The sequence below is a fragment of the Corvus hawaiiensis genome, chromosome 22 (genome assembly GCF_020740725.1).
Source record: "Corvus hawaiiensis isolate bCorHaw1 chromosome 22, bCorHaw1.pri.cur, whole genome shotgun sequence".
NCBI classification, from domain to species: Eukaryota; Metazoa; Chordata; class Aves; order Passeriformes; family Corvidae; genus Corvus; species Corvus hawaiiensis.
In genome coordinates, this window is record NC_063234.1 from 6,377,782 (window position 1) to 6,448,461 (window position 70,680).

Sequence of the window (70,680 nt, forward strand, 5' to 3'; positions counted from 1 at the left end):
CCTCTTTGCAAACTCCAACAGTGCCCTCAAGTGCTCAAAGGAGAAGCCGCAAGCCAGGGATGGAGCTTGCTACCACCCAGGCTGTGAGGCATAGAAGACTTATGAACGAGAAGGCGGAGAGATGTGGTTGCATGGCCTTAGGCGTGGCTCACTGCTGTCCCTGCCTGAGCTAAGGTGTGTCTTTTCCTACTTCTTTTCCCCTGAATGGGTAGATCTGTGCTGTGCGATAGCCCATCTGTCACCAAGAGAGCATCAAAAACAGATTTAAGATCTGTGTTGCCTGGAAAAGATGCACATGTCACAAGCTTGTGGAAACAGCAATGTTTGGATTTGGCCACTGGAGTGATCCCACCCAGCTAGACCTCCTGGATCCATTCTTCAGAAGACGTAACTTCTGGAGGGGACTGCGTCTCAGTGTCCCAGCTCTGGAGGGGAGGTTGGGTTTCACCCCGTCTGACTCCCTGCCCTGAGCTTTTTAAGCGGTGTGGAGGCTGTTTTGGCAGAGCTAGGCAGGGCTGTCCTCACTTCTTCAGTGGGCTGGGTCTCAGCAAGAGGGGCTCTTTCAAGGGACAGGAGACAAGGCCTGTTTGGATCTGTGGGACTTCTGCCTGCTCCCAGTGAGAATGGTAGCTGGAGACATGGTACATGCTCACCTGGGCTCCTTTGTGTGACACTCAAGTGATCCCTGGCAGGATGCTGAACTCAAAACCAGCTCAACTCGCTTAGGTCTTTCCTTGCGGGTTCCTTGGAGAGTCACCTGGTAAAGCTTTATCCTGCAGTCCTAAACATACACTTTGGGGAAAGGAAGCACGCAGTGGTACAGCCCCACTCACCGGGACTTGCTGTACAAGAATTAAGATGTTTTCAAGGGACAACTGAGTGTTACTGTGCTTGCAATTGACAAAGCTACACTGGGAACCTGTTCGTGTCCCCTGTTTCCTCACCCTTTTTCTTATTTGGGGAGACTACTCCTGGATCATGGAATTGGTTTGATTTACATGGCATGGACACGAATCCCATTGATTTAAGCAGCAGAGGGGACAGAAACAGGGAGATGGGGACAGGAACTACCAAGTCTGTTTTTGTCCCTGTAGCCAGTGTGTCATGCCTCTGACCACCCTACCCTAGCCTTTGGAGAAAAGTCTGTGTAGCTTCTCTGAAGGCATATGTGTTGTTCTCTTCCATCGCTGCTCATCATGCCACTGCCCTGTCACCTCCACACACCACCATCCATCTCCTCCAAGGTAGGAGACCACAGATGCTCTTCCAAGCAGGCTGCTGTCAATCCCATTAGGCCCCCCTGAATCCCAGACACCGCTCAGCAAACATCAATTTCAGTTCAGAGCTGGTTTCAGCAAAGAGCCACTCCTTTATGACCTTTTGCTGCACTGCCTTGGTCTGGGCAGGGACATTCAGCTTCTTCTTCTAATTCTGACAAAAAGCTGTTCCCACAGGTGCCTGCTCCAGGTGCTCGCAGGAGTATCACAACGCCAAACAGACAGGCAGGCTCAAAAACCTGTAGCCAAAACCTCATACCTTTTTGTGCCAAAGCTGCAAGTTTCTCACACGGAACAATTCTCAAGGTATCAGAGACATCAGGACTCTTCTCTGCCATCAAGGATGGCCTTGCAGGAAAGGTTTTGCTCCTGCAGAGAAGCCACCTGCTGCAACACACAACTCCTGCTCTGCTGCAGTGTGCTGTGGATGCTCAGCATGCCTCAGACAACATGAGATGGCTCTGCAGCAAGTGTACATCTGACAGGGATGGGGATGTTGCTCCTAGTGTAGCAATCACTGCCCTTCATCTCACCAATACTCCTTGGCCAATGCCAGCCTCTCCCCCAGCAGCCTGGAGCAGGTCATTCTCACAGCTGGGGTGTCACCTCCAGGTCAGCTGCTGTCAGCAGCCACAGAGCAAGAGCCACCGGTGACTTCTCAGTATCACCTTGCTTTGATCGTCACCAGTCTGGGGATAAAAATAACCAGATCTGGGTCCAGAGTTCTCTCACAGAGATCCCTTCAACACTTAAAATAGGAGCACTCAGGAGAAAACTGGTGGAGCAGTGATTGACAGCTGCAGCAAAGACAGCTCAGTGCAGGAGAGTGGCAAAGAACCATAGTCTGAGCAGGGCCCCACGAGCCACTCTCCACACCTCCACAAGAAAACAGCCTGTCCTGCTTTTGTTGCATTCACCAAAAGTGACCTTCAAACCTGCTTCTGCAGTGCCATTTCTATTGTAATGGCAGAATAGCTTCCGTGCCACTGTCGGCCGAGAATCCCAGCCAAGAGGCATTTCCCTTGCAGAACACAGAGGTCCCAGAGCAGAACAGGTCTCATCATGAAACTGTGGGTTTCTAACTAATACCCATTTGTCTGCAAGCTGATCTGCTTGACCACATGCCAGCCCCAGAACTTCATCTGCTTCCCTGGAGATAGGGCTTGGCAGTCACCAGGACCCACAGTCCCAGGCCCTACAACCTGCCTGCTGCTGGTTACCAGGTCACACACAGCCCAAGATATCAATCTCCACACCTCTGCACACTTCTAATCCCACAATTAGCACTTGTTTATGCAAATGAGTCAGTTCATTAGCTCTCCTCTGCAATCTATCAATAGATGGAGCAGATAACCCCCTTCCAAGCCTGAGAATGTAAATGGAAACAAACCTGCTACTCCATGTACTGGCAAGATTGCCTTTTTTGTTGTTGTTTTGTTTTGTTTTTGGTTTTTGTTTGTTTGTTTGTTTTTTTAATCCAAATTTCAGCCAAAATCTTTCTGTTTCTCCAATGATACGAGTCAGACAAAACTTCCCTAGAGCTCTGTTAAAGCCAAGCACGGAGGGACCAGCAACTTTCAGGTGTGCAACCATACAGAGAGCAGAGAATGCCTGCTCGGCTTTAGCACTCGGGAGAGGGGTCTCTCTGAGCCAGCCAGGGCACGGTCCCCGCACAGCTGTGGCTTAGCAAGGCCAGCGGGGACACTCGGTGGCTGGCCTTCACTGCACTGCTGGTGGCAGGGGCGGTCCCACTCACTGGGGCCATCTGGAAGCTCTCAGAGCTGCTGAACAAAATGCCCCCAGAGGCCCTTTGTGAGCCACAGGCTGGGTCAGGTTACCGACAGAGAGACAGGGAACAGAAACACAGTGAGGTCTCTGGGAGGAACAAGGAGCTCTCTTGCAATGGCAGAAATACAGATAGGGGTCTCGGGGAGGAACAAGGAATACCTCTGCTTTGGCATAAATACAGATCGGGGTCTTGGGGAGGAACAAGGAGCACCCCTGCTATGACAGAAATACAGCTATGACAGAAATACAGATCAGGGTCTTATCACCCCTGTCCCCGAGAGCAGGATGCCGGCACATGGGCTGTGAGAACAGCCTGGTCCCATCCTACATCCTGTTGCACACAGACTGACACATGGCTGACATGCACAAAACATGGGCAAGCATGGTGGCATTCAGCATCGGGGGGCTTCTTAGCTATTTGCATATCTTAGGGGCAGCCATACACCCCACGGTCCCTGCCTGTGACACACACGCCCCTCAGCACCCCAGTTCTAGACCTGGTGCCCCAGGTGACCCTGGTGCCCCAGGTGTCCTCCCCAGCACACCACAGTGAGATGCTACCAGGACAGCACAGGGAGCTGTGCCTGCAGCATGCTGGGAAGCTAATGCCTGGAAACCAGGTAAGCAGGTAATGGAGCAGCAGATCAGGGCCCACAGCCAGGGCTGTGTCCACCTGCCCCATGTCCCACAGCCGGCACTCCAAAGTATGCCCAGAGCATGGGCTGGAAGGTCCAGCACTGCCCAAGCATTCCCTTGGCCCAGGCCAAGGGCAGGTGACTCTGAGGTGGACATGGCTCCTGCCGCTTCAGCCGCACATGCCCCTCACAGCTGGCTGCGCCCAGCCACCACCACCACCACCACCTCCCTCAGGGAATGAGCCCCGGCTCTAACACAGAAAGGTGATGTTTTATTACAGAATCACAGAAACAGGTTCAAAAAGGCCTCTGAGTCCAACCTGTGACCCAACACCACCTTGTCAATTAGGCCACGGCACTAAGCACAATGTCCAGTGTTTCCTTAAACACTTCCAGAAACAGTGACGCCACCGCCTCTCTGGTCAGCCCCTTCCAATGTCCGACCGCGGGGGCTGCGACGGCGGCTGAGTCGGGCGGGGACGAGGTAGGGGAGGGGTGCGACAGCAGCTGCCATGGCCGGCGGGTCCCTCAGGGCTGCCCGGGACGGTGAGCCGGTGTTGCCGGTTTTAGGACGTCCCAAAACACAGACACAACGTCTAGTTCAGAAAGGAGACATCATTTAATCTGCGCATGGTGTAAGGTGGAGGTTTCCACAAATCAAGCACACCAAGGGGTAAAAACCTCTATCTTTTAGGCAGTAAAATTCACATGAATCTGCCATCTAACACATATTCTCCACCTACCTAATGCATATTTATTTAGGTAATGTGACCTTGCGCAACGCTTGAAACACAGAGTTCTTTTCTTCATTAAGCAACTTCTATTGTAGAAGTTATCTGACTACATCAGTTACGTTTACAAAGGTGAGAAAATTCAGCCAGGGGACATAAAATCCGACCGGAAGACAACAGGGGGGAGGGGGCCGGAGGCCCTGCCGCGCCCCCAAGATGGCGGCGCCGAGAGAGGGAGCGGGTGGGGATAGGGGCGGCTGTTGTTATAAAGCTTTGTTGCTGCCGCCGTCGCCCGCCGTGTCCGCCGCGCCGCGCCGCGCCGCGCCCAATAAAGGTAAAACCATGGCGGCGGGGCCGGCCGGGCCCACTCGGCACCGGGGCGTCGGGGCGGCTCGGCTTCCCCGCGACCCCGCCGGCGTGTCCCGGCTCCAGCCACCCCTCGCTACCCCGCCTCGGTGCCAGACCGGCGGCGGGGATGGGGCGCTTCGCCTTGTCCCGGGGAGCCGGGGGACGAGACGGGGCGGGACGGGGCGGGACGGGACGGGTGCGTGCCTCCCCCGCCCTTAGGGAGGGACCGGCCCCTACTAAGCCTTTCAGGCGGATGAGGAGGTTGAGGGAGGCCGAAGGGTGTCTCTGCCTTCAACCTGGCCGGGAGCGGGGACCCGCACACCCCACCCATATTAAATCGAAGTTAGCCTTGTAGGTGCTCCACGGGTGCCCAAAAACCGCAGGCCCTCTCATTTAAAACACTTCCCATGTTCCCTCTGCCAAAGGGAGCTGGGCGATCCCATTGCTGGCTTGTGGCAGGGGCCTTTCCTTTTGTAACCTACACATAAAAGATGTTTCCTCCGGAATTTTGTCTTTACCAGTGAGTCAGAGTCTGTCCGCTGGGTACCACTGACCCTCCAAATGTGTTATATTAGCTGTGCATTAGGGCTGTGCCCCTGCTTGGGCCGGTGTGACCCTCCAGGAAGTTTTTTAAAGGTTGCCATGGAAGGGGTTTATCTTGTGCTTTGGTCACAGCAGATTCCTCTCCTTGCTTTGGCCCACTAATCCCATCTGTTCTTTGAGATGATCCATCAAGACTGACCCTTCAAGAGACAGTTTTTGCACTACACCAAAAAATGAGCAGTCTCACTTGGTTTTCCTTTGTGATCTTCAGCTCGAATGAGCTGCTGCACGGGAGCAGGGAGAAGAGAGCCTCAAGGCTGTCCCTGTCCCCAGGTCAGGTGAGATGTGTTACAGAGGGGTGCTGGGGTGGGTCCTGGTCAGGGAACCCCACCTGCTCCGTCTAGAGGGACAGGCTGCTGTAAGGTGAGGCTCGCTGGCAGTTTGCTCTTCTGTGCTGGACAGGAAGGCTGACACACCTGATTCATGGGCCAGACGTGATATAAGGCAGCAGGATTCTGCAGGGTTTTGGTTAAGAGATGCCAAGTGTCTTGTGTTTGAGGAGGAATTTGGGTTGACACCCTGGTTCAAAGACAAGGTGGTGCAGGAACAGCCTGTTGGAGTATGGACCAGAACAAAGGTACTTTCCCAGCCTCCATGCCCTACTCATTCACTCGTTTTCTCTCTTTCCAGTATGTTTTAACTGCCCTGACATACCACTTAAAGAAGGTGCCAAAAAAGTTCCTGTTGTCCCTCAAAAAGCAGCTCAGCAGTTATAAAATTCTTCCAGGAGATGGAGGAAGCGCATTGGCTTTCTGGGGCGAACCGTACTTGGCTTTCACAATGCTGCATCTTCCTCTGCACTCATGTTTGAAGAGTTGTTGAAAATCCTTTTGTCTTAATGGCGTTTTGGGGCTGAGGAGGTGCCTCTCTGAAAGCCTGATGCAGGAGGTGACAGCGGTGGAGGTTCAGGTGTCTTGACAGACTCAGCTCACAGTAATTCTGTGTACTTACTAAGAAGTCTGAGGGAATCAGACCCGTTTTGGGGTGACCACGCCTGAGAAGTGTAATTTTAAAGGCCTTTGCATCAAGGCACCTTAGGGGTGTGTTGTGCCATGTCTGTCCTTGGCTGTGGGAACAAATGGCTCCTGTACTTCTGCTGATGCAAAATGGGTCACAAAAACTGGTCAAAGTAGTGTAGTTTTGTTTTTTTAACAAGTCACGAAGAAATTGCAACATACCGTCCTCTCTGATGTAAACCTACCTGACAAAAAGTAGTTCAGATGCCCACCTTTTGTTTTTTGACGATGTTAAGGGAACCTGCAAAATATAATTAGCACTTTCGGTGTTCTTGGGCACAGTGATCCGTGGCTGAGCAGTGATTGGAGCAACTTTGGCAGTTTCTTTGGGTTTGTGCAGGTTTTCCATTGCATGATTTTGCTTGCTTTTTGGGGCAGCCCTTGGTTTGAAGAAAACTTGCCATTAAGAGTTGGAGCAGAGCTGTTTGGTTTTCGATCTATTGTATTTCTATTCAGAGCATTAGTGCAGACAGACAGCCAAAATGTGTGGGGTTTGAGTGGTATATTCTGGTGCCTTTAGAGACTGTGGAGCACTGAATTTAGTCAAAGTGTTGCGTATTTTCCTCTTTTATCAGTCTGCACTGATGCTCTGAACTGCAACAAAATAGATTGAAAAACAAATTGGTGTTCCCTGGTTCCTCGTGCTGGATTTCACATTATCCTCTGGGCGAGCTGCCTGCTCTGCCCCTTTGGAGCACCCCAGAGACAAGTAATGACCCCTCAGCCTCTTTCAGCACTTCAAAGGCTGAATTACTTTTTGTGGGAGAGGTAAGAAAATTGAATTGCAGTCCTTGATTTTCTGGCTTTCCAATAACTCTCAGTGTAAGATCATCATCTTGGTAACAAGAAAACAGGAAACTGGTAAACAGGCGCAGAAAGTATTCAGATTGTGATTTAACGCTGTCACTGCTCTTTACTCTCCAGAGCTAAAACCAGAACATTGCCCCTCACTCAGAGGTCACTGTCATGCCCAAGGGACTGCAGGCTGAGCAACAGGAGAGATGTATCCCAGCTTTCTGTCCTACTTCGTTCACTGATTTCCATGAGGATTGTGAAATGAGCCTTTGATTGAGTGCAAATGGGCTGGGATGGGATGAGCCCCTCTCACAGGGCAGAGCGCCTTCCTTTGCCCCCTGTAATGATCACTTTGGATTTTAGGTCCTTGAGCAGAGAGCTGAGTGTGGGGAGCAGGAGGGTTGTGGGGTGCTCCTGTGAGCCCCTCTGATCAGCTCCAACAGAAGTGGCATTAACTGAGGACAGAAAAGTTGGATTCTTCCATTTTGCTTATCTCTTTCTTTACAAAGCTGCATTATCCATGTGAGCACTGCAAGTTCCCTGCAGCAGAGCAGCAGGCTGTGGGTCTGTGCCACACAGAACCACTGTGCTCAGAGGGCTTCATCTTTTGGCAGTGCAGCAATAGCTGTTGGGTTTTTCCAGATTTTTTTTTTTTTTTTTTTGAAAGCTACAAAAAGCCTGCTCCATGTGCATCTCCAGGAAGAATTTCAGGCATGGAATACATCCTCAGGCTAGCCACTGAGATGCATACAGGAAGAGCTTTTGTTGTTATGTTATTAATGGCAGCAGCTGTGTTGACGAGCACCTTGTAAAAGTCCTTAATTATATAGCAAGGGATATACAGAATCCTTTTGCTTAAACCTTGGAGGCATTGCAGTTCTTTCTGGGCCTTGTGATGGATGTTCCAAAGGTGTGGATACTGTGGCAGCAGGAACTGCGAGGGACGGATGGTCTCATCTGTGCACCTTTGGAGCACCTGTCTCTGTAGAGTCTGATTGCTAAAGTGCGCAGTCCTAAATTTCAATTATCTTTTGATGAACCTGGTGATGTGCATGGCTTTTGAGTCTGTTGGATCTAGATGGAAGTAATATGAATAATGAAGAGAAGTGATTTAATTTGGGCACACTTGTTGGGGTCCCTCCCCCGCCGTGTAGCCCTGGGAGAGGGGCCCTGAGGGCACAGGCACGGGGTTTCCTGCCCCTGCTCAGCCTCGTTCCCATTGGTTGGTTTGTGTTCCCTGCGCGGGCAGAAGGACCCTTGGTCCCGTGACTGGAACAGTTCCTCAGCAGAGCTCCGGCCATGCGGCTGGAGAAATAAACATCTCTGAAACAGCTATCAAGAATCTGTCTGTCCGTATATATTTCCTTTCCACGGGACTCCTGGTTTGATATATGCGTGTTGCAGGATCCCCACTGCAACAAATGGTGGAGATTTGTGAGCAGAACGATCCCCGATCCCTAAGCGACTGATTTGTGTGAGTAAACCCTGGAAACTTTGGATTCCTCTTCTTGGTTTTGCTTTGCTATTCCGTATCTAAACTATGGAGGAACCGTGGGAAGACTCTTGGCTCTCAGAGCCGCATATGGACATTTATCTTAAACTTAAAATGATTCTTGAACAACGATTTGTAAATTTTAGCTTGATTCAAGCTCAAAAAGAACTGAAACACTTCCTGGCATGGTTGTTTAAGAACTTTTTCTATGTTTCTTGGGATTTAATTCTTACCAAGGGCTTTTGGAAAACCGTTTGGACACAGTTAATACTGGAGTCAAAATATATGCCGATGGAAGAATATTTTCGTGAATATTATTTAGTTACCGAGACTGTTGAGCAATGTCAGCTGTGTCCTGGTGAAGGGAAGCGTGGCGCAGGGACCGTGCGGCCCAGGCCACGTGCACCGAGCGCCCTGCGAGCAGCAGCGAGGCAGTTCCCGCGCGCGGGCGGAGCCACGCGAGCCGCAGTGTCCGCAGCAGAGCGAGGAGCAGCGGGACCCGGCGGTGCCCGAATGGTCCCGTGCAGCGCGTGGTGGAGCGAGCCCCGTGAACGCCCGGCCGAGAGGGGCGGCACGCGGGCGGCGGCTGGCGGCGGTGGCGGTGGAACGGAGCCGCGCCCAGCTGAGACGCGCGCTGGAGCGGGGCGCGGGGGAGTCATCGCTCGGGGGCCCGGCCGAGATGTGGGTGCAGCGCCCGGCATCGGCAGCGAAGCTGCGACCAGAGGAGGCGACGCACGGAGAACTGAGCGGCGTGGCCCGGCCCGGCCCGCACGGCCCCGAACGCGACCCCGGGAAGAGCGCGCAGGCACCAGCAGCTCCGACAATTCCAACACGGGAGCGACCGAAGGAGAGAGCAAAGACGCAGCGAGACAGAAAACAGCAGACACTCGGAAAAAGGAAAAGATCATAGCAACTAAGACCTTAGGGATAGTAAAATGGTATAATGTTAAGCAAAATTATGGTTTTATAACAAGGTGTGACAACCAGCAAGACATATTCGTGCATAGAACTGCTATTAAAAAGAATAACCCTGAAAAATGGATCCCAAGCTTGGGAGATGGAGAGGTGGTGGAATTTAATATTGTACTAGGGAGAAAAGGGTTACAAGCATCGCAGGTCACTGGGCCTGATGGTGTTTCTGTAAAAGGCAGTATATATGCAAAAAATCGTAGTCATGTTAGACAGTATCTCCATTGTAAGCCCCCCCTACAGTTTCCCTTTCCTAATCCCACCTTTCCCTTTTACCCTATGTCCTATTACCCCCAGTGTATTCCCAATCCGTTTTTTCATCCATGGTTTCCCTCACAAAACCATGCTTTTGCCAATTGTTTCCCCAAAAATCCCTTTCCAATGCCGAGTGGGGGATGAAAAGGGGGAGGGAAGAAGTTAAACCCTCTCCTGCCTCAGTTTCCCCACAAAGCATGCTCAGAGAATTCTGTCTCCCTTCTGTCAGCCCTAAGATGTTCCAGAGAATCTGTTTGGACATTTAAAGACTCAGGAGGGTGGCTTGTTTTGTTTTGAAACTGTTCTTGTTATGTTTATCCAGTTGTTTTCATTCTCCTTTTATTAAAATAAAACGGGTGAGGTGTTGGGGTCCCTCCCCTGCCGTGTAGCCCTGGGAGAGGGGCCCTGAGGGCACAGACACGGGGTTTCCTGCCCCTGCTCAGCCTCGTTCCCATTGGTTGGTTTGTGTTCCCTGCGCGGGAGAAGGACCCTTGGTCCCGTGACTGGAACAGTTCCTGAGCAGAGCCCCGGCCATGCGGCTGGAGAAATAAACATCTCTGAAACAGCTATCAAGAATCTGTCTGTTCATATATATTTCCTTTCCACGGGACTCCTGGTTTGATATATGCGTGTTGCAGTATCCCCACTGCAACACACACTTTTCAGTTATGTGGATAGAATTGGGTATCTCCTTTCCTCCTTCCTTCTTCCTTCGACTTCCCCCAAGAAGGGTTGTTGCTATCAAGAGACCTTTTTCCTGTTCTAATGTAGCTTAAAGAAAACAACATGATAGCCTCAAACTGTGGAGGTGTGGGAGGACAGAAATAAGTGGAAAAAAGGCAGAAAGAACTGAAACTGGACAGTGGAGGGTGATGTTTTCTGCAGACATGTTCTGGACCTCCTATACTTGGGAGGTTCAGAAGAAAAAGGGTCATCTTTCCTGAAGTGGGTGTTCTGGGAGCAGTCACAGATGACAACTGCTGCTTAAGGATGACAGGGGAACAATTATCAACATGCTATCAAGTAGAGCCTTAGGAATTTTAGGCGCTGTTGAAAATTTGACTTAAATGGATTGATCTCACAGTTTCATTGGAAGTCAGTGGAAGGAAAACTAAGCCACCCTGGTGCTTCCCCTGGAAAGCTGACAGGTTGCAGCTTAAGATGTCCCCCTCAAAGGATTAATTTTGCAAGACCTGTTTGTTGTGCAGCTCAGCTGGGCAAATGCCCTGTCTCCTTTGTCCCCTTTCTGACCCCAGTGAGTGGTATTTTGGAAGAGGGTAGTTCTCATGTGGCTCAGGTGTCAGAGGTCCCAGGAACAGTCTGCTTAAGCCGTGTTTTACCTTAAGTTTTAAGTCCCCAGTGGACCTGACTCCCAGGAGGAGTCAGAGAAGTAGTTTTAAGCTGAAGAAGTGACAATTGGCTTTTTCCTACCAGTGGTGTTGGCAGAGGCAGACAGCTCAGGCTCTGTCAGCACTCATTGCTGCTGAAGTATCAGTTACCTGCTCTGAGAGAGAGATTCCCAGTTCTGCCCAGTCCCTCAGCCAAATCTCCCAAAAGTCATCTAGAGGATGGCTGGGAGACATAGTCACACAAACTCAGGTGAGAAACGAGATGTAATTTAACAGTCTAGCGGTGGAGGGTCCTCTCCCTAAAAATTAGTTCTTATCATGACTGGGCTCCTTAATGGAAGAGAGGCTTTAGCCAAACCGAAGTTACTGAGCCTGGAAGTCTGGGAGGCGGTGATGGATGAGCAATTGGATTGCTGGTGGTGGTCCCTTCTGGCCTTAGGCTTTGAATAAAAGCCTGAAGTGTGCTCTGAGTAGGGTGCAATTGCCTTGAGGCTGGTCTTGGCCAACACCCCTTGTTATAAATGCCTGTTCTCTTTGGCAGTACTGGATGGTTTGGGTCCCTATAATTAAAGAAATAAAATGTATTTAAACAAATATGTCTGTGCTAATTGCTCAAGACACATTTCCCAGTGCTCTGAGTTGCTGTAATGAAGAAGGGGACGTGCTGGTAGGCTGCTTAGAGCTTCACTGTTTTGAGCTCTCATGAGCAAATATGTCTTCTATATTCCTGCCAAGAATAGAGGGAGCAGACGGTGCTGCTGCTTCCTCCAGCTTGCCGCAGTGCAAGCAATAGGTTTCATGCAGAAGGCTATTCATGGCAAAGTGAGCAGACGTTTCTTCCAGGACATCGATGTTTCCTGCTTATCCTTTTGTAGGAAGAGCCATAGTTGTTATTATTTAACTAGCAGACCCAATTTCAACTCAGATACTGGAAGTCCTTCAGCTTCAGGGAAGGAGTGGGTGGACTAAAACTGCTATTACATCGTGTCTGGCAAAAGAATCGGGTCTGTCTCTTCTCCCACGACCAGCAGCAACTCTGCTGATGGCAGTTTGGTTCCTTGTGATTTAAAATGGCGTGGGAGGAGAGCAGAGCCTGTGTGTTGGATCGAGTGGAAGTGCAGGTGGCTGGCCCTGTGCATGGGTGAGGGGGTGGATCTTGTACTCGGAAAGACAAGCTGCAGATCAGCCAGCCTTTGGTAGCGATGTGCCTGGAGAAGCTCTGGCTCTGTGGGGGGCAGGAGGGTGGGCTATCAGCCCACTCAGGTTTTTCTGTCTTCCAGAGAAGGACCAACCCTGAACCTGTGCTCTTGTTTCAGAAGTACTGAGGAGCGTAACATCTCTGCTTTGAGGTGATGTGAAGACCATCTGTGATCTTCTCCTGGTGATTGAAAAACAAGTTTCATAGCACTTCATCTTTAAAGCCCAAGGGAGCTCTTGGCTGAGCAGGAGAGCTCTCCTGCATGGCTGGGATCCACCAACCATGTTGTTCAGCCTTCTGTAGCTCTGGGATGAGGTGATGTTTCTTCAATTCTTCTGTCTTCCCACAGTCACCACAGGCAGTGTCACGCAGAAGGACAGCTGGGGTCCTGCCTACCTGTGGACATGAAGTCCTGCGTCCCACAAAAGCTGAGCTCCAGAGGGGTTGGTGCCTTGAAGAAGTGAGATGTCAGCTCAGCCTGTGCCCAGCATCTGCTCGTGTCGTGATTTGGTACAAGTTGGGAGTTGCTCTGAGCCTGATTTCATGTGAGGCAGAGCTTCGAGATTGGTGTGTGTGCATTGGTTTGTTAAAGCTCGTACCCTGGTGATAGGCTGTATTACTCCTGTTCTCTACAAGAGAGCAGGAAGCTGAGTGCAAAGATTTTAATCATTGAAGGTCATGTAACTCATGTCAGTCCAGTTGCTCTTTCTCTAATGCTTATACTGCTTTGTGGCCCACGCCAGTGTTAGGCATCCTAGTGTGTAGGCAGTAACATCTTTATCTTGTCTAGCTTAGATAAAAACTCCTGGTGTCCCACTGATAAAAATTCTGTTAGCAAATGTCCTATCTGTTCTCCCTCCTGCAATGGGGCGGGGGGGGGGGGGGGGGCGGGAGTTAAAAGGAGGCTCTGGTAGATGGGATAAGGGTTATGGACTTCTGCCAAGAATTACATTTTAGGGGAAATAAATTCATATAAGTTCATAAATTGATGAACTGAGACCATGGTGTGCTGAGAAGGGGGTGCTGAAGGCCCTGGGTTGCAAGCAGACCTCTGTCTGTAATGTTCACATGGCCCTGCTCATCTTACCAGTGATGTAGGGGAGAAAATGAACTGGTCCCAAAGTACTTAGTGCTTTGCAGGCCCAAACGAACACCTCAGATTCTCCTCTCTGTTTGGTAGATGATCTGAACAGGTCTTCCTGCCCTGCATCCCCACCTGCCTTTCAGAAACCAGCTGCTGAATTCAGCATCAGCTCCAGCCCCTGGCTGCAGGCACAGCCTGGCACTGCAGTGCCTGATCTGATGGGCACTCATACCTCTGTGAGATGTATGGCACATCAAGGAGGCTCTACTCCTTTTTTATAGCTCCTGGGACTCGGGACTCAGTACTCAGTCCAAATCTGCTCATTTAGGTTTGAACACTATCTAGACTCTTCACCTCTCACAGTAAGTTGCTGAATTTGGGGAGTTCAGAATGAGGATCTTGCTGTAACCAAAGAACTGAAGCATAGTAAACTACTAAAATGTGTAAACTGAAAAGTCATTTTTCTTACTGTTTCTTTCTGTCTTGTAGAGAAAAATGCTCCAGGATCCATTTCCTTTTCATTATCTGGGGTTTGTGAAAGCAGTGTGGAGACCAAGGCAAGAAGAGGCCAGTAGATGCCATGGAGCTTCCCAGTTACAGCTGGAAGCTGCTGCCCCAGTTGTACGCTCTCTGCAACTGCACCATCCTCATTGGGAACATGCATTTTAGAGCACATGAGGTGGTTTTGGCTGCTGCCACCCTGCTGTTTAAATCCCTGTTGAACAGCACAGACACCATCTCCATCGATGCTTCTGTGGTGACTCCTGAGGAGTTTGCACTCTTACTTCAGATGATGTACAATGGCAAACTCCCACTGGGGAAACACAGTTTCACCAAAGTTATCTCCATGGCAGATAGTCTGCAGATGTTTGATGTGGCTGTAAGTCGCAAAAACCTCCTCAGAGATCTCATGAGCTGTTCTGCTCAGGACCAGGTAGTGAGAGGAGTCTCCAGCCAGGAAGCAGATTCATCTGGAAACCAGGCTGAAGCTAATTACTTGCCCCAGTCTGGAAGACCCGATCAAGAAAAAACATTTGTCATCCTCACTCAGAGAGTTTCTCCTTTACCTGGCCCTGTAGAAGCAGAAATGGAAGCAGGTGTTTCTCCTTCTGGCCAGGAACTTACTGTGAATCATACCTAGGCTCACCAGGACACAATGTTGAGTGACTCCAGGTCCCTCCAGGAGGATTCAGGCTCTGGCCCTGATCAGCCTGCCCACGCTGAGTGGAGTAGCTGTGTGGAAGAGGAGCTTGCTGAGTCTCCAGAGGGGAAAGGGCGATCGAGGGATTTAGGTGAGACTTCACAGGTCTGGGCACGGCATTGCCTCTTATTTGCAAGATGTTGACTCACATTTGCCTGTTCTGAGGTATTTTTACTCTGTGTTCGATCTTCTTAGTTTGCGCTGGGTTGGGAGCAACTGCAACGTATCCCCGTTCTGCAGGGATTTTCTTCCTTTGGCTTTTGTAGTTGCTTCATGCTCATTGCTCTGCCAGAGCTGTAGCGAGCAAAACTTTTCTTGCTCAGGCATGTGATTGCATCTGCCATGCAGTGGGATCTGTGTTAGTGCAGGACATGGGGCTGATCAGACAATCTGTCTAACAGCAAGTGAACAGAGTTGCTTGCTAATGCAACCTTATCCTTTAAACTCCTGTTCAGCATGGGGGGAAAACAGAGGCTGTACTGGGTTTAAAATAAATGTTCCATTTATAACTGGTGTTAAATAAACCGTTGGTTTTCCCTCCAGGCTGTGTGATGTCTTCAGAAGGGATTTATAAGTCACAGTTTTCCTATTATAGCCAATGTGCTGGTTACAAACTGATGCCTTTCAATCGCATCACGCTTTCTGCGAATCTCTTCAATTAGCAAATAACTCATCTTGTTTCTCTTGCACAGCAGCAGAGAGCAAAAGCTGTAAACTGGATTCCTTTGTTTGATATGAAAGTGTTTTTTCTGAGGCTCTTTCTGATGCCCAGGCTGTGCTGAAAAGACTAGAAGAATGCAGAGAAATTGATGCCTCTCAAAAGGAGGTAGGTGTGCTTACTTCCATAAATGATGCAAGTTTTTTCTTCACCCTGCTAAGGGCTGTAATAGTTTGTGCCTTGTTTAGGAAATTGTTTCATGGGAAACTGGTGCCTGGTTGTTTGAAGGGCAACGTGCTCACCTGCATAACACCCTGGAGAGAAGCATCTGTAAGTGCAAGTTGCTTGGGGTAAAGAAGTATGTCCTGCCCTGAAGACATCCTTGTGTTGTAGGAAGAGCTCCAGCACAGATTTCTCTCCTCCTGTTTATGCCATTTGCTTTAGGAACTATATCGACTTGTAAATGACTGACATATGAGATCCCAAAATAGATTTCCTGAGCCCTCGGCACTGTCTTGCTGTGAAGCATCTGCTGCTCTCTGTGTATGGCAGAGCTGCTGAGGGAGGAGTGGGACAGGGGGTGGCAGGGGGAGCTGGGTGCTGCCCCATGGTGCTTCTCCTGGCAGTGTGCTGCTTTAAGAACAGTCGGAGCTGGTGAACGATGCTCTATTCCTGTTGGAGGGGGTAACTGAGTCTGCTGCTGAGCATATGCTGAAGGGTTCTCTGGGCTCTGAGCAGTGGTAGCCAGATGCCACCCATTGTCCCAGATCAAAGTCAAGACAGAAAACAGAATGTGACGTCTGTACTAGTGTGACAGTGGAGCAGGAGGACACAGAACTTGGGAATGATTGTGGCGAGTCCAGGTGGGCACTCGTGCTGGCTGCACACTGCTGTGCAGTGGCAGGGTCTGCAGAAAAGCTGTGGCCAGCTGTGGAGCAAGGATGGGACTGTGCTTGCTGTCCTCTGCCTGGCCATTTCTGGTAGAGCATTTTTCATATGCATGAACTGCCCTGCGTGCCTTTCTGAAGGGGAAAAAGTATTACTGTTTCACTGCTGGCTCTTACATGGCTCCCTGGTTATTCAGCCTTTGGAAGCTGTTCCACAGGCTGGGGGCTGCCATGCTCTCTAGGTTCCCATGTAGTTACTGGCTGGAAGCTGTCTAGATCAGAGTCCCTCCAGTAGCAGTGTGATCACAGGACATGGTACATTTTGGCCATGGTGGCATTCTGCTTATAAAAGCCCAAGACCACATCTCTATTAGATAAAAACCCAAACCTGTGACAGCAGGGGAGGAGAATTCCCTTGAGTTGGGGAGTGCAGGATTGTTTTCTGCTGAGCCCTTAAATGTTCATGGAGGGAAGCGTGTGTTCCCTTAGCTGCTGGTTCTGCTGATGTTGTGGAATATAATATCTGGGGAGCTTTAGGAGAGAGGTGTGGGTCCTAATTCATGTTTGCAGTAGCAAGCACAAGCCCATCTGGGCAGACAAGCACCTCTGAGTGCCCTGCTCAGAGAAGGATTAGATTTTTGTATGTTTGTTTTTTACCATGACCAGATAAATATGTCAGGTTTAGGGTTTTACCTGTTGTCCACGTTTACAAATGTGGATGGGTGCTGCCAGAAGGGATTTGGCAGCTCCACGCTCCCATGCCAGCAGGCCCTGTCCCTGCTCCTGCCTCCCCTTAGTGCTGGTGGCAGGGCAGAGCTGTGCTGGCAGAGTGCCCAGGCAGGTGAGGCGCAGCTTCTGCACTGCACAACAGCCCCGTTTGCTATTGCTTTGCAGTCACTGCTGTTTCGTGTTCCTTCAGGGAAGGTTTACAGATCCATTCCTGGCCCTTTGTGCTCCCAAATGAGCTGTTAGAGGAGGAGCCAAGCAAGAGGTTGTGGAGCTCAGAGCCAGTTTGGGTGTCTGACCGCAAAGCAGTAGCAGGACAATTTTTCTGCAGCTATAAATAAATGCTGAATAAATGTGAAATGGATTTTCTTTAAGCCTTCCTGAAAAATCACTTTTCAACTGTGACAAGCATGAAAAGTGTCAACCCCAGGGCAGTGGGGAGAACAGGCTGCAGCCTGTTATAAGCAAGAGCTCAGTGAGATCTATCCCTCTCTGAGCTCTCCTCTGGGACCAGCAGGACCTGTGGACCATAGCACTGAGTCTGTTTCCAGCACACAGAGCAGCTTTTCCCCACAAGAGCCTGGTGTTTCCTTTGGGGGAAAAACACAGCGGTGTATTTTAAAGTCATGCTTGAAGTGCAAGTTCAGCTCCAAAGAGCCGAACTCGGATGTGTAGTTCAGGCTGAGGTTGTGCCAGCGGTAGATGTCAATGGGTTTTTTTCTCTCATTTTTTTTTTCCCTCCCCTTCTTTGTATTCTTTTGCTAGTCATTTGCTTGAAGTTTCGGGTGCCTCAGGGCAAGTAAAAGTGTGTCTGGAAGCCGGTGAGACACTTCCTTTGCAGAAAGCATTCTTGCTGGTTGTGCTTGCCCTGCTGCACAGGAGATCTCCCATTTGTTGGGAGTATTGTCTCGAGAGCCTTTTGAAAGTAGCTGATCTCTCTAGGCAAACACCGGTTGTTTTGAGCAGTAAAGCCTGGGCAGCGTAGGAGTTCAGGGGGGTTTTGCCAGCCTGCCTGTTGGCACCAAGGCTGTCCTGGTGTTCAGGCTCCGCTGGATTCAGTGGAATTTGGCCTTGGATAGGTCTCTATTTCTTTTCCTTTGCTGGTGAACTCATCTCTGCATGGTGTCTTGTTCTCTGCAGCACTCCAGTCTGCTCCCCTCTGCTGTTCCTGCCTATTTTCTCCTACCTCCAGTGGAGACTTGTCTGGTTGTGGGGTTTTTCCCCAACAAGGTTTGTGGTGCAGGGCTGGCTTTTGTGAGAACTATTGCTTCTCTCCGAGTTTGATGTTCTGTTCTGCTCCCCAGACTGAAAAATGCAGATGAATTGCTTTTCAGTTTAGGGAGATGTGACTTCTGGGGTTGTTTCTGTTTTATAGTTTCTCTGTTTATTTCATATAAACTATTCCTATCTAATTTCGTTCTGGCTTGGATGAAAACTGCTTGGAAAAGAGAACAAGACTGAAATTGCAGTTATTTAGGGAAGTGTAGAAGAGCTTTGCTGGTGTCAAGTCTTATCTTCCTGTGCTCTCTTAGAGAAACTCAATTCAAATTATTGCACAGCTCATTTGTTCCCTCTACTACTGGGTTCAGATGAAGTGGGGGAACGTTGATTCCCCACGTAGAATAAATGTCCCTGTGTTTGTGGATCATTTCCATTGCCTGTGGGCCTGTCCAGTCATTGTTGCCCTTCATTTGCAGCTGCAGGGATTTCTGGATGAGGCAGAAGAAAGAAGTTTCCTGTTATCTTCTGCATCCTGATTAGGAGAAAGAGCTTGTGAGGGCCTGGGGGTTTTTTTCATGGTGACAGAGCTAGAGAACTTTTTTTTCCTCTGTTCTGGTGTATTTTTGTAGAAGTTTGGGCTGAGCTTTTGTTCTTGTTGTGTGGAGCAAGCAAGGGGTCAGTGTTTTCCACACAGCCTTCCTGGGGTCTCCCTCATGAGTCACGTACAGATGCAGGCTTGAAAAAAAAAATCACTTTAGCTTTCTGAAGGCAAAATGCGAACGTAGTTTTTCTCTGATTATTGTATGCACAATACAATAGTTGATGGATAGTTGATTGACTTCGTGGTGGGATCACAGCAGGGGAGCTTCTCTGAGGGTTAGGTGTGTGGAGCCAGTCCTGGGGCTGTCCATGCCACTCACCCTGTGAGCAGCAGCAGCCTATGGAAGAACGCTGCTCAGCTTCCAATGGTCGCATAACCGCAGAACCATGGAACAGCCAGCAGTGAAACAGTCCCTAACCATGCAGGTTTCCAATCACTTTTTAATGTTTTCTTCACCTTCTCTACATCAAAACCCAAAGCAGTGTGCATTTACAGAGGACTGATGATTGTGGCTGTGGAAATTTCCCCGCAGTGCCCGGCCTTCTGCAGTGTACCTGAGTGTCCGTTGGGTCTGAAGGGAGTCAGCTTCTTCTGCCACCCTGAGCAGGTGCTTCCCAATCTGTCTCTTCCAGATCCTTACCCACCACCCTCTGGATGCTTGCATTCACTCTAAAGCTGATGCTTGAAGGAGATCACTCAGAAATAGTCAGTAAATTGGCTTTTGCTGGGATGTGCTCTCACGGTGGGAGCAGGACCATGGATAAGGCATGAAAAGCCGTAACCACACTCATCCACCTGCAGGGAAGAGTTAATGCCAGCTGGGCTAATGACTGCCCTGTGTGCTCTCCCTCTCTCCTCACATCCCTCTTTAGTCTCAGTTATGGGCCACTGCACATTGCTTGGGGGGGATGTACATTACTTGTGCATGTGGTTGAGTTCCTCTCTGGAAAAATATGGAAGATGTGGAGATAGATATGGAGACAGGAGACCTACCTCCTGGATCCTTACCTGCAGAGGTTCTTGATCAGAGCTTGCCTTGGAGCTGCTGTGGACAATGGGAAGGTTTGAGATGAACTGCGAAGGCTGTTCCATGGTGTGTGACGTGTTCCATGGTGCTGAGGTGGGAGCGTTGTGGCCACCAGAACTGATATCCTCAACTGGGACCAAACTTCTCGGGTGCCATGGAATCTGTTTGGTGGCAGAGCTCTGACCAAGCTTAAGCCAGGTCTTGGTGACTCAGTTTCCCTGCATAGAGAGGCAGTCTCTTCCTCCCACGTGGAAGCTGGATGTGTGCTAATTTGTGCCAACTTGGCCATGAAGGGTTTTGCAGTGTCCCAGGCAATGAAAGCCTGGTGGATCTGGCTGTAGTGTGAGGGCACATTATGACAGAGTGGAAGCTGGGATTCCAGCTGGTATCAGTATTTCTCCATTTTTTCCAGGGTCTTTGGGAATTGTTAGTGCTTCGAAGTAAGTCTGAAATGTACTGTGTGCTCTTTCACAACAATGCTGAAAGGCTGTTGTTCCCATTGAGCAGTGCATCTAAGGAAATGTCTTTTGGGAAGAGCCAATAAATAGCAGAGCATTTCAGTTACTGAAAGCTCATTTTCCATTAACCAAATCCATGCACTGAGGAAGGGACGTTACCTGGGGCTCTGGGTAGCAATGCTGTGCTGATTTTAATGAAAACCCCTCAAAATTAAAAAATATATTGCAACAATGCAAGTTCCTTGTCATCCATATTAGTGCAAACATGGATTTGGCAGGATCTGAGCAGCTTTAGGGTGGTGAGAGTGGAGATATTTTGTGTTTTACATGCGCATTTTGATCTGGAAGGGGCCAGGCATGCAAACCTTGAGAACAAACATGATCTGGTTATCAAGTATCATTACAAATTAATGTTTGCATTAAAAAAATACCTTTAAGTTTGTTCTTCAGCACATCTGCATTTTTCTTTACACCAGAGCCCTTCATGTCCACACTCTCTGTTTGGCAGGCACGCTGCTGTGAGTGGGAAGAGCTGGGACTGCTGCAGTTTCCCCTCTGTGGAGTCGTTGCAATAGGTCATTGCAGTGCCCTGCTGCCCTAATGTGTGAGCATTTACACCTGCTAGGAAACGCCAGTCCACCGGTGCAGCCCCAAGCAGTTGCATTCAGTCTTTTTATCATCGGAATAAAAATGACAATGACAGCACAAAATGGCCATTCTCCCTGGAGCAGAGCTGAACTTCCCACTTCAAAGGTACCTTTATCGCATCCCTGGAGTCTCCAATAAAGGCTGCCTGCTCCGAAAGGCTGGCATCTCTCCTGGAGAGCTGGGGAGCATGTGTCTTCAGGGGCAATATTTACAGCATTAAAGGACGCTGGGGAAATGGGAGCAGGAGTTCCAGCTTATTTCTTTGCCTTTTATTTCCATAACTGTACAGGCATATTTGCCTCTGGTTGCTGTTTCAGGTCATTGAAGTAGATTTTGGGTTTGATTGCCAGGTGTGCTGAGAGCCCTTGGCACTCAGAGTTTGCATGCCTCCTCTCCAGAGTTTTCTCTAGGAGACAGAACTCCATTGTGATTGAGAATGGAGATTCCTGAAAGTTCCACTTGAAATGCTCTCTGCTTTCTGTGCAAGTGATCCCTCCTTGTTCTGCAGCGAGAGCCAGTATCGCTTGCTCTAGCTTTGCCTTCCAAAGTAGCAGTGTTTAATTCATGCTTTATCAGGTCTTTTACACTTAGCGGTCTTTGGCTATTTGGACATGAAGAAATGTTTGGTGCTGGAACCAGCTCCAGTTTGTGGGATTTGCTGTATGGATTAGGGCTGGCAGCAGGACTTGCTGCCCTTCTTCCCAGGGTGGGCAGCCACAGGCCAGAGCTTGGGTTCAGTGGTGTGTGTCTGTGTGGTTACTTTTTTGTTCTGTTTAATATTTTGTCCCCTGACCGAAATCCCAGGATTCTGCTTGTTGTGTCTGTCTGTATAGGGCAGTCGACTCTGTTCTCTAAACCTACTTCCTGCATTTCTGTTCTGCTGTACGCTCTGGCTGCCTGTCTGGCCAAAGCAGAGAAACAGTCAGTGTTCAAGGAGCTGCTGGGCAAAGTGAAGGATGCTAGGTCCCAGGATGCTCACGCCCAGGATAGTGACACTCGGCCCCTGGACACTCAGACCCTTGTGTCTTTTCTGAAGCTGTTTCAAGACACGAATCCTGAGCTGAGAGTGGCTTTGCTGGAGAGGGAACACAGCAGCAGAGAAGCCCCACACTAAGCAGGTAGGAAATTGGGTGCAACCTCTGGCAAAGTGAGTGGGCAACCTTACAGAGAAACGCTGTATCCAGATGTGGGAGGTTTATCACTTGCTGGCCAAATCCTGGGGCATTTCTGCCTGTACCAGGAGGTGTAGCTGTACAGGGCTCTCCCCACTGCTGCCTGGAGGCCTGGATCCATGGCTGGCAGCCAGCGTGGGTCAAAGCAGAGCTGAGCCTTGGGATTGAAAACTTTTTTACTTGAGTCTGACACAAAACAGTGGCCTTGCAAACCTGGTGTTAACCTCCAGCTTGCTTTATGGCTTTATGCTCTGTTAGATAAATGAGACATTTTCCTTTCATAGAGTTTAAAGAGAATAGTAAAGTGATTTTCCTCTGCTGCTTGTGCTTGGGATGAGCTTTGCTATTCACTTAGATCTTTCAGAGAGTCTCCCTCGCTTCAGGAACCTGTCAGTTTCTTCAGACTGGCTTATTTCTTCTCTTGTGTTTCTGAATCTTTTTTCCCCCCAGAGAGCACAGCCAGGGAAGAGATGTTGACCGCTCTCTTGCTGTGTTACAGGGGGGAGCTGATCCAGAGTGTGACACAACTGAGCCCCATCATAGAGTTTCTGGAGGCAGTAGAAGAGGCATTCCTGACCGCCTCGGAGAAGCGGGTAAAATGATCTGAAACAGGCAAACGGTGTGGGTGAGGTGGGGTGTGTGTGTCTGCAAGGCAGCATTGTACACATGGTTTACCACGTGATCGGCAAGCCTCACCTGGCACTTCCACCTGCCTTCTGCACAGCATTGACTGCATATGTGTGTGTGGTCTCAGGTCCTTCTGTTCTGGACTGTGGGAATAATGAAAACTGAGCAGTGAAGGCAACCTTGAAACCAGGATCAGTGTCAAGACTACCCCTGCGAGGGGAGCCTGGGCCAGAGGAGGTGCCTGGTACTCCTCATACCCCCAAAAAACCCTTTTTGGGAAAAAGGACAAGGCTCTATATGGGAATTTAAACAGAACCACTAATACCTCTCTGCTACCTGCTCGTCAGTTCCTGGTCATCAGCTAACGCAACCAGGGGCACACTGGCTCCTCCTCAGAGGAAGCACGTCGGGCAGCCGATGGATTAGGCCTGCGTTAGTCCGGAAGCAAAGAAGGCGGGAGGGGCCTCTGGTGTAAGTTCCAATAGGTTTATTTGGAGGAGGGACCAGGAACCAGAGAAAAGTCCCGACAAGAAGCGGGCTCACCCCTTTATGGGGGGGTGGAGCAAGGCAGGGAAAGGGAAAACAACCAATGGGGTACAAGCAGAGGGGAGGATACAATTTTTCAGAACAAATGGGGAAAACAGGGAGGCGGGAGTCATAACAGGGAACCAATTAATAACTAAAAAAGGAAGAACTTTCTGGAACAGGGGGAGGTAATTTAGGATTGGGAGCCACCCACGGGGAGGTAACCTAGATCTCTTCTGGTCCGCCTTCTGATCCACTGTCCTGGGTGGGGAAATCCACCCAGTGGGCGGCCCTGGTTTGACTGACATTTGATGGTTTCAGCCCGAGAGCAGGCTGAGCCACCCCGACAATCAGCTTCCCTTTCATCTGTCTCCCAGCTTTGTCTTTTTTGCAACTCTTACCACACAGTTGCTTGCAAGATTAGCACATCCACTAAATGATTTGGTTTTGTTTTTTTATGTGTTGAAGGCAGCAGTTGTTGGGAGGACTGTTGCTTTCCTTTCCTGTAAGCAACTGCACTCTGTATGCTGATTTGCAGAAGCCATAAAGGACAAAATACTGTTTATAACTTGCTTTCCTTTGTCTTTTAGGGGAGCTGGCTGTACCCTCTGCAACTGGAACTTACAGGGTGCCCTCACATGCTGTGATCAGAACACAGCTTGAGACCTCCTGTCCTAGTTTGTCACATCACTGAGCTCCCCTGACACGGGATTATAATGAGTGGAAAGTTGTGCTCAGTGGCATGAATGATCTTTGCTTTCTGTCTGAGTAAGCCTGACCAGAGCCACAACAGGTGGGCTGAGAACATCTGCCCAACTCATAAGCCCCTCAGTTAAGGTCTCGTGATCCCTCATCACGGCCAGCATGGAGCATCCCTGAGCACAGGCACAGATTGGAACAGGAGACCCAAAAAGGTATTGCCTAAGAGGCATCTGCCCTGTCCTTGTGGGCTGGGGTATGAGTGGTGTCGCTGGCGTGTGACTCGTGACTGATGAATTTTTGCCTCCAAAAGCATATAGCTGAGCCTGGAATGCAGATGTGATAGGAGAGAGCAGGGTATGAGTACAGCAAAGGACTTGGCATCTGCTGGGGGCATTGTGGCTGTCAGCAGATACCTGTGTGGGGGGCCTGGAGCTGCAGCTTCATCGGCAGTGGGGAGATTAGGATTTTCATATATGTCTGTTTGTGTTGCAGTGCCTTCTTTTAAAGGCTTCACCTTTTCCCTGCTCTCTTCTCTTTGTCTTTATGGAAATAGGTGGTTAAAATTCAGCAAGTTTTTATCTCCATTCACAATGAAAAAACAAAACACAACCCCTCAATAATAAACCAAAACCCTTCTGCCATCATAATTCTGCTCCTTGGGCACAGGATACAGCCTGTAATTGCATCATCATGTACTGCAGAGCTCCTGCCTGGTTCGGTGGAGGAACAGTGTTTTGTTTCATCCTCACCAGTCACTGTGTGCTCTGTTTGCTACAGAGCCTCTAAACCCTGCTCCGAATACCAAATCCTGCTCCTCTCTATGGGATCCCTTTGTGCTCTTGTTTCAGCCCACAGTTTCTATCAAATGACAGATCTATTTAGGGAGCACTCTTGTGAGGCTGGGGGCAGAGCTCTGTCCTGCTGTGGCGCAAGAAAATGAGAGAAATTGCCAAGTGTAGACTGACCTTGGGGGGGGGGAGGGGGGTATTTGTTTAATTCCACCCCCTCTCCGCCAGACAAGTGGGAAAGTGTTAATGATTCCAAAAGTTAAACTGATTAAAACGGTGAGCCCATGGCACGTGTGCAGGTAGGATCCCTGGTGTCTCAGGTGTAGGACTGGGAAAACTAACATGGAATTAGCAGCCACTTCTGAAGGTTTTGTCTTCCCTGGTTCATCCAGTGTTGCACTGGAGCTCTGGGCTGGCAGGGATGGGATCTAGTTCTCCAAGGTTCATAATGATGAAGCTTTCGTTTTTCTTCTCACAGTCACTGCCTCATTAGCTACACACTTACTCAGCAAGACAAGTGTGAGTTTCTCATGGAACAGCCTTTTTTCTTGGCAGCTGGGTTCTTTCTGTGCCTGGTCCGAGCTGTGCATGGAGCAAGTTTGGTTTTCTTTGCTGGAAAACCAGTACATGATGTTTTGTGAAACATCTTTGTAAATATCTGTTTTTTCTGGGTAACTTTTGAACCTAGTCTTTCTCTTTTTTGAGTGCTTAACTTCTGTGGCTTTTTTGGTGTTTCTGTAATTGGGAAGGTGGGGTGGAGGATTTGGATACAGATTATCACTTAAGAGAAATAAAGTGGGTACAGAGGAAGAGTGGGTAACCTTTCCTGTGTGGTGCCCCACATGGCTTAGGTTGTTGCAGAGTTCAGAGTGACCAGTCCACAGTACAGCCCTGAACCCAGAAAATCAGAGTAGGTAGTAGAAACATCAGCCCTTTCCTTCTGTCCAGGCTCTCTTCTAGAAGGCACCTGGGTATTCTGAGCTTGTGGTTTCTCTCCTCTTTGACTCCAGTGCCTGCCCACCTTGATGCTCAAGCTGCTTCAGAGCTCAGACAGGTATCAGGGATAGTATGAGCAGGTTGCTGGCCACTGCAGGAATCTTAACTGGGTGCACTGGGGATGGAAAAATCCTGCTGCAAGCAGAACTGGGGGATGTTTTCTAATTGTCTCACCCGGTGCTGTCAAAATAAGTCTTAAAATGTCACCACTGCATCTCCCACTGCCAGGGACATCACTTCTGCCTGGGAGCAGCGGTAGGTTACAGCAGGAGCTTCCCAAAGGATGCTGCTCTTGCAGCTCTTTTTGTGTTCTCTCAGAAGAGGACTTCAGACTAAGGGATCCAGAGGCAGGTCGGTGTGATTTGAATGGGAGAATACATCAGCAGGTTCACCAACAGAGTTTGGGCTATAAAAGGACAGATCTTTAGAAATGAAAGAAACTAATTAAGGAGTTCAGGTGCTCATTAGAACACAGGAGGAGCTGTTGGATTAGTTTCTTTTATGTTAAAGGTAGGAGAACTGTCTGAAGTTTGCATCCTGAATGAGAGAGAAGAACTTATATGAGAGGTTACAGACTTGAGTGAGTGAATAACTTGAGGAAGAGCTTTAGGACGTTCAGGGAATGGCTGAAATGTCTGACTGGCAAACAAACATACTGTAGAGCTATGGCTTTTGGCACATCAGCCTGCTGGGCATCATGGCAGATATTGTCTGACCAAGAAAAAAAATAAGGAGAGGAGATGACCTGCAAATTCATGGCTTAGCCTAGAACCTGATGCAGAAGAAACACAGAAATAGAAATTTCCTGCAGCTGAAGGGAAATCACAACGCAAATGACATCCCTCAACAGTCAATTAGGACCAATCTGAAAGCCTTCTATGATGGCATGGCAGGACGGGTCAGTGAGGGGAGAGCAGTGGATGGGTGTCTACCTCAACTTCATCAAGGCTTTTGATACAGTCTCCCACAACATCCTCATAGGTGCGCTCAGGAAATGTGGGTTAGCTGAATGGACAGTGAGATGGATCAAGAAACTGGCTGAATGGCAGAGGGTTATGAACAGTGATGCAGAATCCAGCTGGGGGCCTGTAGTCAGTGGCATTCCCCAGGAATCAATACTTATTCAACCTATTTATCAATGCCCTGGATGAGAGATAGAATGGGCCCCGAGCGGGTTTGGTGATGATACATAACTGGAGGGAGTGACTGATACACCTCAAGGCTGAGCTGTCATTCAGCAGGACCTTGATAGGCTGGAGAACTGGGTGGAGAGAAACCGAATGAGGTTCAGTAAGGGCAAGTGTAGGGTCCTGCACCTGGGGAGGGATAATCCCCAGTACTCGAACAGCTTGGGGGCTGAATTACTGGAGAGCAGCTCTGCTGAAAAGCCCCTGGGAATCTCAGTGGGTGCCAAGCTGTCCATGAGCTGGCAGTGTGTCCTTGCAGCCAGGAGGGCCAGTGGGATCCTGGGGGGCATCGGGAAGAGTGTGACCAGCAGGTCAAGGGAGGTCATCCTGCCCCTCTACTTGTCCTTGGTGAGGAACACCTGGAGTGCTGTGTCCCGTTCTGCCCAAGAAAAACAAGGGGCTACTGGAGAGGGTCCAGTGGAAGCCACAAAGGTGATGAGTGGCCTGGAGCATCTCTCTTACGAGGAGAGACTGTGGGAGCTGGGCCTGGATAGTCTGGAGAAGACTGAGAATGTATCTCATGAATGCATACAAATATCTCAAAGGGAGGTGCCAAGAGGATGGTGCCAGACTCTCTTCAGTGGAGCCCAGCAACAGAACAAGTAGCAGTGGCCATAAAATAAAACATAAGAAGCTCCACCTCAATATGAGGAAGAACTTATTTTCATTGCGGGTGGCAAACAACTGGAACAGGCTGCCCAGGGAGGGTGTGGAGTCTCCCTCTCTGGAGACAATCCAAACCCCCCTGGATGAGTTCCCGTGTCACCTGCTCTGGGTGATCCTGCCGTGGCAGGGCGCTTGAACTAAATCATCTCCAGAGGTTGCTTCCAACCATAACTATTCTGTGATTCTGTGAACAGATGGGAAGAGCTGACAGCAAGGCTTCTTATTTACTGTTCTCCAAACCAAGAGTGGTCCTGACAACTGATGAGCAGGACCAGACATGTAGGAGAGACAGGCAGTGATCTGAGCTCTGTGGGTGCACAGGAAAGGTATTGGGACAGGCTGGAGAGCACATATAGCTGAAGCTTGTAAGCAAAAAAACAAAAAAAAAGAAAAAATGCAGTAAAGGGTGTTCAGTAACTTGTTTCTGCTTGACCTGGGTTCTTTATTTGATGAGATAAAAATGGGGTTTTTTCTGCCTTGATCTACATCTAGAGCAAAGCATTTGAATTTCATGTGAGGAAGTTGTTAAACTAGAAGAAACAGTGATACTAAAAAGGATGCATTTTGTTGGGAGACAACTACAGGTTGTGCTGAAGGCAGGACTGACAATGTGGAGCAAGGTCACCAGTGGGATTCTTGGCACTTACTTAATATTAACACAGATGTTATGGATACGAAAATATCAAGGCACGTTTAGCAAAGCTTGATGATGAGCACTATCAAGATCTTTTGTCCTCATAGAGGAGGATCTGCAAGAGAGAGATGAATGAACTGTATTCAGTTTTGGGCCCCTTGTGACAAAAAAAGACCCTGAAGAGCTGAAGTGTGCAGAGAAGGAGCACAGGGAGTGGCTGAGGGAGCTGGGGCAGCTCAGCCTGGAGAAAAGGAGGCTCAGGAGGGACCATCTCACTCTCTATAACTCCCTGAAAGGAGGTCCAAGCCAGGTGGGAGTTGGTTTCTTCTTCCATGTAACAAGTAACAGGACAAGATGAAATAGCCTCAAGTTGTGCCAGGAGAGGTTTATATTGGATATTAGGAAAAATTTCTTCACTGTGAAGGTTATCAAACTACTGGCATAGGCTGCCCAAGGCAGTGGTGGTGTCACCATCCATGGGGAGAAATAAAAGATGTGTGGATGTGGCACTTGAGGACATGGGTTAGTGGTGAACATGGTGGTGCTGCTGGTTGATGGGTGATCGTGATGATCTTACAGGGCTTTTCCAGCCTAAATGAGTCTATGACTCTGTATGAGTTCTATGGCTGGAGAACTGAGTAGTGAGAATTGACTGATGTGGTGGTATAATGTGAAGGGCATGCATTGGATGCAGTAATGAGAACTAAGAATTAAGACTTCATCCAAAATTTCTGTTCCAGTCTGGTTCAGAAAAGGTGAATTCATATTGGAACTTGACATATCTGCAGTGGGAAGTCCAGGGGAGTGTAGAAGTTGTTTTACAAGAGAAGCTGCCTTATTTAGACTGGGGAAATGAAGGCTGAGAGGGAATATGATCATGCTCTTATAATGAAATCAGAGACGAAGGACAGGGTAAACACCTCAGAGTGTTTAAAAGGCTTTTTAAGCTAAAAGATAATGTTGGCACATGAACAAACGGGTATACACTGGCCATGGATAAATTTCAGCTGAAAATTAGAAGAATCATCAGGGGACTGAGGCTGTGGAAGAGCTTACCAACCAGGGAAAGGGAGCAAAAATGTAACTAGTTTTAGGACAGATCTTAATAATTTTATTGATGGGACTGGGTAGTGCTTATTGTCATCAAGGAACTGGGCTGGTGCTCTGCAGAGGTTCTGCTCAGGAGCACAATGTTAGTGGAAAGGAGGTCAGTCTGTATTTGCCAAGTGCCTCTCACTTGTAGGAGTCTTGTAGGTATTTTACTGGTGTCCTAGAGCTTTTCCAAACTACAGTGGTTGCATCTCACGTAAGAGATGTTTCATGTGGCCTTGTCACAGAAATAATAATTCAGTTAATAGGTGCTTATTTAAATAATAAGAGTCTTTTTTTCTGGCCATCAATTTTTTGATGGCAAACAGAAAAATCGTGGAGACAAGGGAAACAAGACTGTCAGTTTTAAAAGTAGTCACTAAAAATACTAAAAGAAATGTTTTGAACACTCTCTTTAAGTCTATTTTTGTTTTCTTTTGAAAAGTAGCTTTTGCTTGTCAGCCACTTCCAAGAGCTGGACTTGGTGGAAGAACGCACCAGGTTTGTTTTCAAGGTGACACGTCTGTTACACCTCAGCCATGTTTGGGTGTTCCTCACCTTCCAGTTAAACTGTGTAAGCAGTGGGTAGGGATCTAGTGCAGTATTGTGGTACTGTTCCTGTTTTTCTGATCTCTGTTCAGATCCAAGGGTTTGTAGGAAGCTCTCACAGTTTTGTGGCTGTTTCTTTCTTACAGGTAGTTTTGGATTGCTGTGAAGGTGGCTCTCAGAGGGAAGCCATGGACAATCTGGTCAGGAAGGTGAATGAAGAGAAAACCCTGAAAGTGGAAAGCTTGGTCAAACTTCTGGAGGCTGTGAAAGCATCGTTCCCTGGACTCCAGCTTCTGTAGGACAACTTGGTGGCAACAGCAAACATCTCTGATGGTAAAGGTATGAGTAAATTAAATTTCCATTGGTGATTTTACTGTGTGGTACTGACTGCCTTTGAAAGCAAATAGCTAAAAATTCCCCTAAGCTGGAAGTGTCTTGACATTAAATACAGACAGTGTCTACTTGGAATTTCTTGTGATTGAGGGAGATGGGGAGGAAAATTTACTTGGGCTGTGCTTCTTTCCTCTATCCAGGTAGCATTTCTGCTCGTGTTGGTCACTGACCCATGGTCTGCTGTGTGGAGCAGAGTGTGCTGATTGGAGTCCTACTCTTAGTGTCCCCATTACACATCATTCTGTTGGATGGCCAGGCCACTCCTCTTACTTGTTTTGGTGGGATTTTATTGTTTGCTGCCTGCCTGTGGTGGCCCAGGGACTCAGGAAGACGCCTTCTTTTGCCTGGTGGGACAATCTTCCAAGTTTAGGTGGGTTTAGGCACAGCCTGAACAATTCAGATCAAGAGACTCTGAAGGCACATAAAATTTAAAACTAAACTAACATGCAGTGAAATATAAATGAGTGTTTAATAGAAAGCAAAACTGTGCTCATAATGCTGATAATTTCCTCTGTAGCAAACATTCCCAACAGGCACTTGGCTTTGTCATTTGTTAAGCACAATTGCTTTCTTGAAACACCAGACTCCCAGCATGGTTAATTATCTCGTGGTAATACCTGTGCCAAGGAGGAACATTCCTTAATTACATAGAACTGAATTTCCTCAAATTGCAGCTTGAACAAACAGAAGCACATATATTTCTTATGGTGGAAATGAAGAGGGAGGGGATGATTTGAGTCTGCTGGCAGTTTAACTGGTGGTACCTTTGGTGTCTCATGCTGTCCAGCTAACAGGGAGCAGGAGGTCCTGCACTGTGACACAGGGCATGTGCTGGTTCTTGAGGTCACCTTGGCATGGCAGCAGAGTGGAGAGTGCATTCATAACAACTCAAGTTTGTGTCGTAAAATAAGAAACATTCTGATGGGAGAAGAAGGAAAATATTTCATCTGTGGATTTCCCTTGGCTTTGCTGGGGATCAGATTCATGTCTCCAAGAAGTCTTTGTTCAGGGAGCTGTTCATAGTAGCTCCGAAACTTCCACTGAATATTCCCCAGCCTGCCATTGCTTTCTTCCCCATCCTGGAGAGTTTTCTCTTCTTACATGGCACTGTGTATCTTCTGGGACGCAAAGACTTTACCTTTTTTTCCCAAGCTGTGCTTCCTGCTTTTCTCCCAGTGCTATGAAAATGATGGATTGTTCTGGTTGGTACTGAACCAGAATAATTAAAAGACACAAGCACAAAAATCATGCATGGGTGTCTCGGATGAACTACAGCTTTTGGGTTTGGTTTCTCCCACTGAAGTATAACGGTGCATCTTCTTCAATTTAGTAATTGCAGTGGTGAAAAAATCCTTTTCAGGTTAATACATTTGCCAATTTCCAGTTTTATTTATCAAGTAATCAAGTGACAAGTACAATCCTAGATTACTCTTGAGACACAGTAGATTTTGCCCAAGTCTCTTCATTATCCTGAGTAAACACTGCTCCTCTTCCTGACTTAGTCTATCATGTCCTGATGCTGGGGTGTCTTTAAAGGGTTGCGTTTTACTCTGGACTCATCATTTTTGTGATTCATCAAGGCAAACTCAGCAGATCCAGCTTGGAATTAGATAAGAGAAAGGAATGAGGTTAAAGTTGCAGGTTTTTGGTGTAAGAGAGAGAAGAAGGTGCTACAGGTGCTCTGCAATCGCAAGTCTGGTTTGTGTGCCCTTAACATTTTCACCAATGGCAACTCAGCCCACTGAGTTCTTGATTACCTTGGACCACCTGAGTGTAAAATGTTGGTGTGTTTGATAGTCATACACGGGCATGAGAGGGACATGAGCCAGGGCATTTCAGAGCTCCTTTTTGGTGGACTGGATCAAACACTGACTTACAGGCCTCTTACAATGAAACTCTAGTTAATTAGAGTCAGTAATGGGGTCTTTGTGATTCCAGGGTATCAGAAGAGGCTGATGAACATCTTGAGGTGTTGGAGGTGTTGCCTTCACAGACAAGGCCACTTGTTCATCTGCTGAACACTGAGACTTTCTTCCTCTGGGCTCAGACTGGGAGTGATACTCAGGAGATATTTGGGTGCCAAAGATCCATTTCTGTTGGCACATGGGGGTAGAAGATATTCTGTATTGTCTCTGCATTGGAGAAGTACTGATTTGTCATGTTCATCTTCTGCTTGAAGGTGAATCCAGGTGTGCTAAGCATAAGGCCCTGAGCATTAGTGACCCAGGGAGAACTGGCTGCCTAGGCTTTTTCTGTTTCCCCTACCTTTGAAGCCCTTTGGGAAGATGCTGCAAGCTGAGCTGTTCCTTTTTCCATTCACTGAATTTGGGCAAATGGAGCCCAAAAGGATTATGGAGCCAAACTGTTGTGACAATACTGAGAGAACTTTGTGCAGCTCCTGACAGACACCCAGGTGCTGCTGGAGGGCATCTCTGCTGCATGGAGCCTGGCTCCTGCAGAGAGAGAGATGAGCAGGCTCCTGCACATCTGCAAGCAGATACAGAGTTTTCATCCCCATCTGCAGGGAAATCCTGGAAATCCTAAGGACTTGTTTTACTACCTGCCATGTTGGGTTTGGGGCAGTCAACCCGCAGGACTTGGTTTAATGATTCCTTAGTATTCTTTAGTGGGAGTGAGGCAGGGTAATGTATATGAAGCTGATTAGCAACTAAGAGTGGCTGATTTCGGGCTCTGAGGAGAGATGCTTGTTCACAGCAAGGGAATGGGAATGAGGGAATGGCTGATGTGTTTAGGTACTAAGTGGTCACCGCTTGAGTTGCACTGTGAGCCAGGTCTGCAGCGGGTAGGAGCAAGGGCAGGCTGGGTTTGGGTGAGCCTTGGTCATGCCCTTGTTCCTTCCAAGTCAGAATATTCTGTAGTTTTCTGAGGGATTCTGTGTCCAAGTGTGGTGAGGGAGGCATGTGGATGGGGTCCCTGTTAGTGCCTCCCTGAAGGTCTCTCCAAGGTGATGGAGCAGGTTGTGAGCAGGAGGCAGCAGTTTTGCCTCCCTTGTGTTGGCAGTGCTGGAGTGGCAGTCCTTGTCTGTCTCTGCTGTTTGGCAGCTGCTGATGGCTGTGCAGGAATCTGCATCCCTGAAACTGTCCATGAAGGATATCCAGAAACAACCCAGCACAGAATTTTTCTTCCAAAGAGGTGTCCTCCTTCTCTTTCCCTGAACTTCTCTTGCTGCTGGCAGCAGCTGCTTTCTAACTCCTCACCCCTCCCTGGCCAATGACCTCTTCTCTTCCGGTGGCTCTCAACACCCATGTCCCTGGTGAAACAGTTATAGTTGGAAAAGCACTTTGGCAAACACAGCTGCTTTGCTTGTGGCTCTGTGCATGCAGGTTTTAGAATGAGCAAACCTTTGAGAGCTGGCCACCATCCTGTGGTAACAGGCAGCTGGAGGCCCATCAGCCCAAGAGCCCAGGGTTCATCGCAGGTCTCTGTGCAGCCACCATCCTGTCCTCCCCATAGCCTCGGCTTCTGGGTTTCAGTTTTCCTGCTTTAAAACCTAAACTGTGCTTGTACCTCTAAATTGTTGTCAAATACTCACAAAGGTGTGAGGAGTGCTCAGTTTGGTGGTCTGTGCAGCAGACCCTGGCTGTGTGTGCTGGCCCTGTGGGCACAGAGCTGGAGTTCACATGCAGCCAGGTGCCTCCATCTGAACTCCTCTATCCCCTCTGTGCACTGCCTGGAAAAACCAGCATCTCTGGTCCCTGGTGCATCCAGCCAATTTTCATGTGGCTGTCCTCAGATGAGGCAAATTGTGCCTAGGAATGCCTGTTTTCTGCAAAAGTTGGGATCTCTATCACTAGGGAGAGAAGAAATCCTGAGTCTTGGGAGAACCATGCCTTGCCTTTTGAAGTCGTCACTGTCTCTTTCAGCAACATACTTTGGAAAACCTTATCTTCTCGCTCGAAGTTGGACAAGCAGTGAGAAGGGAGGTCTGCAAGGACCTCATGCTGCGTGTCAGTGCTGCAATTAGTACAACCAAAGCTTGAATGTAGTAGTTTGCTGTTTTCTGTGCCATGAAGAAGTCACTCATGTTAACAGCTCAGCTTCAGGTTCTCCTTGGGTTTGTGTTTTTAATACCTTTGCTTTTCATTTTTACCTTCAGTGGCCACCAGTGAGAGCACAGCCAGTGAGATCATCCTGCAGCACGGCAAACTGATCTCAGAAGCCATCCAGCAGAAAGAGGACCTGAAGGGCTTGGCTCCGGAGAGGCAGGGCTCAGGGAACAAGTGAAAGAGGTATGAGGGGATGTTCTCAGAGCTGGCATGGTTTGAGGCTCAAAGGGTGTACAGGTCTAATGTGCACTGAGATCAAGGGACATTGCTTAAGTTGGGGAAGCCATCCAAAGTTGGAAGTGCTCCTTTGCTGAAGTGAGTGTGTGCTGGATATTTTATTGGGTCTTTTATATAAATGAGGGCTTAAAGGAAGGCTGGAGAGGGACTTTTTGCAAGGGCAAGCAGTGAAAAGACCAGGGCAAATGGCCTTAAACTGACAGAAGGCAGATTTAGATTAGGTATGAGGAGGAAATTCTTCCCTGTTAGGGTGGGGAGGCTCAGGGTGCTCAGAGAAGCTGTGGCTGTCCCATGCCTGGAAGTGTCCAAGGACAGGTTGGACAGGGCTTGGAGCAACCTGGTGTAGTGGAAGGTGTCCCTGCCTGTGGCAGAGGAGTTGGAACTTGATGATTTTATGGTCCCTTCCAACTGAAACCATTCTGGAATTCTGTATAAATTCTGCAGGAGTTCTTAAGTAAAAGAAGGTGCCAGTGAGATTCTCAGTTGATGAAGATGTGGGTATTCAAATGCAGCAAAACATTTGAGCTTTGCAAGGTTACTGAGGTCCTGGGGAAAGCAGAGCTGTGTGTTTCCATTTGAATTGACTGTATGGGAATGAAATACTCCCAGAAAATGCCCTGAGGATGCCATAAGTGTGTAGCATCCCAGAGTACCTTGCCCATTGTCCCTTTCACAACAAAAACATTTATGAGTTAGGTAAGCTGGTAATGCTGTCAGGTGTTGAGGAACAACCTCTCTTTCTATGCAAAGGTGGTTTTAAGTGGGCTAATACCAAATCAGAAAGTCAGACTTTAATTTGTTGTAACTTTTTAAATCCTGAAATTCTCTCAGCTCATGCACATATATCCGTGTAGGAGCACAGACCTGTATGGAAAGGGATTTATTTTCTAGTTTCTCAAAGCAGGTTCCCAGCAGTAGAGATGAAACAGAAAGGATGTACCCTCACTCCCTGACCATCCCGAACTTTCACAGCCCATACTCTGTCATGTGATCTTTTCTCCCTACTTCTCCAGCTACTGAGTATTTCTGCTCAGACTGAAAGTTCAGAGGCCTCTTTGAAAGCAGCTCTCTGCACAGCCCAGGGGAAGTCTGTCCCAGCCATCAAGATCTGCCACCTGCTGTGCAGTGTCCAAGAGTCCTTCCCAGACCTGCAGCCAGTGATGCAGGAGCTGGGCCGTGTGGGTAAGAGAAGCACAGGCCTTACCCTTTGGTGGGCTTTTACCCATGGTTGTAGGGGTCTGGGGCAGTAAGGTGATGAACCAAGTGTCCTGGTGGCCTGAGGCCATTTCACAGAGCTACCTCTGGCCAGGTGTTTGGGTTGTACTTGCAGGAAGATTTGCAGGGGGCACTGGAGTGTGTGTTTCTCCTGCTGGTAACATGCACTGTGTTAAGTTTTGTATGTTACAGGGGTTGTGGAGCCCATAACTGACCCCATGCTGGTGTTCCTTAACTGTGTTTGCATTTCTCCACCCCAGCCCTTGATCTGGAGGCATTTAAGCAGCTTAGTTCTGTAATTTGTATCTGTATTGGATTATTTTTCAGAATTATTATCCTTAAACTGTGGGGTTTCATTGGCTTTTCCTGTGCTGTTTGATCTGTATGAATTTGGACTTTTATTACATTCCCTTGACTTCCTATGTGTATGTTTGGATTTTTCACGTGCTGCAGAAAGGTCAGGACAGAGCACACCCCTCTTGTGCAAAGATGACCAAGACAGTGCAGTTTGTAATCCCAGACTATTTTCTGAGTTAATTTTCTTAGAATGTTTTAATTTGGTCTTGCTCTGTATGCACTTCACAGATAAATACTCCCCTGTGAGGGTCCGACAGCAGTAGGACAATGTTACATGCTATACTAGTTTGGCAAACTTGTGAATGGTACACAAGCAGATAACAATTTGTGAACTCCAAAACAAATGCAGAACAATAACCACGTGTGAGTCCTGCCCTGAGCTGTGGGAGGCTTTCCAGCTGAGCCCAACTGTATCTTTGCATCCATCATTTGAAGGAAAAATTCTTCACTGAATTTGGTGCTTTAATGACAAGGATACCAGAGGGTCAGGAAAGTAATTGCTGGTGTGTGTCCTCCCAGAAAGGATGCAAATGTGACTTGCTTATTCTGTTTGCTTACATACGTTTTCATCTGTTTCCCAGTGTATCCAGATTCTTTGGACTGCAAGTCCTCTGGGATGTGCCCAGGGTGGTTTTTATCCAAGTACAGGCTCAATCCATTCCTATCTTCTCATGGTACCAGAGCTGCTTAGCTGACAAGCAGTGTGGAAGTGCCATCAGATCGCTGGGGAGTTAGAGTAAAAAGCAGGTTGCTATTAATGTGTCGCGTTTTCTTAGGGATAGAAGGTTTAATTACTTTAACTGCAAATTTGGGTCAAGGCTGTCAGTATGAATGAACACAAGCCTTGTGGCTTTGACACTTGCCATCATTTCATGTGTGGCAGGGACAGGCAAAGCCTGTCCCCAGTGTGCTGGGGGCAGGTTACCCTGTGCACCCTGGGCTCCTTGGCCTGCCTGTGGTCTTGAGCAGTGAGGCAATGCTGCTGGAGTGGAAGGTGGGAGTGGGTGACTGGGAGGAGGGCACAGGTAGAAGAAACCAAGGATCTCAATGACTGCTCTAGCTGTAGGGCTTGGAGGATGACAGCACATGCTCCACTCCCATTCGTTGCCTCAATGGCCTCCTGAGAGATGTCCTACCCTGCAAATCCAATATTCCTGCCCAATTCAGATCTATGTCCTCTCTTCTAGCTCCACCAAGAGCTGCTACCAATCCAGCTGGCATTTTCACCTGGTCATGGTTTTGATTTCCTTAGAAAGGATGATTCTCTCTTATCTGCCATTGATTCTGTCACCTTCTGATGCTGCAGGCACTTGTCCCACTCCCCGTGAGTCTGTGTTTCTCTGGGATGTGCCAGGACCAATGCCCTGATGACTCTGGAGCAGATGAGCCAACAAGTCATGTGTCTGTGAATGCGCTGCCCACGTGAACTCCTGGACACCTTGGCATGTGTAGCAGAGGGGCCTGGGGAGTCAGTGTGACTGCTCTGGCAGCTGCCGCCTCTCTGGCAGCAGTATCAAAGAGAGCAGACTGCTGCCACTGAGTGGCTTTGCAGGGATTCAAGCCAAGGTTGAGACGAAATCAAGCAAGAAGCATCATGAAAAACAGAAGCTCTGGAAAATGTTATTTACTTGGCAGAAACATCTATTCTGGATGAAGTGTCCAGAGGAGGATTGCCAGGTACCAGCTTCTTTCTGGCATCCTACAGATCTTTGCACTGAACTTCTGTATCTTTATTTTGAGGCCAGTCTACTCAGCTCTGACATCACTGCCTACCAGGCCCACGTATAGCAGGTGATTTTATGGACCTTGTGGTTTTTGGCATGAGATATGAGTGATAACTGCAGACCTCATGTCTGAGGGGTGTGAGCTTCTTATTAAAACTGAGGAGACCTTGTGTTTCTGAGAACGTATGTGCTGCATGGAGATGTGCTCAGTTTGCACTTCCACTTGAAAACAACAGTTTTTGCATATCTATTGCAAAAAAAGCTCTCAAAAAGTTCTGGTAGTTAAGTTAGGTGAACCGAAGCACTTGGAAGGCACAGAGCGTCTCTGTGGCAGAAACTGCATCCATCCCTAGCCACGCTCAGCACTTCAAGTAATGGATTGGTTTTTTTGGTGGAGGTACAACATGGAATCTCTTGGCTTCTCCTTTGGACCCTGCTGTAGTCAGAGCACTGTCACTGTTGGCACCTGGTGCATGCAAGGGCAGGGTTTGGCTCTTTCAGCCAACTCCATAACCTCCTCTCTAGCCATCTGCTTTCCAGGGCTCTCTACAGCCACTTAGGAGATCATGTTTGTCAAGATTGGTCTTACTCTCATATCTCAGAAATGTGTCAAGAGCTCTACAAAAAAGGCTTTTCATCTCCATGGTCTTGTTTAAAAAAAAAAGACAGTTACCATCTCACTGCTAGATTTAAAAATCATTCTTCACTTAGGTCAGAAAAACTGACAGTGTTGGCTGAAGGGATGTGGAAAGAAACCTTAGAGGTCACAAGTCAAGGTGACTTTGACAGAACAGGACAAACTGGAAACCAGTCTTCCGGTCTGCTGTTGTCCCTTGACGCGTTCACAGATTATGGATCACCATTTGGTATCTTAAGATTTCCAGGTCCGTCAAAGTATGTCATCTAGTCTTTAGTTGGTTGGAAATCTGGGGCAGTAGTGCTGTGCAAGAGGACACTGCTGAGCTCTTCCCATGGTGAGGAAGGCAGAGATGAAGTTTTTCAAGCACAGGCTGCGTTTTCCTGTACATTGGCAAAAGAAGTCTGTGTCTGTTTCCATGGCCACGCAGTTCCTGGGTTCTCATTATAGCAAAGAAGACAAATGTATATCTGTTTGTATTTTGATTTTTTCCATACATACATTTCCTGTGGGTCTTTTCTGTAGACTGAGATCCTGGGTGAATTTTCCAGCTTTTGCTTTTTGAGATGATGGTGTTAGAGGGACTCGGGAAGGCATTTATGCTTTGTAAGAAATGAACATAATGAGCAGTTTAAATACCTCAGGGCCCTGAGTAGAAGACTCAAAATGATCGTAGCAAGATTCCCTTTTAAAGAGATTGTGTTTGTGAAGTGTTTCTGAGATTTCTTGTAATTAAGGGCTGGATGTCCACTCTCAGTGGCAGATTTAGACAGTATCATACCTGGGGCTCAGGTCTGCAAACATTTAAGCATGGCTGTAACTTCACATGTCTGAGCTGGAGGCAAATGTTTGGAAGCAAGAGTTTGAGAAAGAAGCTTTTAAGAAAATCTGGCCCTGGCTCTTGGCATCTCATGCAGACCCTTGCGTGTGTGGTGGAGAAATTCAAGGATCACTCTTTATGTTTCTAACCATGCATGGCCAGAACCACTTCTGGGCAGAGCCATGTGCCACTGTTGTGATGGGACAGCATGTCTGATGTGTTACTGTTGCATCTGAGCAGGGAAAACTATGTAGGAGCATTCAGGAGATGGGAGACTGAGGGGCAGGTTGCTCAGTCCTACTGGTCACCACCGAAACAGTAATTACTGTTTCCATAGGTCTGTTGACTGAGGGAAGAGGGGAGAAACCTGGGATCAGGAGGTGGACGGTGAACAATGAATCCCAGCTTGAAGCTCTGGACAAAGATGAGGACAAGGTGGGAGGTGCCAGTGCCAAAGAGGCAAAGGAATCCCAAGACAAAGCTTCTTCCAAGAAGAGTTTTGTCTGCAAAGCCTGTGATAAGGTCTTCCACTTCTACTGCTGCCTGAAGGTGCACATGAAATGCTGTCGGGTGGCCAGAGGAAAGCAGATCCAGTGTAAAGAGCACAGCGAGGTCAAATCGACAAAGAAGGAGCTGGAGAAGCATCAGCTGGAGGTCCATGGGATGGTGGGGATGGCCAAGAAGAAGAAGAAGAGCATCCCTGTAGCATGTGACATCTGTGGAAGAGTTTGCTCATGCCTCAGGTAGGGTTGGTGGGAGCAGGGGTGTTTAGACAGAAGTTTGGACAATATAGTAAAGTAATAGGCTGAAATCTCATCCCTGCAGCTCTGTGAGTGCCATGTGTGAGAAACACAGCTCATTTTTCCTGCCCCACTGAGCAGAACCACTTTCTGATTAGTTCTTCCCTAATTGTTTTCCACATAGCTCATCAAGGAAAAGTGGGGCTACGGGCAAATTTAAAAGCTTCCAAAAATAATCAAGCTGTTCCAGTTCCTGGCTGCTTTAGCAGGACGTGTGCAAGGAGCCAAATCTCTTTGCCCTTCCTGGGGTAGCTCACAATGTTGTGGTGGACCTCCGGGCTGGAGGACACTGGAGGACCTCAGTGTCGCTGATGGGCTGGTGGACCTGCAGTAGGGTGGAGTGGTGCCTCTGCAGCTGAGTTAGCCAGTGTCCTGCCTGCCTCACCAGGGATGCAGTACCACAAGTGACAGAATACCTTGATGAGAAGCCCTTCTCCTTCCAGGAGTGGGGGGGCCAAGTTCGCGGCCAACTCCACGCTGAAGAACCACCTGCGGCTGCACACAGGGGATGGGCCCTTCGTGTGCAAGCACTGCTTGATAACCTTCAGGCAGGCCTCGGCCCTTGCCTACCACACCAAGAAAGAAGCATGCTGAGGGGGAGCTTCCCTGCAGGAGCTGGCTCTGGGTTCAGCTTGCTCCATCCACTCCTTCATGCCCTGTTCCTCCCTTTGCCTCCTGCCTGCTTCCCCAGCCTTTGGGCTACCCCTGGGCATCATCAGGCTGCTCCCAGATCTTCTCCACCTGCATGGGTTTGCTTTCAACTCTCTACTCTGCCTTTCCCTCATCCCCTTATCCAGGTCCTCAGATTACCCACACACTCCTCTTCGTCCACATTCCTTGTTTTTCTCCTGAATAGCTGCTTTCTGTCCCATCACATCTAGACTCCAGCAATGCATTCTTCCTCTGGTTATCCTACTTTCTCCCATGCCTCCCTTTGGCTGAATTTCACATATTTTTCATGCCACTGCTTCTCCTGCCCCACACTCAGTGCTGTGCACTCCTGGGACTGAGGCAAGGGTCTTCCAGCTCATTGGCACAGATGAGGCATCGCTGGGGTTGCAATAAATGTGCTTGGGTGTATTTCCCACTGTTCCATCAGTGTGATGCAGTTGGACAATTCATTTTGAACATGATACACACCAGCATGTAGTACCCCTGGAAGCATGTAGTACCTCTAGATACCTGAGGTCTGTATCAATTTTATCCTCCCTGTGCAGGTGTGGTTTTCTCCAGCACCTCCAGGACATTTTGCATCTTGTACTGAGACGCTCTGGTACCTAGGAAATGGCTACCCCATTCACTTCACAGTCTCTTCCTCTCCCTCTGAAGTCAGGCATAGTCCGGACAGAGCTGCTGTGCCATGGGTGTGGGCTCTCACTGGGGTGTCCCTGCAGGGAAGGTGTATTCCTGCCAGTGCTGTGACACTGTGTTCACCCAGTCCATTGAGCTGTTGCGCCACGTTTGCGCCCACACCGGGGACAAGCCCTATGTCTGCTGGGAGTGCAGGAAAGGCTTTCACCAGGCCAACGGGCTCTCCATCCACCTCCAGACCTTCCACAGTGAGCGTGGCTGGCTGCCTCCCCAGCGTGGGCAGCCCAGCCTGCAGGGCATGGCTTCTGTGGCGTCATGGCAGCCACATGCCAAAGTGTTACTGATGTCTGCTGGGGGTCTCGTGGGGGGATTTTTCCTCCCGAGAAAAATGAGATTTTAGTGGTTTGATGCTATGAGTAGGGTTATCCCAAAACCAGTGGCAGGGGTAGCTTCCAGCAAACAAGCTGCTGGGGGCCCACTGTGGGAAGTTGTCAGTGAGTAGGAACAGCTGTATGTAAAGCCCAAATCCCAGTTTTAGTTTTCACCTGGAAAGTAACATTTTTTCCCCCTTTTTCTTCCTCCCTCTGTAAATTTCCCTCTTAATTCTTCTCTTCTTTTCCCTTGATTTCTTTGCCCTCACTGGTTTTTGCTGTGTTTCTGGGCAGCAGACATTGAAGATCCCTATGACTGCAGGAAGTACCAGATGAGCTTTGCCACCCTGCAGGAACACCGCAAGCATGTTCGTGAAGCCCATTCCCAGGGATACCACCCCTGCCGTACCTGCTCCAAAATCTTCAGTGCCCCATCGCTCCTGGAGTGCCACATGGTGTTGGGTTTCACCCTTTACCGGTGAAATGTGTAACAAGGCTTACCAGGTGAGCCGGTGCACCCAGGAGTTGATCTCATATGCCAATGCTGCTGTTGCCCGCTCCTGCACGAGGGTGTCTCTCCTGGCCATATGCAGCAGTTTGGGGTTGGCAGAGGGAAAAACTGTGCAGAGGCAGAGTCCATAGGGAAAAGACAGGTCCATGGGGAGAGATGGGCTTTGGCTGCAAAGGGCTATGTATCTGCCCATCAGGACCCGCAGGAATCTCATTCACTCAAGTTTCCAGCTGCCAGGAAGTGTAGGAGTAAAAATAGTCATGTTGCAAATGGCAAGCCTTGGAGGGAATGTGTGTGGGAGCACGTTGCTGCAAGGAAACAAGAATTCACACCAAAAGGAGACCTGCGGTGAGTGAGACAAGGATCAGGGATTCAGCTGTATTCAGGGACAATGGAAAAAGAGAGTGAGGTGTTAGCTCTTGTCCTGTGGGAGGACAAGCAGGTCTTGTACCTGCTAAGCACAACTCCCCTGTTCTATTGCTTCCCACGTGGTTTCTGGCTGTCATGCTGTCCCTGGAACAGAATCATAGAATGTCAGAGTGGGTTGGGTTGGATGGGACCTTTAAAGCTCATCTTGTTCCACCCTCTGCCGTGGGCAGGGACACTGTCCCCTAGCCCAGGTTACTCCAAGCCCCATCCAGCCTGGCCTTGGACACTTCCAGGGATTGGGCAGCCATAGCTTCTCTGGGCACCCTGTGCCAGGACCTCACCACCCTCACAAGGAAGGATTTCTTCCCAATATCCCATCTAAACCTGCTCTCTTTCGGTTTAAAGCCTACAGCTTTGGATGGTAACCGTGATTTGATCCTTGTCATTGCAGCAGTTGTCAGGGTTATGGTATCACAACACGACCCACCACCCTGATGTCTTTGCAGCTCAGAATCACCAGTCCTCCAAGTTCTCCTCTGTGCAGTGCGGCTGCTGCGACAAAACCTTCATCAGCACTGCTGCTCACTGAAAGCATGTCGAGGCAGAGCACACAGGTAAGAACCCATCATGAGTGATGTGGTGACTGCTGGGAGAGAGAGAGAATCACAGAATCATTTAGGTTGAAAAAGCTCTCCAGGATCTAGTCCAACCATTAACCCAGCATTGCCACTTTCATCACCAAGCCATGTCCCTAAGTGCCACATCCATACATTTTTTGAATGCTTCCAGGGATGGTGACTCCACCATTGCCCTGGGCAGTTTGTTCCAATGCCAGACCATGCTTTCCAGGAAGAAATTTTCCCTGATCACAGAATATGCTGAGTTGGAAGGGACCCACAAGAATCATTGAGTCCAGTTCCTGGCTCTGCACAGCACCGTCTCCAAGAGTCACACCATGTGCCCAAGGGTATTGTCCAAATGCTTCTTGATCTCTGTCAGATTTGGTGCTGGAACCACTTCTCTGGGGAGCGTGTTCCAGTGCCTGACCACTCTCTGGGTGAAAAGCTTTTTTCCTGATATCCAACCTAAACCTCCCCTGACAGTACTTCAGGCTATTCCCTCAAGTCCTGTCACTGGTCACCACAGAGAAGAGATCAGTGTCTGCCCTCCTCTTCCACTCACGAGGAAGTGGTAGATTGTGATGAGGTCTGACCTCTCTTCTCCAGGCTGAACAGACCAAGTGCCCTCAGCAGCTCCTTACATGGCTTCCCCTCGAGGCCCTCCACCATTGCCCTGGCCCTCCTTTGGACACACTTGTCATACATGAAATCCCTATTTGTGCTTGGTCTTTGCATATTAAGTGCTTTAATTAATTAATTTTGAGTTAATTATTTTTAAATTGAATGTTACAATTAACCCATCAGCCCAGGTACAAAAATCCAGTTCCATTATCAGTGTTTTCAATTGTTCAAAATAGTTTATTAAGAGAGTTGCACCCTTCCCAATTAAAAATTCCCCAGTTAAAAATCACCAACTTATGCTCCCATTTCAAACTTCAAACCACTTGTACACCATAAGAGTTACCTTTCCTGTGTTTACTGTATACTTTTAAAAGTGTTTTGAGATGTGTTGGATGTATTTTAATACTTTTTTGTAGGTGGTTTTCACTTGCATTCTGATTCCAAGGCCAAAAAAAAACCCACCTAGTCTAATAGCCAGCAGCTACTTTTAGCCACAGCCATTACTCTGCAGGCAAGCTCCATGGCAACCTGAATACCTGAATTTTAATGAAGGCATTGTAGTTCCCTTATCTCAACCAATACCACCCCCCCCCCCCCCCCCCCCCCCGACAACGATGAGCCATTGGTGGACGGAGATGATCCATCAAAGGGAAAGCACCAATCGCTTTGGACCGAAGGGGCGGGCTGTGGGTGGATTGGGGGCAGAGCAAAGACACTATAAAAAGGATGAAGCAGAGCAGCGGGGTCTCTTTTCCCCTTTTGCTCTCCCTAGACCAGCTGTGGGAGACATTGGTGCTGGGCATTCGAAGCCTTACCCCTTTTAAGGGGCTTTTAGTAATTTTTTTAAAGTCAGCCCAGCACTGCAAGTTCTTTTTCTCTACCTGAGGTCTAGTGCTGTCTCAGCCAGAAGATCTCAAATCCCTGCGCTCCTGGGGCATACCATCTACTGAGCCATAGGATCCCCAATTTTTATATTTTTCTAATTTCTGTAATTTTTCAATTTTTCTGTTTTCAATAAATTAATCTTTTTAAGAATTGTCTCATTTCTCACACACTCTAATATTTTAATATCTTTCTTACTTTGCGATGCCCATAACTGCCCCAGGACTCGAGGTGAAGCTGCCCTACTGCAGAGCAGAGCAGGACAATCCCCTCCCTTGCCTGGCCAGCAATGCTGGGCCTGATGTCCCCCAGGACACGGGTGGCCCTCCTGGCTGCCAGGGCACTGCTGACTCAGATCCAACTGGCCTTTGACCAGGACCCCAGGTCCCTTCCTGCAGCTGCTCTCCAGCCTCTCGTTCCCCAGTCCATCCACACAGCCAGGGTTGCCCCATCCCCGGTGTAGAATCCGGCACTTTCCCTTGTTGAACTTCACACGGTTGGTGATGGCCCAGTCCTCTGTTTTGTCGAGGTCTCTCTGCAGGGTCTCCCTGCCTTTGTGAGAGGCAACAGCTCCTCCCAGTTTTGCATCTTCTGTGAACTTGCCTCGTATTCCTTCCAGTCCTGTCTCCAAGTCATTTATGAAGATGTTGAAGAGCACAGGGCCTAATCCTCCCCTGGTGCTACTTGTGGCCATTTCCTCTTGTCACTTGTTATGTGGGAGAAGAGACCAATGCAGTAGTAACTCTGATAGGACAAGGCTGCACATCCTGTTTACCTGCAAGTCACAGTAGATTCTTGTGACCTGTAGTAGTCTCTTCTGGCTCATCTCAGCATCTTGCAGCTCACTTGCTCCTGGCTGCATCTCTAAGGATGCTCCTCATGCCTGTGTGCAGGTGTGGTGGTGATGAAATACTAGACAGCTCTGGTCCAGAAAGTCTCATATAGATGACTCTGAGAGCACATTTTTGTGTTCTTGGCTTTGTTTACAGATGTGAAGTTCCACGAGTGTGAGTCGTGCAAGGAGCTGTTCCCCACGCTGGCTCTCCTGCAGGTTCACATGAAGTACAGGCACTCAGGTCTGTCACCTTTGCTGCTGTTCAGGTTACCTTTTGAGCAGTGATGGTTCCTCTTGGTGATGTCTGAAATTTAAGCAGGAGGGTGAAGAGGGACATGGTAAGGAAACAGTGTGAGGAAACAGAAAATAAGGATGAACTGGAAAAACACTGTGTTGGTGAGGCTGGGACATGTTAAGTTTTTGGACCTACTGGAATCATGGAAAGTTATGGTTTTGCCTGTTACAGTAGAGAAGAGAGCTAAGTGTAGGTGAAGAGACATCAGCATGAGGAATGATGGACTGAACCCCATGCACCAGGTTTGTCTATGTAGCTAGAGAGAGACTGGAAAGATCAGAGAGAGACCTGGGCTTGGGGGCACCACGTTAAGGACCCTTTGAATCATAGAACCGTAGAATGGTTTGGGTTGGAAGGGACTTCAAAAATCATCCAGTTCCACGCTTTTGCAAGTTTGCAAGCTGTAAGGGCAGAGTGAACTGTCAGACCAGGCTACTACAAATAGTGGGTCCCCAGGGCAGTGCATGGGATAGTAGGAGAGAATATGAATCAGGAGACATTGGAGGGGACAGCCAACAGCAGCCTGGAGAGTGAGGAGAAGAAGCTCTCTCTGAAAGTGGAAAACTCCTGATGTGGGTAATGATTTTGGGATAGCTGAATCAGGAGGTGCAAGCTAGGCCAGCAAGGAGCAGTGCTGGATGGTGTGAAGGAACAGGGAGGAGGGATTCCTGTGAGCAGGGTCAGCCACAGCTGCAGGCAAACCAGCCGGGCTTCTTAATGCCAGTGCTGCAGGGAGCCAAAATGAACCTGAGCAGCCGTGAACTGTTTGATAGCCAGTGGTGCAGCCAAGAGAAGGGACACTAGCACATGCCAGTTCCTGCTGGGTTTCAGCCCTGTGTGTCCTGGCCATTGCAGCTCCCTGTGCCCTCAGGCTGGCCCTTGGCTGTCCCAGCCCAGGCTCAGACAGGTTCTCAGCTGTTCCGCTGCTTGTACTGCTCCATGGCCTTCCGCTCCCCGGGGGTCTTGCAGAGCCACATTACCAGCCAGCACATCACACAGACAGACAGCACCTTCACCTGTGAGCTCTCTGGGGAGCTCTTCCCCTCCCAGGGCAAGCTGGAGGGGCACCTCAGCACTGAGCATCCCAAGGTGGCCTTCTCTCAAGCCACCACGGCCCAGATTGTGCAGGTAAGGACTGCTTCGTGTCACAGCCGCTGCGGTTGTTCATCCATCCTCCTCTCCCACCCTCTTATCCTTCCCAAATCCACCCTGTGGGCCCTGTTACCCCTTCTGCTCCCTGATTTCCCATTCTTAGAGGGGTCCATGATGCAAACCCCCAGCTCACAGTGCTCTGGGATTTCTGTGCTGGCATGAAGTGGGTTTGCTGGAGGGGAAGCAGCTCAGTCATGACTTTAAGGAGCCGAGGAGGAGGATTGGCACTGTGTGTGGAGGTGCCTTGTTACTCAGGGGGTGTTAACACCTCGATGACACCCCGTGAGACTGCAGCTGTTTTGTTGGAGGCCCAGTGCTAGGTTTGAACCCAGACTCTTCAATTTCTCATCCATCCATCGAGATGAGTTCCTTGGATGAGGGAGCCCAGCGTGCAAGATTCCCTGGGATGGCATTCACACAGTGGATAATCACAGAATGTTTACTGTCTACGACTGCTTGTGGAGTTAAATTATAGCAATTTTGTAGAGAGAAATATTTAAATTACTCTCCTGTCTTTTACATCACTGGTGTGTGTGGTTTGGTGTTTCCCATTAGTCTCATGCCTGTTGTAACTGCAGACATGTGGTGTGAAGCTAAATGTTACTACCTGAGCTGGGGCTGGGAAAGGTGTGGGCAGCAAAGGGATCCAGGGGAAAGTGGTACTGTATGTGTCTGACTCTTGGGTCATCTTCTTTCCACACAGGTGACTCAGACATTGGAGCAAGAAGCAGCAGAGCACATCATCTCTTCTGATGATGCCAAACCTATGATGTTGCCCAAATCCCAAGTGAGCCAAACTGGCTCTGAGCTGGTGGCAGTGACTATGGAGGACTTGTCTGATGACAGTCACTTTGATTTGTGAAGAAATCAAGTGAGGAACAGTGGAGGGTGCCTGTGCCTGGCACCTGGTATCCACTAGGCTTGTTCAGGAACTCAGTGTACTGCTCCACCTGGGAGATCCAGGGTTTCTTTGGGAAAGCAATCCCAGGCATGCAGCAAGCACAGCATGGCCACAGGACAGGAGAGGTTCATTCACTGCCTGGGAAGCCTCTCTGCAGTCAGCCACTGGTAGACTACTACACATGAGAAATAAAGCAGCAGAGGAAAAGATGGGAATCGGGTGTAATTCTCCGCTGCTGTGAACAGACAGGTACAGGACCAAGCTGGGGTGTATGGATATGGGTAACCAAAAAAAGCTGTCCTGACAATTTAGGATGGAGATTTTTATGGCTGAATCAGTGATATGCTCACAGGTACCTTTTCTGCAAGATGTAAGTGCTGCTTTGTTCCTTCTGCTCTCACCTGTATTGTGCAGCTGGAGAACTCTTCCAGCACAAAGCTGAAGAGCTGACCTCTGGGTCTCTCTTCTGCAGCAGAGACTTCCTGGGAGTTGTGCTAAATGACTTCAGCACTGTTTGGATGGCCACACAGATCTGATCCCATCCATATTTTTGCTGTGGGTGTGAAGTAAATGGATAAAACACTAGCCAATTTATCTCTGCTCCGGCAAGTTTATTAGCAGAAACAGTAACAGAGCAATTAAGGTTCCTATCAGCTGATTGGCCTAGCCCTAGGGAGGAGGACCCACCCCACGATGCCTTGCCCGGGTCGATTGGTCAGAGACCTGCAGTTGCCAAGGGAGTCAGTTTTTATACCCCTCCCGAGAACAGCACCCTCTTTCTGAGAGTCGTCCCCCTGGAGGTGTTTTGATTGGTGTATGTTGGCTCGTTGTCTAGATGATTGGTTTTTCCAAATGGAGTGAGGTCAGTGCATCGAGTGATTGGGTAGGTCTTAGTCCAATCTGCGTCCTGAGTTCTTCCTTTTATGCTAATCCTAGATGACACCCTTGTAGATCATTCCACCTTCTAGTAGATCATTCCACCCCTGTCAATCACATCAAGGCCTGTGGCTAGTACATAAAGCAGGTCTAACACTAGGCCTACTTAATCCCCATTCCCTAAAAATTAATGTACTAACAGGTTTAACAGTGACACATAAGGAGAACCACTTAAACGCTTACCAGACTTAACAGTAAGTCTTATAATTAATTAACTATTAACTATTCAACAGGCAATTAACAGAAAAACACTCTTATCATGAAGGACTACAAAAGCCAACTTTCCCCACTTATTCATAACAGGGTGTCTGTTAGGAAGGAGGGTCCCAGGTAGGTCTGGCCATGTCCATCCTCTCTGTGAGCAAATAGCCCTGAGATCTGCCACCACCCTCTAATTCACCTGGGTCATGCTGAAAAAAGGGAAAGAGCTGTGCCTGTGTGCCAATGTCCTTTGTGGCGTGGCATAATGAAGGTGTTGGAGTGTGGGATAGCTGCTGTGACTGCATGTGAACCTTCCCCTGGCACACGGGGCACTGCCTTGTAAAATGCACTCAGTACCTACTGTAAAGTTTGCTTCTCTGGTACCAGCATGACGCAACAGCTTCATTGCGCACACCAGTTCCTTTAAGACTAAATTTCATAAAGCTTTTTTATCTGCAGCTTCCTAAAATATAATCTGATAATTAATGGCTTGCTGAATCCATTATGAAGTGCAATTAGATAGATGCAGGGTTCCTGTGGCTCTGAGGGGACTGGTAGCATTTATCTTCCTTTTCCTCATGCCAAAAGGTTGAACTCTGCCACTGTGATATTTACACACAGAGCAGTGATCCCGCTGGATCCCAGGAACCCACCGTGAGCAGTGCCTGTTGTATCCTGCTGCCCAGAGTCAGGGCAGCGCAGGAGGGGAACAGATTGGAGCTTTCCAGAAGCATCTTGTGCCGGCTGCTCAGTGCTACCAGGCACAGGAGCATGCCAAGGTGGTTGTGCCAGTGTGAGAGTTTGTTCCCGTTAAAACTTGGAAGGAGGGAGAGAGCAGCAGAGCTCCCAGGAGAGGGGCTGGGGGAGCTCATGGCATTTTGTGTGTGTGGCAGCAAGTGTATGAATGACCCTGCTGAATTGTTGCACGTCTTGAAGGGCTCCCATGTACGGTTTGTCCCCTTAAGCTTTGCAGGGATGGTGACATGGAGGAAGCATGAGGTTAAGTTGCCACTAAATCCGTGAATGACCAGGAGATGGTGCTCAAGGCCTTGAGGATTAGTGCTGGTGCCCAGGTGCCTCAACACCTTTGTGGAAGCTCCTCTGAGCCTTCCCAGGCCTTCCCCAGCTCCCGGGCTGCCAGCTGTGGAGAAATCTTGAGCCACTGCCTGGCTGAAGGAAAACTCCAAGCCCCGGACAGGTCACCTCCAAACCCTGAATATCACTGCTTAAAGAGTCTGAAACTGGGCCTTGGAGAGGGTAAAATGCACCTGTTGCTGAGGTGAAGAGGTGAAAAACCTGGGATGCCCCTTGGCCAGGAGGAGAAGGGCCAGAGGGGGAACTGCTGGAGCCCATCTCATGCCTGCCTGGACACTGTGCGGGGCACTTTTGATGAGCATGGGGATAATGACAGAACAAGCACCTATGTCTTGGTGGTTTCAGAATAGATGTGTCGGGAGGAAAGCAGTGGATTTTGTCCCACAGGCTGGTGAAATTGGAAGCTGTTCCCTGTTTTCTGACTTTGTGGGGGCTGGGAGCTGTGGAAATACTGCATGGGCTGTGGGAGTGCTCTGGAGTGGGAAATAGATTGTCCAGACAATGCTTTACAGGTGTCCTGGCCTTTATGTGTGAGCCAATATCTGCAGGGAGCACTACGGTGAAGATGATCTCTGTTCCTGAAAAACTGTGGAGGGAGGAAAAAGGTTCAGCAGGGCTTGAGGAGAAGTTGCCTTATTCTAGCCCTGTCCTAGGGCAGAGGCAGCTCAGCCAGGGCAGAACATGAGCATGGGGTCTGTTGGCTGTGATCCCTTTGGTCCCTGTTGCTGGAGTGTTGTCACAGCTGAAAGAGTACAGTGTAGGTGTTACATCAGGGGTGATTCAGGCTCACTTGTCCTCTTTGGGGCCATCTCTCCTGCCTTTCTGCCCAGCAAGATCCTGTGTGAACGTATCCTCAGCAGAGTCCTGCCAGCAGCACACACCCAGCAAGAGATCTGCAGCTTTACAGAGCCCATTGAGCATCTCCCATATCATTATGAGGAGGTAATAACTCACATCCCCCCATTCCAGTTCCTTCTTGATGGATGAGATGCGCATAGCAGAGCAAATTGCAGTGTTAGCAACACCTATGTACTACCCGGGAGGGAGATGCATTTCCCAGGACACGTCCTGGTCTGGTGTGCACCACACTGGAGATAGTGATTGCTGGTGATTCCTTGTTATGCTGCCTTTTTTCTTTTCTCTGTAGAAATAAAACATGGAGAAGGAGAGATGTAGCTGCAGAATTTCATGTGAAGCTGTTTTCTGGAAGGAAAAATCCTTGGGTTTTGAAAACATGATTTTTTTTAAGTCTTGTCCTGGGTGCTGGGTGACCTGTTGGGTTTTGGGGCGTCCTGTACCCCTCTTGACCTTGGTGCCATCCTCTAAGGAAGCAGAGAAACTGTTGTAAGGTCAGGCTGGAGCATGAGACCATCCTGACTTTCATTGTGTCCTCCTGTTTTTGGATGTTTTTGGAGAAAGGGCAGAGTGCCTGTAAGAAACTGGGAAGTGACATCCCATGGAGGATGTTTGATCAGGTAATGGTGGAGTGACAGGACAAAGGGGGATGGCTTTAAGCTGATAGAAGGTAGATTTAGAATGGATATTAGAAAGGAATTCTTCCCTGTGAGAGTGGGGAGGCCCTGGCACAGGTGGCCCAGAGCAGCTGTGGCTGCCCAATCCCTGGAAGTGTCCCAGGTCAGGTTGGACAGGGCTTGGAGCAACCTGGTGTAGTGGAAGGTGTCCCTGCCCATGGCAGGGGGTGGGACTGGATGAGCTTTAAGGTCCTTTCCCAACCAAACCATTCTATGATTCTGTGATTTATACATCTCCTGGTTTAACTCCAGCCAGCAGCCAAACCCCTCGCAGCTGCTCGCTCACTCCCCCACCAACAGTATCAGAGAGAGAATTGGAAGGGTAAAAGCTGGAGAACTTGTGGGTTGAGATAAAGACAGTTCAATAGGGAAACCAAAAGCCACACACACAAGCAAGAAAGACAGAATTAATTCACTGCTTCCCATGGGCAGGCAGGTATTCAACACCTCCAGGAGAGCAGGGCCCCATCCCATGGAACAGCAGCTTGGAAAGACAAGCGCCATCACTCCAAATGCCCCCCCCCTTCTTCCCTCTAGCTTTATATACTGAGCATGATGTCATGTGGCCTAGAATATCCCTTTGGTCAGTTTGGGTCACCTGTCCTGGCTGTGCCTCCTCCCAGCCTCCCATGCACCCCCAACTTCTTCCCCAGCATGGCCTTACGGAAAACAGAAAAGCCCCACTCAGCAATAACAAAAGCATCTCTGTATTATCAACCCTGTGTTCAGCACAAATCCAAAACACAGCCCCACACCAGCCACTATGAAGACAGTTAACTCCACCCCAGCCAAGACCAGCACAATCTTCTTGCATTAATTGGTGCCATTTAGGGTGCAGGACTAAGCCTGTGACCATTGGGAAATGTTTGTTTTCTGCACAGCTCCCCATTGTGAGCCGGTGTCTGTCCCATTGCTGGGGGATCCTTTGGAAGAGGGCAGAGTGCCCTGGGTACAGTAGTGCCCTGTGGAGCCCTCACTTGACATTTCCCATGCAAAGTGTTGTTTCACAGCCCTCAGGTGTTATAAGTTTATGCAAATTCAGTGCTCTAGGCTTCGTTTTGGGGTTAAGGTTTTTATTATTTTTAAATCCAACCTGTCTGTAATTAGGTGGAAAGATCTGCTGCTTGCCCAGAAGTGAGGGATGGCGGTGGTGGAAGCACAGTGGCAGTTTGGATATTCCTTCAAGCTTCTTGTGGGGTAGAGCAGGAGGAGAATGGGTACCAGTGGTCTGAAAACCTTCCTTGTGATTTGGACAAGCCTTGGCAGCCCCAGATGATGCTGATGTCCTGGCAAATTTTATTATTGATCTGGCAGGCTGCCAGCATGATCCCAGTGAATTGAGGCACTGGAAAAGGGAAGTGATGTCTCCAACAGCCTCCATCCAGCTCAGCAAACCTGAGTGCCCTTTCACAGCACAGACATGAGATGCTTCAGCAGCCAGAGGGACTTTCCCAAATTTTGGTGGTTTGCTGCAGACAGTGAAATCTGAGGCATGTCCCCGGGAGATGGGCTTGGTAACCTTCTGTCCTGGGGAGGAGCAGGCTGGCTGATGGGCGCTCACTGCCTCTCCAGCTTCAATTTATGTGCCTGAGCCCCCAGCACCATCAGCTGCATGGGGCCTTCTTCAGTAAGTCACCACAATTCCTGATTTCCTGTGTTAGCACAGTAATTCATTTTATTGGGAGCAGAAGCTCTCGCTTTTCCTTCCCCGCACCATTTATGATCATTCAAAGCAGGAAATCTACCCAGACTTCTAATCATGTTAAGCAAACCTGATAAAGTGTAGTTCTTAGTCGATATAATAGCAGACACATGGATGCTTTGTACAATTTGTGGTACAGAGCTCTCATCTGCAATGGGAGTGGGGCTGGGACACACCCATGGGTCGGGCTATGGCACTGGTTTCTGTGACCTGCAAGGAAACAGAAAGCCCTTGCTGAGACAGAGGCTGAAGGAGCAGTAAGGAGCAGTAGGATCCGAATTGCCCAGCACATGGGCACAGTTGAGCAGCTCAGCACTGCTAAATGTCAGGCCATGTGCCTGGGAAGAAGCAACGCTGGCTGCATGGGGACAGGAGGGGACTGGTCAGGGTGCATGACAGCGTCCTGAGGGTTGCTGGTCAGAACTGGAGGCGTGCAGAGCCCTGAGTGATGTTTGGGGGCTTTAGGAGCTGCTTTTGGCAGGTCAGAAGGCATTCCCTGCTGCCCCTGCTCTGAGCGTTGCTGTAATGACGTGTCATTGCCTACAGCTGCTCACCCATGGCAGCATGTGACCTGTAAATGATGAACTGGAGGCTGTGCAGGAAACAAGTACCAGCATGAGCCAAGAGGTGGGAAATCTGCCATCGAGCACAAGGGTGAAGGAGCTCACACTGCTTGCTGTGGCTGAGGAGTGAACTGGTGGCAGCCTTCACCCCTGTGATGGTGCTCGCTGCCATCTCTGCTCTCTGGCAAGTGCTGAAGGGCATCAACACTAGTCAGGGCCCATCTGTGCAGAGCACAAATGCTTAGATTTGCCTTATTTCCCTTGTCTTGGACACCCTGGAGATGCTCAGCATTGCAGGCAGTCCAGACAGTGACCTTTCCACTTCTAAACAGGAGCAGTCAGTCCCTGTCTTGCTCCCAGGGAGCTCAGGGTCAAGTTTGTTGGCCTATATTCCTTCATCCCATGGGTCAGGGATGCTTAGAGCCCTGCAGCATATGGAAAGCTCTTCTCTGTGCCTCCCAGACCTTTTCCTGCTGGCCCCAGAGCCTCCTGCTGTTGAGGAGGGCTGGCCAGGATGGGTCTGGTGTGCACATCCTCGCTAGCAGCACAAAGGAGCTGCCAACAAATGAGTCTGTCTGGATAGATTAGATGTAGCTTGGGACTGTGCAAAATTGTCTCAGCCCACAGGTCTTCCACCCGCTGGAGGCTTCTTGCTGGAGATGGAGTTTGCCCTCCTCCTCTTGGCTGAGATAAGGTGAGTAGAGCCCTGCCTCAGGTTTCAGGCTGCCTGGGGAGATAATCCATGCCCCTCCAGCTGTGCTGAACCTGCTGGTGGGTGTGATGATGTCTTTCCCTGACATGTGAATCTGTCTTTCTCTGCCCAAGGAGGCCAAGGCCATATGTCACCTACTCGATGACCTTGGCCTTCTGGCCAGCACTTTGGTAGGGAAGAGTTGAGCTCCAGCCCTCACCAGCCACCCTTGTCCCTTCCTTTTGCTGTCCTTCACCTGGACAAGGTCTCCCTGCAGGCTCACCCCAGCCCTCCACCCACCTTTCCGTGGTCTGCCATCACCCAGGCCTGCTTCCCAAAGCTCATCCTGTGGAGGTGGCACCTCTTGACATATGCCTGCCCGTGCTCTGCTCTCTGTAGAGACTGGAAAGTCTACAGCTGTAGGTAAATAATTCCCATTCTGGCCTTCTGCAGGAGTCACAAGGAAGGCTCTGTGCTGGGTAGATGGGTGGGATGGCTGGAAGGATCCCTTGGGAATTACAAGTGTGGGGGTTGTTCTCTTTATCCAACTTGTGTTCTTTTTATATTTTCCAGCTCAGAGGGTCCAGTGAGACATTGCTTAGAGCGGAGCTGCCCGATCAGTTGATCTTAATGCCACACTAACATCACCTTGGTTCAGTACATAGCACTTCAGACCTGAAGTTGTTTCTTTTGTCTCTGAGCATTATTCAAGTTGTTATTATTGAGCTGTCCAGTAGACACAGGGCTTTCTCCAGTGGGGTTATAGATGATGGTGAGTTTGGTGGTACTCAGGAGCAGGTCACATGATCCCCATGGTGAGGGTGAACTCCTATTTATCAACACTGCGTTCCCCTTGCCACACAGCCAGTCTCTGTGAGCAGTGAATTCCCTCCACAGCTCCCTCCAGCCTCTCACATGGACTAACCCAGATAATCCTTTGCTATCTGCCACATCTCAGTAGATCTATTAAACACACACGAGTTCTCGTGTCCTTGTGTGTAACCAGGATATGCTGAAAGATTTCAAATCTCTCAGTGTAGGATTCTATCAAAGTTTCTGTCAACGTCTAAATAAATGCACCCCTTTTACTCATGTATTTCTCTGTGGTTCTGAGGGTTTTTCTGTTTTAAAGGTGAGGCATTGCTGTTCCCCCAATGAGCTGGTTCAGATCATTGGAGGTACAGCTGGCCAGGAGCTGATGCAGCTGATGGGATGTGACATCCCATGGTAGGAGATTGGATTTGGGATTCCAGGAGCTTTGCACAAGTGAGGTTGGGTCTCCCTACAGCTCCAGTGGAGGATGAGGACAGGCTGGACTTGCTTTGGGGGGTCAGAATGACTCATGTCATGATGATGAAACCAAACCCTCAGCGTTGCCAGTGTCCAGACTCTTTGCCTGTGTCCCTCTGGGATGTGCCCAGGTGTTTGCCAAATGTTGGCACTTAGGAGGGCCAGAAGAGCAGGTAGCACAGGGAGCACGTTCTTGCTCGGTGCCAGTACCTGTCCCCACCTCCCTGGCTCTCTCTGCAAAGGGCTCTACCACTCCTGCATTCCTAATGCAAACATTGCAGGAAGATGATTCAGCACTTGGCAGAGAATTGCAGACACTCCAGAGATTATTTTGAGCATCTTGGAGCAGCTCTAGGAAGTGATGGGGTGCTCAGGGTCCCTGCATGTTGGGGTCCCTCCCCTGCCATGTAGCCCTGGGAGAGGGGCCCTGAGGGCACAGACACGGGGCTTCCCTGCCCCTGCTCAGCCTCGTTCCCATTGGTTGGTTTGTGTTCCCTGCGCGGGCAGAAGGACCCTTGGTCCCGTGACTGGAACAGTTCCTCGGCAGAGCCCCGGCCATGCGGCTGGAGAAATAAACATCTTTCTGAAACAGCTAGCAAGAATCTGTCTGTCCATATATATTTCCTTTCCACGGGACTCCTGGTTTGGTATATGTATGTTGCAGTATCCCCACTGCAACACCTGCACTCCTCCATGTGTCAGCCACGGCCCACGCAGGGATGTGGGACACAGCCCTGGGACAGCCCCACACACTGCTGACTGCTGCGCTCCTGTCCCTGAGCCTGCCTGGCTGCTCTCCCCCTCCCAGAACCCTGCGACACCGGCAGGGGTCCCACGCTTCCCTCTCCCCTCAGGGAGCAGGCAGCTCACCTTGCCAGAGTGATCGAACACAATTTCCTTTTTCTGTGTCACAAGCTTGTTCCTGGGGCTCTGCTCAGGCCAGATGCTTGCAGGGAGAGGTCTCCTGTTGGGAACAATCCCTTCCCCTGGGCTGGGGGGATTACTCAGACCTGTAATTTGAGGAGGGGCTAAGTGGTGTTGGTTTAAATATGGAAACTCCTGTCTGCCATGATGGGAAGCAGAAAGAGCAAAAGCAGCTGGAATCAATGGCTGCAGGTCAGGGGGATGAAGGGAGCCCCAAGCTGGTGGTGGACTTCAGCAGGGGTTGTAGGATCTTCTCATCCCTTGGGGACACTGACTAGGCCCTAAGGTTCAGACATGGGCATCTCCGGTGATCTCTGATCCTCAGAGCACCTCAGCTGGCTTGGCCCTGTGCCTCGCTAAGCCCCAGTACTGAAGGAAACCACACTGCTGGAGCTCTGAGGACCCTGAACAAGCCTTCAGCAGTTTCACCTGCAGAAGCTGTTTAATTTGGGGCAGTCATGAGGGCTGGGGCAGTCTCCCTCCCTGCTCTGAGGGGAAGCTATTCCCACCCTCTGCTCTCGTGTGTTTGGGGCGGGTCTCTGCTCTTCGAGGGGTTGCTCCACTTTCTTCTGGCCCTGCCCGCCATGCCATGTCCCTCCCTGTCTTCAGTGAGCTCTGCTGCTGAGTCTACCCTCTGTACTGCATGTGCTGGACAGATCGGATGAGGTTTCCCCTCACACCCCTTTGGAATCATGGCCAGAATAACTGTCTGCTTCCTGCCTTGTCCTGGCATTGCTGATGGCCCTGTTGGCACTGAGCGCTGGGGAATCAGCCTGGTCACTCTGCCCTGGAGGCAGCAGGGAGGTGATGCAGGGCAAGAGTTTCCGGCTGCCTGCCCAAGGGATGGTCTAGGAGGGCATCTTGCATACACAGGTGGATCAGGACACTGGATGGCTCCAGTGGGAAAGGGGAGAGTGGGCAAGTGCACACGTGAGCCTATTCTCAGAGGAGGGGTAGGGGCAGAGCCAAGCAGCTGTTGCTGGGCAGGATGATGGAAGAAGAGGATTATGACAAACAGTATTACCAGGGAGTGCTTCCCCCTGCCTCACTTTTTTTTTTTTAATACAAACTCAGATAATGCAGAACACGGTCACAGAGATTTTGGCTCAGGTTTCCCCAAAAAAACCTTTTGCGTGTGATGAAGCTTGAGACATCTCCAGCACAAAGAGTTCTTGTTTTGTTTTTAAGTCGTTAACGCCTTAAAAGCGGGGTCTAGGAGAGAACAACCTTTGGTGTTGGTTATAATCTTACGGCATGAGTCTCTAATATCCCTTGCTCACACGAATACATACACCCAGCTACCTCCAGAGCATCCTTCAAGAAAATTGATGAGGAAATGGGATTTGCCATGCTGATCCAGCTCACTCAGGGTCCCCTCTTCTGAGGTGACTGGACTCATGCACTAAAGGTGAAAATCCTCTGCCATCCACCTGAACACTTCTGCAGCAGCCTGAAGGGGAAAGAAATCCCTTTGGATTACTGTATCCCCTCAGATTTTAAGTAAGTATTTTGGCCATCACTGTTGGAGGGCCAAACCCTGTTACACTGCTGCAAAGCCTATGGTGTTGTCCAAGTTGGAATGAATTTAGGGATGGTTGGCAGGACTTGCTCCAGGCCCCTCTTATCTAGGGGAGCCATTCCAGGAAGCACCAACTGTTAAATCATGACCTCAAAAAGAGTGAAGCAGAAGTGATATCTGATGGTGTACTAGTTTGAAAACAAACCAGTGGGAGGGACCAAGTCAGAATAACAATTTAATAGGGAAAAAAAAAAAAGGCAGAAAACACTGGGTTAAAGTGACAGAGTCAGTCCCATAAGATGGTGGCTGCAGTCCTCCTGAAGTGGTGGATGTGGTTCTGTCGGAGCGGTGATCCTGTAGAAGGGGCTGCTCTTCCTCGGAAGGTCCAGTGGTGGCTATGTGCTCCTGTCCTCAGGGAATCCAGTGGAAAGGGTGTCTGTGGTGTTGGGAATCTCAGATTATATCCGGGATGGAATGCTTGGTTCCTCCTTCTGGGTGGAGCATCTCACAATGGGATGATGAGTCATGAGGCCAGGCGCTGATGGGCTCATTAACAGAAGATAGTCCACGTGAAAGAGGCAAGGAAACACTGCCCCACCTGGTTTCAACAGCTCATGAGGATGGTAATAAAATACACTGCAACCCAGGACAGATGGGCACTGTTGATGTTGATGTCACCCATAGAAGGACGCCACCTGTGTGTCCTGCTGTGCCTCTTGTGCTGTTATGCCCTGAGCCATGACCAGCTCCATCAGTGTGAAATCTCCGAGGGCTTAGTGAAGTTGGGAGAAAAAGGCACAGCAACGATTTGAGGAGGGGGTTGTGGTGAACTAGGTGATTTTCAGAGCTTCTGTCCAACCTCCACTTACTCTGCGATTCTGTGATTGCAAATTTTTAACAGATCTTTTCAACTTTTCCCCTGAGGATTGAATCCATGGCATTGGCTGTGTTTCTCTAACTAGAACAGAGAACTATCATGGAACTGTACAATAGTTTGGATTGGAAGGGACCTAAAAGCCCACCCAGTTCCACCCCCTGCCATGGGCAGGGACACCTTCCACTATACCAGATTGCTCCAAGCCCTGTTCAACCTGGCCTTGAACACTGCCAGGGATCCAGGGGCAGCCACAGCTGCTCTGGGCACCCTGTGCCAGGGCCTCCCCACCCTCACAGGGAAGATTTTCTTCCTAATATCCAATGTAAATCCACCCTCGTTCACGTTAAGGCCATTTCTTCTTGTTCTGTCACTACATGCCCTTGAAAATGTCCCTCTCCAGTCTAAGTAAACCCCAAACTCAAGAGTGCTGCTTCCATTTTTTAGCTAGAAAAAAAAATGGACCAAACCCCAAAGACTTTTAAGTGTGGGCTCCAGTGCAATCCTACTGCCAAGACAGGATGGAGCAGGACAAGGTAGACAATTTGTCTCACCAGGTTCCTGAGGGAGGAATATCTGACACAATATCTGAAAGTTTTGCCACTTATCCAGGGCGTGCAGTACTTTGGTCTGCTCTGTGCAAAGCCAGGGAGGTTTCCTGTGGTTCAGATGACCATTTGACAGCTCTGTGCCCACTGCAGTAGCTCTGTGAGAGCACTGTTATGACTGCTTCTCCTTTTATGATGAAACAAAGAGGCAGTTTCTCACCTATTCCATTTCCCACAGGTCCCACCAGCTCTGTCTTAATGTGATTTGGACCCAGCTCTGGAGGTATCAAGTGATGGGTCCCTCTCTCCTGGGCCTTTGTCCCTCTGTCGCTCTCATCCCGGTGATGTTCATCTGACCATGCAGGTTCCATGAGTACTCAGACACCCAGCTGGATGCAGTTTTGGGGCCTCAGGCTTGCTGTCACAGTGCAAGACATGACGAGGTGTGTCCCAGAAGTGATGAGACCACACACCTGAGCAGTGCATCACTGTGAACATCCTAACCAGGGACAGGCAGAGACATCAGCCCTTCTCTCTGTGTTCAGCCTCCGTGCTGGCTGTGGCTGTTTGCCATCCTGATGCTGTAATTCCAGGGGTTTCCTTTCTTTGAGGAAGCTGGTGTTCCTCGGTAGTGCCTGATGCCTGTTCGCCTTTTCCCTGGCAGGGCCAAGCCTCCTCCCACCCGCACAGTTGCTGCAGCTCCAAGCCACATCCTCCATCTGTGCTGGGGACACAGTGGCTCTTGCTGCCTGCAGGCATGTCCCAGCATTCACAGAGCTGTTCTAACTTTGCCCTTCTGCCTTCTGTTCACCAGCTTCTGGATCTGCCCTTTCTGGTTCTCTCCACATGTTGTCTCCAGGACTTTTTCAGCTCTAGGATGGTGTCTGGTCCTCGATGCAGGATATTCCCACTCTGGGCTGTCCTCAATGGGAGTGGACAAAACTCTCCTGGTACCAACGTGAGCAGCCTGGTAGTGTTCACTTCAAAACCCCATTGCTCATCCAAGCTGTAAATGCTCCAGCTACTGTTATTCCTACCAGGAACCATGTCACAGGTTAGATCTAGTTTCTTTCTTTTAGCAATCACAGAATCCCAAAGAAGTTTGGGTTGGAAGGACCTTAAAGCTCATCCCATTCCACCCCCTATGTTCACCTTCCACTGTGCTCTAAGCCCTGTCCAGCCTGGCCTTGGACACTTCCAGGGAGGGGGCAGCCACAGCTGCTCTGGCAACCTGTGCCAGGCCCTCACCAGCCTCCCAGGGAAGAATTTCTTCCTAATATCTAATCTAAATTTTCTGTCTCTCAGTTTCAAGCTATTCCCCCTTGTTCTATCAATACATGCCCTTGTAAAAAGTCCATCATGCTGCTCAGAGCAGGCTGCTGACTCGCTGCTGGTCACAAAACTGAGCTGCAAAACCCACCCACTCGTGTCCCACCGCTGCTGCAGTGCTCCTGCCTGCACTTCCTCTGGGCAAATCCAGTCCCCTTGCAAAATTTCCTCTCCAGCAGGGTGCAGGGAGGCATGTGGATCTTCTAATGACAGCTGAGATTTGTGAGTATTGACTTCATTATTCAGTGATTAAAATATTCCAGCTTCATTGCGATACAGGGGTGCATTAATGATTTATAGTATTGCATTTTGATTCGACACCTTAGCAACCTTTAAAAGCAGATTGTGCCATGGATTCTGCTGAAATCTGGAAATAAGATCTTAAAATTTAGCAGTTCATTGCCTTGAAAGGTAGGGCAGTAGACTGGATGCACCATGGAGAAAATAATCTGAAAGGGTCTTTGAACAGTGACCATGCCCCAGTGCGGTGTGGCTGTGCCAACTGCCCGGGGGGGTGGCACTGGCTGGGGGACACACCATCCATTTCCACACATGACAGGGGGCTGGTGCCTGGCATGGCTGTGCTGACTCTCTGTCATTCTTGAGAGACTGTTTTCAGAATTTTAAGTCTTTTGTAAAGTGATGGGTCCTGGGAGCAGAGGGGCTTCCAGGAGCATTTCTGGGCCATGGCACTTCTCTCCATGCCACGGTCCCACCTTTCCATGGGACAGTGACCATCCCTGTGACCATCTGTTCCAGCAGAACAACCCCAGCCCTTCTTGCTCCTCTAGTGGAGAAGGCTGGGAATGAGACACAATCACTTGTGTCTTTGCTGTCCCTGCAGGGAATCCATCACTGAGTGTCCATCTCCATCCTCTGCCTCACCTGTTATTACCAGCAAATGCTTTGAGACCTGCTTGTCCGAGTCTCTTGTACACAGTGGGGGTCCCCATCGATCACTTCATCTCTTACCTCTGCTCTTAGCAGACCCCTGGGGCTGTGTCTTTTCTTCTTGCCTGTGTCCTGAGAAGAGCAGCAGGGACAATTTCAGAGCTACGGATGGGAGGAGGGATGTTTCACTCCATACATCCCCGCCACATGAACTGATGCCTGCAGCAGCCTCAGCCCTTGGGGACCCCCAGGTCCCTTTTGGGAGTGTCATCCTATCCCCTCTTATCTCCACTCCTTCCCAGCCCAATTAGCTGTTTGTTTAAGGTACCGAAAACCTCACTTGATAACCTTACCTAATTGCTTCACTTAAGTTAATTACTTCTTGGCTGAACAAGAAAGCAACATAATTGATGTCAAAGCATATTTGTCACTTCAATTAATGTCCTGGGAGAGGGAGAACTTGGGCCTCCACCACAGCACCCTTCCTTCACCAGGCAGCCAGCAGCACCCCATGGCTCCCCATGGCTGTAGGAGAGTGGAGGTGGGTGCTGCACGTCAGGCAGCCCTGCCATACCTGTGTGCCCCCATGGACAGGTTACAGTGTGCTGGGGATGCTGCCTCCTGCCCCCAGCTCTTGCCAGATCTTGGGAACAGGCAGCAATTTTGAGGCTGTAAATCCCATTATCTGGCACTGCCTGCCTGATGCATAGGCAGGGCAGGTGAGGGCAGGGAGGCTGCCCAGAGCACAGGTAATGAGCCCCATTACAGGCAGCAAACACCTCTGGCATTAACCTGTTGTGGGGAAAGGGATGATCCTCATGGATCCAGCCTGCCCACCATGGAGAGCAGCACGATGGGGACGCCCTTGGCCAGATCCAGACCAGACCACGCACAAGGCTAAATCCAGTCCCTACTCTGGTTGCATACAGGTTGGGTTTGGGCTAGGACACAGCCTCAAATGACTTCCCTGAGTCCTGGCTGTTCACTGGCTGTTAGGATAGCTGGCAGGATGCTTGGCTGAGGTCTTTGCTGCTAAATGAGGCTGGCAGTGATTGTCAGGGAGTTTGCGCCCGCTTCTTTCTTTTGGAGGGTTCTTATTTTTGTTTCCTTTGCATGTGAAAGGATTTGAGGCAGTAGGTTAGCTCATAAAAAGGTTTCCCTGGGAGCAGCTGCCTGCCAGACTTGAGGTGAATGCCCTGGAGAAAACGCCTCCCACTCCAGTGAAATCTTCCTCCCGTGACCTGCACCGGGAGGTGAACTTTTGTTCGAGAGAAAGATAATCCCCTTCGCTCACCGGGACTGAAGGCGCTGTGATAAAAGCTTTATTCAAGATCAAAGACATATGCTGCTTTTTTTTTTTGCTTTTTTTTTTTAACTACTACCTTAAACAAAAAGTTTGGTTTATGCTGGATTGAAGCTCAGAGCGGTGACAGCTCCAGAGCTCATCTTCCCGGCTGGTTGGTGCCAGTGGGGAGTGGGACAGTGTGGGGATGGAAGGCACCAGGACCATTATCCCAGCACAAAGAGGGTTCGGGGGCTCAACTCCATTTCCCAGTGCATGAAACCACTCAGGGTTCAGGTTCTCTTTCAGTTGGAGGGATTATCTGGCAGCTGGAGAAGGCGGGGGGGAGCCTGGGGAATGGTTTGTGTTTGATCTTGCTCAGCAGTTTTGTCTGTGCGAATGTCCAGTGGGGCTTTGCTTGGGGGTCCAGGAAACCTTCTGTGCTGGAGGTGACATAAAGGGCTGGGGCTGCTCCCAGGGTGAGCTGGGCAATGGGGGGTGTTGTGCTGGTTTGCACTTCAAAAGCCACAAGACGGGCTTCCAAAACCCTGGGCTCAGCTACAAATTGCAGGGTTGTTTCTTCATTATTGGAGCCCCAGTGCTGGGACCATTTTTTTTTTTTTTTTGCTTTCTGCCCAGCTGCAGACATTTGCCTGCAGCCAGCCAGGCTGTTACCCAGTAAAAATCCACCCAAAGTGTTTCTTCTCAGGTACTTGTCTTGTATCAACACCTGTGTCGTCAGGACTTCCCATTCTCTGGGATACCCTGCAATTGAGGATACCTTGTGTGGTTGGGTGTCCCAAGTGCAGGACTCCCCATGTCATGGGACACCCCCAACACACATACTCCATGTCCCCAGACACCCTTTGGTGTAAGACACCCCATGCCCCATCCTGCAGAATGGAAGAGCAGCTACAGCTTGAGAAGCTTGATTACCAGGACCACGTGTTTCAGTCAGTGAAATAAGTCCCACATAACCCCACTTTCACCCCAGCACTGATTTTCACATCACAGCCGTGCAAAATGGCAGAGGTTCTCTCACTTCCACTGCTACAACCTCTCTGTGTTTAGCCCTTTGTAAAATGAGGGATCACAGGTCAAACTGTGTGCTCAGGATAACTCCTCTGTAGTTAATGGACTTATTATGGTCCCTCATTTCAGACCTAAGCTCAGCAAACCTGGTCTCAGAGGAAAAAAAAAATCTCTCCAGGGATGAAATTCACTCTGTCATATGCAACATGTTTTGCACGGAGATAAAGTTCCCTCTGTGTGGTTTCTGCAGGGCCTGGTCCCCTCGCTGTCCCCAGGCACTGCTGGGCATGCAGCCCATAGCTCAGATCCAGCTCTGCTGCACCTGGAGCAAAGTCTGGCTCCCAACTGTGCTGAGCCGGGGACATCAGATGATGTTTGCCAGCTTGTTCTGATGAAAATCTAGCAATCCACAGGCCAGGGCATTGGAAAAGACCTACTTTCCTGTTACAGAAATGAAACTATTTAGAGAATTCGCTCTCCACCATCCTCCAGCTGGCTTAGGCACAACTGTCTCACCAGATCAGCATTAGGCTGGGAGAAGATCCTCCCCAGCAGGACCAAGGAGCCAGGAAGGATGGACCAGCAGCTGTATTGCTGATAGGATGCCACCACCTGCAGCCTGAAGCCTCCTTTACCTTATGCTCCTGCTGCACAGCCTTCCCCTGTACCCACATGCAGATGCCAACTTCGATGTGTGAACATGGCCACGGAGGGTGAAATGAGAAAGCAGGAAGCCCAGGGGACTGGCTGAGTTTGGGATCTCATGGTCCAAGCAGAGAGAAGGGGTTAACCCACACAGATTTAGGAAAGGGGGACATTTTCCCTGTGGAGCCTATTGAGACCGTGGCCATATCATAGGCTGCTGCCAACAAATATGTTTTGAGAGGCTGAGATTGCTCCTGATTCCTGCTGGGAATCCACAGAACAGAGTGGAAAAGCAGCACAACATCCTACATCCCTCCAGAGATAGGAGTGACACAGACACCTGGTCCCACTGAAGGGTTGCAGGGCTCTACCTTGCAGTTTTGAGGTCTGCCTTTAATTAAAGGAGAGCAGCTGAGCTGGGATAGTTCCCAAATCTTGGGGAGGACTTTCCTTCCCTGGAAAGAAGATGCAAGAGGTTTGTGATGTGGGGAACGGCTTTCCCTGAGGGCTGGGCCAACACTGAGTTCTTCTGCTGTGCCTGTGGAATGGAGCAATGTCCCACGCTGTTCTTGTAGCTGCCAAGGATGTGGCCATGAGCCACACAGAGCTGTCTGAGAGCAGTCAGGGAACAGGTGGGCAGAGGATAGGGGCACAACCCAGACCTTCTCATAGCGAAATTGTCCTTTTCTTTAGTCAAAGCTGCACAGTCAAAGGGGTCGTTCTGGACACGGGGGACCGGCAGCACAGTGGCTGATGGAAGTGCACTCTCACTGGGTAATCCAAGAGCTCTAATGATCTGCCTTTGATCTCCTATTCAACGGGGAGATTTATTACAGCTTTCATTTCAAGTCAGAACTGATGAATTTCAGTGGACCTGTCGAGTGGCTACAATCTGGAGGCATTTATCTTTCGGGAGGAAGAAACCGTCTCCTCTCTTTGTCTCTTGAAATGATGGGGGGCGACACAGTACCCAGCCAGTAAGGGTCAAATGATACCTGCTGCATGGCAGCAAGGTCTGCCTTGCTCAGGGCAGGCTCTCTGCTCCAGCTGTGGTGCAGCAGCTGCTTCAGGGGCTTTTCTGCTCTGGCACAAAGCTAATCTGCTTAATACATGTTGCTCTCCCTCTTCCCTGCTTCTGCAGACAGCCCAGAGGGGCTGAGATCCAGCATCACAGGCTCCCAGGGCCCTTTCCCTTCAGCCGAGGATCCTCTGGATCTGGAAGATGCCTCTACTTCTTCAGCAGAAGGTGGCCTGGAAATCTGGTGTCCAAAACTGTCTTTTATGTCTTGGATTGTGCAAAGGACTTCTGTTGCATTTAAACTATTTTCTGCAATTTAATCAGAATCAACACATTTTGCTTCTGGCTACTCATAGGTGCTGGGGGGAGCCCATTCCAGACTTTTCATGTAGGTGCAGTTTACCTGCCCCATCTTACTGTATTTTCTCTCAACACCTTCCTGCTGCTGCAGGTCTGCTGCTGCAGACCCCTCAGAGGAACTCCGGGATGGCCTGTGCCGTCCTGCAGCAGGGGAAAAGCTGGGGGTCTTTGCTGAGCAATGCCAAATTTTTCATTGCTAAGAGCCACAGAAGGGCTCTCAGGCACTATTTGCAGCCACTTCTCAGGCTGCTCCTTGTCAGGCTACTCCTGGGCACCCCTTGATGCTGTTGCTGCCGGTCTCTGCCCACATCATGTGGCTGCAATGGCAGGAGGGTGTTTCTGTTCCGTGTTGGCACTGCTTTGGGATTTGCACAGAGAGATGCAGTCCAACTACATCTGCAGCTATTCCTCCCAGTCTCCAGAACTGGTACCATTGCTTTGGTTCACCCTCTACCCCATCCTGTCCCCATCTCTCTCTTTGAGGAGGAGGCTTTCGCCTGGTCAGAGCCTGCACCTTCTTGATACTCTGTCTCAGTGCAGCAACGAGTGTTCCAGGAGCACTGCACAGGTGAACACAGCATCCATGCAAGCTCCCACCACTGTCCTGATCATCCCAGTCACCCTGGCCCCGCACCACTGGCCAGGGTGGTCCCTCTGCAGCACTGTAACATGTCCCAGCAAGCCCTGCACTGGCAGTGGCACCTCAGCAGGGCTGTAATGCTGCTTCCCATGCACAGACAACAAAGAGCCTTCGACGTGCTTCTATTCCTGAGCAGGGATGGGCTCCTGTGGGACAGGCTTGGCTGCCTTCCCTGGCTCATCTCTGCATCACGAGTAGTTATCTGAGCAGTTGTCTGAGTATGTTGCCAGACCTGTGGACTCCATGTCGAGTCCTTGATCCTTTGCTCCAGCAGGACCTGTGGTAGCTGTGGGAGATCTTTCCTCTCCTTTCTTCCCTGATCCTTTCAAGAATCTTGCCTGCAGGAGCCCCAGGGGCAGGGCAGCACAGGATGCTGGGTGTCCTGGGCTTTCCCTTGTCCATGCATGGTCCCTCAGGACCCTGCTTCTGGCCCTGGCCACACAGCCCAGGGAAGAGTCATGTCCCCAGACCAGCAGAGCTCAGCCAGCATGCAGGGGTTTGGGTGAAGATCTGGATACAGCCACAACTTCTCTGGGCAGCCTGTGCCAGGCCCTCACCAGCCTTCCAGGGAAGAATTTTTTCCCGATATACAAATCTAACCCTGCCCTCTGGCAGTGGGAAGCTGTCTGCCCTTGTCCTGTTACTCCATGCCAGTGTAAAAAGGGCAATGGGATGGACTCTCTGGCAGCTTTCTGGGACTTTCTGGCAGCAGTGCCTGGACCAGCTGGCTGTATCTCTGTTGCTTTTGTTGTAAGGGGTTTGGGCTCTGCAGCAGGACAGGTTAAGCCAATTTAAACCCAGAGTGCTGGGCTAAGCTGAGCATGTTCCCTGGTGTCCATCCACCTCCTGCTGATGGTGGGACTGCACATGACTCACATGGGCAGGTGCTGGTGGCATCATGCCATGAGCCTCCTGCCATGCACCAGGACTGGCTCAGCACAGCCTAGGCTCTGTGTTGTCCTGCTGTGCCATGCCCAGGGAGCACGTGGTGCCCTGTGGAACCTCGGGGATGGGGAGGGCTCTGTGCAAGCTAATGCTGTCCTCCTGCACTGTCCTGAGCTACACACGTGTGGCAGGATGGGACCTGGGCCCAGGGCCTCATCCCCACATCCACAGGCCACCTGCTGCTCCACACAGCGCAGTTGTGATGTGAGTGTGCGGGTGGCACAGGCAGGGCAAGAGCCACCCATCTGTCCCTAATCCTGCAGATGAGTGGCTGCCTCCCTGCTTGGCAGAGAGTGCTGGGAGAGCTGTCACTGCCTGCCAGGGATTGCTGAGGAGCAGCCACTGTATTGATTTGCCCTGTCACCGTGTGAAGGATGTATCGTGTGAGCAGCCTCTGGCATTAGCAGGCTGTTCAGGTGTTGGCTGCATCAAGGGCCACCAAGGTCCCCATCCCCACAGATGCAGCAGGGACAGGGCTGGGGCTCATGGCATCACTCAGCAATGCCTACTCCAGAAAGCCAGACCACAAGGGTCCGAGGTGGCCCTCAGCAGTTCAGGAGGGGGAAGGAGAAGTCCAAGCCAGTGTTGCGTCCTGGGCTTCAGGAGATGAGGAGATGCTTGGTGACACATCTGGCGAGCTCTGCATTGGCAATGGTACAGGTGTGGAAGCTTTGACCTCATGCTTTGTGTCTGCTGGATTTGATTGTGTCTTTAGTGGGATCAAGGATGCAGGAGGGTGACTGGGGCTGGACAGTTTGGGGTTTTTTCCTCAGAAAATGCTGTTTTGCTAATCTTGAAGGCATTTAAAATTATCTTGGGCAAAAATACCACTTTGGGAAAAAAATGGGATTCAGGAGGTTCCAGATTTTTTAAAGTGACCCCTTTGGAGGCCATCAGATTGTCAGTATCTCTTTGTTCAGAGCTGGTCTGTGCTTCAACAAGTAAAACTGATTCCTCTGCTCCTGCCTGGAGATGCAAAACTCCTTCACAGTCATTCATGTGCCTGTGGGGAGTGTGGTGTTTGCTGGGCCCACGCTGTTTGCAGGTGTTGTTTCTGTTTCCGGAAGGAGAACAGTGACCCAGTTCCAGTGAGAAGAGTTGGGATGTTCTGCACCAGCCTGTCTGTGCAGCATCAGGCTCTGCACCGGTGTTTCCAAACTCTGCTCCAGCCTCTCCAAACTCTGCTCACTCGCATTTGTTTATCTCTTGAATGGGAAAATAAGATATATGTAGTTTTCTTTTTCATCTGCCCCCTCATTAAGTTAATGCTGAGCAGGAGAGCAGATCTGAGCAGTGCTGTCAGACTTCATTACAGGGATCCAGCCCAAAGAACATGCAGCTCTGGGAGCTCGCTTCGAGGCCATCCATCACCTAGACCCAACCATCCCCGTGCAGATGAAGTGCCAGACCCCAGCAGAAAGAGGAGAGAATGATGCCCTCAGCCCAGCACAGACCGAGCTACTCCTACCATTAATCCTTCCAGAGAATGTGGCTCCTTTCTTTCACAATAGCCTTAAATTGAAGGAAGGCAGATTTAGAATAGATACTGGGAAGGAATTCCTGGCTGTGAGGGTGGGGAGGCCCTGGCTCAGGTTGCCCAGAGAAGCTGTGGCTTCCCCATCCCTGCAAGAGTTTAAGGCCAGGTTGGACTGGGCTTGGAGCAACCTGACATAGCGGAAGGCGTCCCTGCCTATGGCAGGGGGTGGGACTGGATGGGCTTTAAGGTCCCTTCTGACCCCTGTGATTCTTGGGTAGCATTAAAAAGATCTTGGTTTCTTACTTACCTGTCTGCATTCTTGGTGCAGTCACCCCATTTCTGTCTCTCCAACTGCCTCAGTGGACCCTGGATTATTCACCACCAGGCATGAAGGCTGATGACAAATCCAAAAGGATGATAAAGCTGTTCATGAACACTTGAAACTGTATTTGCCTCTCTGACAGATCCTTCCTTTGGGCAAGACATTGAGGGGATGCTCTGCAGTTTGTGTGTGTTGGTGTGAAGGTCCCCTTGCAGCAGCAGATAAATTCTCACCAGCATTCAGAAATTCAGATTAGTTCTTCCTTCCCCACAGGGCACAGACCGTGCCCTGAAAACAGCTCATGACCTGGACTTCTCCCCCTGTACCTATCCTGCAAACTCAGCCTTTGTGCCCTGCCCTGGGAACAGCTAGCAGCAGAGGGTTAGTTGGGAAAGACCTCTGGATGGGAGGCTGTGGCTGTGGCTGTGGCTGTGGCTGTGGCTGTGGCTGTGGCTGTGGCTGTGGCTGTGCAGAACGAGGACACAACCACCAGTGCAATGGGCAGTGACTTGGCCCATGATCTGCGAGGTGAGAGATGACCCTGGAATCCCCAGTGCCTCCCAAAGGGTGTTAAAGCCAGTTTGTTGTCACTACTGCTGGGGATGGGACATTGACTGACATTCCATGTCCCTTCTGTCACACACAAGGGGTTCTGCTGATACCACTTGGACACTGCTGGGTGCCGAGGGCAAGTGGATGGGTTCATCTTGGAAATGGCATTAAATAAATCCCTTTCCCATTCATGCAGTCTCCCACTGGGGTTTTACATCAATTTCCTGTCTTTTGAGCTTACCGACAGGAAAAACAAGCAGGTTTAAAAGGAGAAGTCTCAAGATCACTTCAG

The 70,680-nt window shown here is 49.6% G+C and overlaps 1 protein-coding gene across 1 annotated transcript; it reads left to right on the forward strand.

The window, feature by feature from the left end:
- The first annotated feature begins 4,633 nt into the window (after nucleotides 1-4,633).
- Nucleotides 4,634-55,836, forward strand: ZBTB40 (zinc finger and BTB domain containing 40). Its single transcript, XM_048326013.1, is given in 23 exon segments — nucleotides 4,634-4,765; nucleotides 12,575-13,023; nucleotides 14,030-14,832; nucleotides 15,434-15,567; nucleotides 20,828-20,913; nucleotides 21,772-22,085; nucleotides 22,590-22,732; nucleotides 30,049-30,241; nucleotides 34,413-34,499; nucleotides 34,502-34,545; nucleotides 35,613-35,781; nucleotides 39,690-40,074; nucleotides 40,076-40,095; nucleotides 40,541-40,741; nucleotides 41,541-41,711; nucleotides 42,132-42,297; nucleotides 42,299-42,338; nucleotides 43,166-43,328; nucleotides 45,827-45,913; nucleotides 46,875-47,095; nucleotides 47,823-47,959; nucleotides 47,961-48,269; nucleotides 52,892-55,836. Coding segments are annotated over 20 exon segments (3,507 nt in total). The 5' UTR covers nucleotides 4,634-4,765; nucleotides 12,575-13,023; nucleotides 14,030-14,120; the 3' UTR covers nucleotides 47,995-48,269; nucleotides 52,892-55,836.
- The last annotated feature ends 14,844 nt before the right edge of the window (nucleotides 55,837-70,680 follow it).